The sequence below is a fragment of the Morus notabilis genome, unplaced genomic scaffold (genome assembly GCF_000414095.1).
Source record: "Morus notabilis unplaced genomic scaffold, ASM41409v2 Scaffold384, whole genome shotgun sequence".
Lineage (NCBI taxonomy): Eukaryota > Viridiplantae > Streptophyta > Magnoliopsida > Rosales > Moraceae > Morus > Morus notabilis.
The window spans coordinates 1,169,176-1,239,299 of NW_010387635.1; the positions used below are offsets into that span (position 1 = coordinate 1,169,176).

Sequence of the window (70,124 nt, forward strand, 5' to 3'; positions counted from 1 at the left end):
CTAAAAACAATAAAAATATTAGAATGAAGTTTATATTGCTTTAGTAAAACTATAATAAGTTTAAATTCTATTAAGAACAACTTCTTTTAGAAGCTACATTTTATAGTTTTTATTATAAACTCTTCTAAAAAAATCATCAAAGCACTTTTCGAAACAACTTTTTCAATCCAGAAAATCAAAAATATCTTAGAGGATACTTTGCCAAATATGCCCTGTAATGTCAAATTAGAAGTATAAATTCTGAATGGTGACGCATTTAAATGTTCATAGCCCAATCACATTGATTGCCTTTTTTTAAAAAAAAAAAAGAAGAAAAAAAAGAAAGAAAAAATTATTTTAACCAATTCTTAGTAAATACTTAAAATTCATGGTCAAATATGTGAAGAAAGAAATTTCTCAAACCCCCACAATACAGCACAGTGTTGCATCACAATCCCACAACCCTTCATATTCACTCTTACAAAAAAAAAAAAAAAAAAAAAAAAAAAAAAAAAAAAACCCTAACTCTTTCACAGTATACAATTCGTCTCTTTCGGCATATACAATGTAAATTTTTTTGTTTTCCTTCTAGTAAATTTACTATTTATTATTATTTATTTTAAGTATTTTTAAAATATATTATTTACTTACTATAGTTTCATAAAAAAAATACTATTTACCATTGGCGGAGCTGTTTTAAGCCTAATGGGGCAGCTGCTCCAACTGCGCCCAAAGACTTATTTTAAATTTTGCCCCAACACTTAATTTGTGACATTTTTCTTCTTATTTGCCCCCACTCAAATTTTTTAATTGTCATTTCTTCATAGTTTTTTAAAGAAAATTAACTATACTACAATATAAATTTATAAGCTTTTAGACTTTAAATATTAATTTTACTCTATTAATTCTAAAGAAAAAAAACTAACTTTATTAAAAACTTAATTTATATAGCATAGAAAGAAGAAAATAGATAAATAAAGGTAAAAAATTACTACACTAAAATTTTAGTTCAAAATTTTAGTTTAATCATGCCCCCGAACCTGTTTAGTTTGTTAATTCAAATTAAAATGTGATTTTATATAAAAAATTTTACTTAATAAAAAAATTAAATATAATTATTTTTAAAAATAATTTAATATAATAAAATTTAAATTGATAAAATAAACGTATCTTAACAAAAATTTCCGCCACTGTTATTTACCACAATTTGGTATGAGTCGGGGACGGATCTTAAAGGGATAATCATAAGATACTTTCTTCAATTTCGTCTATTTTAATAAATACTTAGAATTCAAGGTCGAAAAAATAATTCAATTTGTCAACACAATACGACGCCGTGTGGCATCACAACCCCGCACCCCTATATATTCTCACACAGCCAAAAAACCCTAGCTCTCCCACAGCGCACACACACACATACAGAGCTCGTCTCCTTGGCCGTTTCCCCTCCTTTCCTTCTCCTCTTCTCTGCAAACCCTAGCCGCCATGGGACGTGTGATCCGAGCTCAGCGTAAGGGTGCGGGCTCCGTCTTCAAGTCCCACACCCACCACCGCAAGGGCCCCGCCCGCTTCCGCAGCCTCGACTTCGGCGAGCGCAACGGCTACCTCAAGGGCGTCATCACCGACATCATCCACGACCCCGGCCGCGGCGCCCCCCTCGCCAAGGTCTCCTTCCGCCATCCCTTCCGCTACAAGAAGCAGAACGAGCTCTTCGTCGCCGCCGAGGGCATGTACACCGGTCAGTTCGTCTACTGCGGTAAGAAGGCCACTCTCGTCGTCGGAAATGTCCTCCCGATCAGATCTATCCCCGAGGGTGCCGTCATCTGCAATGTTGAACACCACGTCGGCGATCGCGGCGTCTTCGCTAGGTGCTCCGGTGACTACGCCGTCGTTATCAGCCACAACCCTGACAACGACACCTCCAGGTTTTTTTCCTTTTCTTCTCATTTTCATTTCCTTACATTGGATATATGTTTATGCGTTTATCTCTGATTGATGATTAGTTCGAATTTACATCAATTTGTTCTGCATAGAAATGGTATTTTGGTTTTTAGGTAAACCTAGTTATATAGAATGTAGATCAAATGATTGTGATTTTCTCTGATTAATTGATTGGATTATTAATTAATTTTGAATTACCCCAAATTTTTCAATGTTACTCAGAAATGGTGTTTGGTTCGTGATTCAGCCCCGTAAATGAAGGAAAATATATCAAATTGAACTTGTTGATTGTTCTGTATAAAAAGGAAAACTTTTTTTTTCTGTTCAATTGTTATTTCTTTATATTACTCCTTCGTAATTTAACTCCTAACAGTGCAAATTATATAACGGAATTTGATCAATTAATATAGAATATACTTAGCGGGTTACTTTATTGTGATGAAGATTGTTATTTGTGACTGTTTAGTGCTGTGATACTACTGCTAATGGATTTTGGATAAGAAGTTTTGGCTTAAGGATTATACACAGCCTATTTCTTTTGTAAATTTAGGTGTTTTACGTTGAGGATGTCTATATAGAATCTTATCGTATTTGAAGGAGAATATCTGTTTTTGTAATTGTTATTGGTTTTGGTTTGTATGGCTTCTAGATTTAGAAAAAAATAAAAGAATGAACAACAACATTCTATATTTATTATTTAGTGACTTGGTGTGTAACAATTCTTCAAATTGCTAATCTATTTGTGTTTTTTTTTTTTTTTTGCACGTTCTCTAATAGGATCAAGCTCCCATCTGGTGCCAAGAAGATTGTTCCCAGCGGCTGCCGTGCGATGATTGGGCAGGTTGCCGGTGGAGGTAGGACTGAGAAGCCTCTTCTCAAGGCCGGTAATGCCTACCACAAATTCAGAGTGAAGAGGAACTGCTGGCCTAAGGTTCGTGGTGTGGCTATGAACCCAGTCGAGCATCCTCACGGAGGAGGTAACCACCAGCACATTGGTCATGCTAGCACTGTCAGGCGTGATGCTCCTCCTGGCCAAAAGGTTGGTCTCATTGCTGCCAGGAGAACTGGTCGGCTCAGAGGACAAGCTGCTGCTACTGCTGCGAAGGCCGACAAGGCTTAAGAAGTTATTGTTTTTGGCTAGATTGTTCTGGTTTTGGGTGTCTTTTACTTTTCAACTTTATATCTCAAGCAAGACTGCAAAAGCATGATGAACCCTTGTGTTAGAAATTTTGTTATGTTGGAAGCGCTTGTTAGTTTATTATTATTTTACAATTGCAAACGAGATTTTGTGCCTCCTTATGAATGAGTAGTTGAAATAATTCATATCTGACTTTTGGGGTAGATATTTTCCTCGTTCATAAACATACCAAGCCCCAATTTGACGAGGTTATACGAGGGTCGCGGTATAGTGGTGAGGAAGTTTTTGTTAGGTCTTGTCTATCTTCTCAGGATTTTATACTCTGCACCTGTGTTGCTGTCTTGTCTTTGTGGGAGCTTAAGTGGCTCTCCATAGGTCTCATTAGGATGGAGGGAAGTAAAATTGATTAGATGGTCAATAAGAGATTATTTTAGGCTCTTTTTACATATTATAGGTTTTTTTTACATACTCGGTAGTCTTTAGAATTGTTATAGTCAAAGGGATTAGAGAGCATGAAGAGATGAGACGTTTAGTTTATGGATTAGAATCATGAGATTAGAATTATTTTTAATTTACGTGTATTTTTTGTGAGAGAAAATACTATAGCGAATCATGAATCATAATTCGAATCAGGGTATGAATCTCCTAACCAAACAATTTTAAATTTATTTAGAGCCTGCTTAGTTCATAGATTAGAACCATGCGATTAGAACTATTTTTTATTTACGTGTATTTTTTATGAGAAAAAATACTATAACAAATTATGAATCATGATTCGAATTAGAAAGTGAATCTTCTAACCAAACGGTTCTTAACAAAAAAAATTGACGAGGTTCTACTAATCACCACGTCTCATTGACTTGTCTTCACAAGTAAAGAGTATTTTTGGGTTCTGTTCATCCATATTGGGCTTAGTAGTGCAATAGATTTTAAAAAAAATTATTGTTAACTGTGTTAAAAAACAGGTTACAGTTAAGTATTTAGACAATTTAACAGTTAATATTGTCTTTGAACAGTTAAAATTGTCTTTGAACGGTTTTTGATTTTAACTATAAGTTCTTCAAAAAAATTTTAAGAATCATTTTTTATGATTTTTACTAAATATAAATTTCAGTTATGATTTGTGAAGTTAGAAAATTGATTTTAAAGTCTAAAAATCACTACCCTGGAGAATACAATTACATCAATAAAGATAACCGTTAAAAAGGCTGCGTTTTGTAGTCCTTTTTAAGTCTATTTGGCTAGAATGTCTATAATTTTGCTACTTGTTTATCAAGGTATGTTTTATTTATCATTTTTCAATCATATAAATTATTGATTCTTTTTTTTTTAGGGTTATTGGTTCTTCAAGTTTAAAAAACACGTTTTTTATGATCATTTTTTGAATATACTTACATTATTAAGGGTTTGATAAATATATATTAGCAGAGATGAATTTTGTACACTTTTTTTTTTTTTTTTTTGGAAAGTTGAATTTTATCCACTTGACATATGAAATTAAAGAAAGTATTACAATTTGTTTAATTTTATCTTACCATGTGACAGGGTACTTTTTCGTGTCCAATACTCCCATTTTATTCTTTCTACTTATATGTAATTTAAGAAACAGAAAAAAAAAAAAAAAAAAAAAAAAAAAAAAAAAAAAAAAAGGAGAAAGTTAAATAAAACAAGCAAAAATCAATACCGTCGGCCATCGCTGTTCCAGAGAGAGAGAGAGAAAAACCGAAACCCAATGGCTTCTGCACAGAGCAATGTCCGCCATGGCAATTGCTTACTTCTGCTAATGCTCGTTGTGGCTCAGAGAGCTCTGTGTATAAGAATCCCCAATCAGATCTCCGACTCCGCCAGACACCAGCAGATCATCCACCACCAGCCCTCTCTGAGAACGGCAGTTTTCGCTCTCGGAAGCTTCTGGAGATCGGAGGCCGTCTTCGGTTGCCTCAAAGGCGTTGTACGGACAACCGTCGGTTATGCCGGCGGATCCAAGAACAACCCTGTCTACCGGAGCTTGGGCGACCACGCCGAATCCGTCCAGGTTTTCCTCTTAAGAAAAAATCATTTTGTTTTCGGTTTGATTTTTGTACGCTTGAACTCTAAAGAAGCAAATTGGCCTAATATTGTTACAAAATTTATTGCTTTTTGGTGATAATTAAAGCTTGATTCTCGTTTAATTATTTGTTCTTGGGAAAAGATTCGATCTTTTTCGTTTACTTTGTCATTCTCAAGTTTATGAGGAAATTGTGTAAAGATTTGGAGAAATCTCATAGCAATAAGGAATCAAAGTGAATAATTTCACAATGAAATGAGCAAAAGATTTGACTTGTTGGATTTCACATCAAGTGAGTATGTGCATTTTACTAGCAATGTCAATGATTAGATTTCATTATATTTCCTTATAAATATTTGAAAACGTTTGCAGGTTGAATATGATCCTAGGCTTATTAGTTTCCGGCAACTTTTGGATGTTTTTTGGTCTAGTCATGATTCTAGGCAAGTTTTTGGGCAGGGACCTGATGTGGGTAACCAGTACAGGTAAGAATCAAATGGCTGTTTCCGGCGACAATTTGTTGACTTCGTTTTGAAACTTTTAACAGTCACAGAGTGAAGTGATTTGTGCTGATGATTAGGTCTATTATTTTCACTAATGGAACTGAAGAGACCAGATTGGCTGCTTTGAGCAAAGAGAGAGAGCAGGCGAGGTCGAAAGTTAGCATCGTGACCACACAAATTCAATCACACTGGACATTTTATCCCGCGGAGCCTGAACATCAGGTTTGATATCCTTTGATCAATGAGTATATTGTGATATTGGTATTGAAATAATTTCCTGCTCCTAGATTTTGTCTAGGGTGCCCTAGAATTTAAGGCAATTCAGGATGGGCTAACATGTTGGAAGTGAGATCTCTTGGATATGTTTGAAGCAAATAAACAAACTGATTTTGCCAAAAGCTGAACACCTTGAGCATGGAAATTGGAAATGACTTCCTATGAAAGGGGATGGTGTATTTCTGCTTTTGGGTCTGATTAAGAAAGAATGATTTAAAGATATTGGTCAATGCTCTAGCTGAGGATTCCTAGATTGTAGATCCTATATGTTTTGTTGGAGAAAGATGTGATTGTTCACATATTTGGTTATGTACTTTACTTAAACAACTTCAATGCAAAGTAGCTAGTTCTTTACAAGATTCTTGTATGTGTGATAATTTGTCAAACTTCGAAGAATTACTGACTGACCTGCTCTTGGTGCTATAATTTTGCAGAAGTTTGAACTCAAGCAAAATCAATTCCTTCTCCAATTAATCGGAAACTTGTCTGAAGAAGAGCTCGAGGCTTCAAGTCTAGCGACAACATTAAACGGCTATGCGGCAGAGCTTTGCCCTCCCGAGATTCAGAAACATATTGATGCAAAGATCAATGACATTGTCAAAAGAGGTTGGCCCATGTTGAGAGATATATAGTTTGCTGTTGCCTTAGAACTTTTCACCAATTTGCTCAATCAAACTCGAACAATTTTTGCACCATGTGAGGTGAGTTGCGCACAAGCCCACAAGCTTTTGAAGACGCAACGCGAAACGTTTAATTCAACCTTTCAGTCCATGCCCTGAGAGTTTCTTTATTGAAGTAAAGTTTGTAGATTTCTAACCTCCTTGTGGTTCCTTGTAGTGATTGATCATTTAAACAGGAAGTTTTTGTAATTATAATGTTTAAACTTCAAACACCATATTCTTTGATACAATTGTGTTCTTACTTTATTGAAAAGCGACAGAATTTTCTTTCGTCTATGGATATATAATAACATATAATAGCATGTTTGAGATGCTGCTTCTCTCTGCGTCCTCTTTGTTTTCTTTTGTTCGTTTCAAACGACATGTCGTTTCTTTCTTTCTTAGTGTAACTACACGTGTTTTTGGTTTTAACTTAACCGTGGTCAAGCTGTGATGCGTCACTCAACGGCCTGTCGTTTTCTAAGCTTGCAAAACAAATGCCATTCGTCCTAACAACATCGATGAGACCGCAATGTTGTTTCACCTATTGTCGACATGTCGTTTGCATGAATTGCATAACTATTCTTCTATCTTTTTTCTTTTTTTCGTTTTCCTCTTTTTTTTTTATTCTAAATTTACTAGGGATGAAAATATCAGTATCGGTAGAAATATCGGTACTCTAATTTTACAGAAATATAAAAAAAAAATATCGATATCGGTGAAAATATCAAAAAAATTTACGGAAATGACGAAAATTTACATTAGAACATATTTTTAATACTTTCTAATAGCATCAACATTAAAAAGATACATAAATAAACAAATTTTACATAAAAAAACAAAAATATTCATACATATTATATTTCAAACAATATTGGTGAACGTGTCACATGAAGGTCTATCGATCCATTCCCACTGTATTTTTATGAATTAAAAACTGTGAATTCCCCTAATCATTTGCCTGAGATGGTAGCGATATATTTGGATGAGGATAATTCAAAATTCCATACCTATTATAGTTTCTAAAATTATGATTATATGGATAATTAATATTGGAGACTCTTGGAAGTGCTGCAATAATTGAAAGCCAAATTCATCGATTGTAAACTCATGAAAAGATTATCTTCATTAGATGTTTGCATTCTTGATATTACTCGCTCTCCTTGTTCGATGACAAAAGAAATAATGCAAGAAAACATATATTATAAAAGCAAATTAAAAAAAAAACTTTTAAAATTTTCATTTCCGTTATCACTGAAATTTCCGCAAAATTTTTTGATATTCTACCCCAATTACTCTATATGTAAATCGATATCAATATTTTGACTAATATTTACCAATATTTATAATATTTTCCTGATATTTTACTAATATCGATATTATAGCGAAAAAATTTTTACAACCCTCAAAAATCTAAAATTTTGGAAATTTCGGCGGTATTTTTGTCCATGAAATTTACTAATAGGCCCTTCTTGGCTCTTGCATGCGCCTTGAAATAATGCTACACATGCCAAATTTTTTGCCAACAGTCAAAGCACCAATGTCTTTATATGTTAATTACTTATGAGAGAGGATTTGAACTAAACATCTTACTATAAAGTTAGGTTTAAGTGTAACTTTACTGTAGCGGATGAGGTAGGGGTGTGTATACTTCTCACACAGCCACATCTCTTACCTCTTTTGTCTTCTATACCCACCTAACAATAGCGGATTGGTCGGAAGTCCCTGCGGAGGAGACGTTTAAAAAATTATTGCAACATAATCAAAGTTAAAGAAATTTTCATTAAATTAATTAAATAATTTAGCAACATAACTGCTAACATGTCATGAAAATAAATCGAAATATTGAAACTAAATCCAAACTCTACTAAAACGAAATCCTAAAGTGCAATCCAAAAGCTAAAAAACAAACTAAATAATTAAAACACTAAAACCATGATATTATTTTTTGTTTATCCTTCATATCAACTTCATTTACTATAGTAACATTATGTCAATAGAATGAGATTGTTATAAGACCTGTTTTTTCTTTGGTTTGCTCACTCGGAAAGAAAAGCTCCTATTTGTGGAGAATGGATTTTGATCTTTGACCTTGGATTTATATTTTGTTATCATAATTCAATAAATTTGAGTATTCGAGACACTATTTAGAAATTAGAAGAACGATTTTCTCATTGGAACGAAGAACAGTATGCTCGGTCATTCTAGTCCGCTCAACAAACCGGGACGCGGTATGCTTGGTCTTTCCTGTCTGCCCAACAAACTGGACCGCAATATGCTCGATTTTCTCGGTACGAAAGATGTCATGTTGTGTAGAAATTTAATTTAATTTTAAATTTTGCTAACCAAATTCTAGAAATTTAACAAAATTAATATTTTCAGTAAGCAACAATTGATATTATTGTATCACAATAAATACAACTTCTATTATTGCAACACAACCACTTTTATTATTGTAAAACAATATCTTTTTTTTTCTTTTACATTTATATTTGACGGTCTCATTTAAAAAAAAATTAAGTTTTAAATTGGTGTTGCTTTCCATAACTTCACAAGTTTAGTTGACCAAAGTAATATTAGGACACATTTACTATAGTCAATAGAATGAGATTGTTATAGTACCTATTTTTCTTTCGGTTTGCTCACTCGGAAAGGTAAGCTCCTTTTTCGTGGAGAATAGATTTTGATCTTTGACCTTGGATTTATATTTTATTAACATAATTCAATAAATTTAAGTATTTGAGACACTATTTTTAAATTAGAAGAACGATTTTTTCACCAGTTCAAAGAGCGGTACACTTAATCATTCTAGTCCGCTCAACAGACCAGGACGTGATATGCTTAGTCTTTCTGGTCCGCCCAGCATACTAGGCCGCAATATGCTTGTTTTTCTCAGTACAGAAGATGTCATGCTGTTAGCAATTCAATTTTATTTTAAATTTTGCTAATCCTAATTCTAGAAAATTAGCAAACTTAATATTTTCAGTAAGCAACAATCAATATTATTGTATCACAACAACTACAACATCTATTATTGTAACGCAACAACTTTTATTATTGTAACACAAGAACTTCTATTGTTTTTTTTTTTTTTTTACATTTATATTTGACGATTTCATTTAAAAAATAAATAAAATAAGCTTTAAATTTGCATTGCTTACCATAACTTCACAAATTTAATTGACCAAAGTAATATTAGGACACATTTACCTCCTGTTGCTTTAATCCTTTTCAAGCAGGATATTCATATTTTAAAGTTTTTCTTTTACATCACTAAGATCTTACTTTTTTTCAAAAAAAAAAAAGTATTTTTTCTGGAATTCTTCACCGCCTATTTGTTTATGATTTGGATTTTGGAGGATAAGAAGAGCAATTGAGGCCACTTATGAGCGTGTGTTCAGTGAGAGACACTCTAATAGGTACGCCGTTTAAAACGAACCGCATTCCGTTGTTCTTTACAGTTTCTACTGAACGCCATAGTAACATCCACATCGGTATTAAACTAATCTCCATATGTTGGGGAACATTGAACAAGTGACCAAATTGTGACTCCTTGCATTCCATACGGGAGATCACTTAAGGCGTTGGTGATCATTTCAACCGTCTCGGCCAACGGCCACTTCGTTGTAATTTTGCACTTAAAGTTCGTCTGGTGCCAACTCAATCTCATTGTTGGTTGGGAGGAGCATCACAATCCTGCAACTAAATCATATATTGTATAAATAAACTATAGAAATTAAGTTACACTGCAAGATCAATTACAACACTAACCACGTTACCTTCTTAAATGATTTTACAAGTTCTTTTAAATTTCAACTAAGATTTATAAAAATTATTCAATTTAAATAGCGTACCAGAGGGACCAAAGACCCAGTGAATGAGTCCTATCAGTCTGAATCACTTTTTAGAAACTTAGACCCCGTTCATTTTGCTGATCGAGTTTAGAATTCGAGTTTTGCTACAGTCACATCTAACTTTTTTGCTACAGTAAAAGGCTCTTACATGAAGTCACATTTCAACTCGAATCAGCGAACTAAACGAGCCCTTAGACAATCTGAAAAACCGGACTAGTAGGACCGATATTACTTTGTCGTCGGTCCTCCCGGTCCACTCTCAAAGCACAGAGCAACAACCTAAAGTATTTAATGCAAACAGTGGCGGAGTCAGCCTTTCACGTCAATGACACTAAATTTTTTTTAACAAATTATCTTAGTGGGGACATATAAGAAAATATATTTATTTTAGTGGGGGCATATATTATTTCAGTGGGGACTTAAGTGTAAAATTTTAAAATTTTTAAAAATAATGGGTGCGTTTGGAACTCGTTCCAAAATAATTTTATTTTTTGTATGAAAATGAAAATTAAAACGTTTTCAATCTCAGACAGAAATCATTTTTAAAAATGCGTTTAGTAATTTTATCAAGAGATTGTTTTCAACATAAAAAAACCCATTAATGTCTCTGTCTCTTTCTCTTTGTTCGAGAGAGGAGAAAACGAAAACAAAAAATAAAAAACAACTAAAAGTCGTTTTTCATTTCTCTCATTTTACACTAAGTGAACGTTTGGTTCATGAATTCATAACCATGATTCAGAACCATTCTCGTATTACGTGTATTTTTTGTGAGAAAAAACACTGTAGAGGACCATGAATCATGATTCAAAATCATGGACGAATACAGAAAATAACATCCTTTAAATCAAAAAATCATTTTCATTTCTGTTTTGTCTTTATTGCGCCAAATGTTGTTTTGGAAACATTTTCATTTTTTCTTTTTTGAAAAACGTAAAAAATAAAAACAGAATAAATTCCAAACACAGCAAATTTTTTTTCAAAAAATTTGAGTGGGGGCGAGCCCCCACTCAGCCCCATCCAGCTCCGCCGCTGAATGCAAATGACAATTTCTTTAACAGCAAGTCAAACGAATGTCTTTTAAACAAAGGAAATATGTTTGCATCTTAGAATATATATGACATTCATTCTAATTATGTATCAAACTACATGCAAAACACGTTATGAATTGTACTATGAGCATTACATATAAACAAGGTCTAATAAGCAGACCACGAAGAGATCACAACCTGGTTTTATTGCGTTTAAGAGAACCAGATGGGTCAAATCAACACAATAGCCAACCAAAAAATTATGAATCTTCTCTTTCTTCAATCTTTTACACAATATAACTTGTGTTTGGAATTGTTAATTAACTATGTAAATATTTTAAGAAAATGACTACATATTCAATTTTCTATTGCTTTGTTTCACCATTTTGCAAATAAATGCACATCCACAAGAAATTTAAATAAAAACAGGTAAATACAAATAATTGAAAGGGAAAGAATGTCCATTCTTTCATCTTCTAACAAAAACATTTAACATCATATCCCAAAGCTTCCTACAAACCCCGACAAATCGGACTTTATCTGATGATGCTACAAATTTGGATAATTTTTCTGAACAATAACAAACTCAAATAAGAGATTAAGACACCTAAATGATTAAGATTTCACCAAACTAACCATTCAATATAGCTGCAACTGTAATTTCACGCAAAGGCATGCAATGATTATAAATCCAACTATCATATAAGTTGAACACAGAAATGACTGAGAAAATTTTTGCTAACATATATGTTGATAAACTAACTAAATTTAATTCAAATGGAGTTAAAGAGAAGAAAATTTACCGATGGTTCCAAGGCCCGTGTTTGTAGTGTCTCCGCCGTGCTTGGAGTGGTGGTCTCGGTTGTGGTGGTGTCTTGGGTGGCGGATTGTTGTCGTCAACCTGTTGGGGTGGCGTCCTGCTTATTCCTTCGAAGTCCTTTTCCGACTCTGACGTTTCCGTAAGTGCCATTGCAATCACAAAAAGGAAATGCGGCAGTCCGGACGGAGGAAAGGAGCGACGGTTCGGAAGGGAAAAGGTCGGTCCAGTAGTTCAGCGTAAATCGGAGGTGGTGAGGTGGAGGAGCGGCTTCTAACGGAGGTGCGGCTGTGGGAGCGACGGCGATCGGAGTTCCGAAAGAAAAACAGAGCAACGATCCGAAAGGGAAAAGGGCGGTCCGGTGGCGGCCGAAATCGGAGGTGGTGGTGTAGACGAGTGGCGTCGATCGGAGGTGAGGGTGAGCGAATGCTGTTGATCAGAGGCGGGGCGCCGTCGAGGTTTTGGGTGGCTGGAGCTTAGGTTTTGGGCGGGCAAAATTTTGAGGAAGGAGGAGACATCCACGGGAGGGAAACAAAACAAGTTAGGGCTTTTTGTTTTTTAGTATTTCTGATATATTAATTGTTGGGTTTTAAAAAAAAAAAATTTAAACCTGAAAATAAATGGAAAAGAAAATAAAAAGGTCTCTCCTGAACTTTGAGCCTTTTAACAAAATGCCCCTTAAAGTTTAAAAATAACAAATTTTTCTCTTGAACAATTCGCCGTTAGCACGCGTTCTCCTTTTCCGCCCCCTCGGTTAAATTTTGAACGTTAAGTGACACGTGAGTGGCATGTGACTCTCATTTCAAGGGAAACAAATAATTTAGGTAAAATCCTGAAATGTTCGAAATAGGGCAAAAAATTTCGAGAGTAATTTCACACCCAACACCCCCTCTTTGAACCCATCCCACACACCCAAAATCCTCACATCGTTCTCGATCTTCCCCTTTGAAGTGAAGGCCTTGAATTCCTTCAAACTAATCAGTGAAGAAATCACTGAAAAATGAAGGGTTTGAGTCGATGCGAAGAAGTCGAATTATCAATGGCTGAAGGTAAGATTTCATGAACCCTAACTATGAAATTTGCTAACAATTTTGTTTTTGTTTTGGACAATTTGTATATGGCTTTTAGTAATTTCATCTTGAAACGTTTGAATGGTTGAATATTGAGAATATTCTATTACGTTAGATTCTTTTTTGATCTCTGAATGACGGTAAAAGATTATAGGGATCACCATTTATTGTCTGTTGTGTTTCGTGTATATTGTGTTTGTGGGGTTCGATGCAACAATATGTGGGGTAGTGGTAGCAATTCTTTAAGAAAATGTTCAAAAGCGTAGCAATTTTTTAAGAAAAGGTTTAAAAGCTCTTTTTTTAATTATTAAATCTGTTAAAAACACTAATAAGAAACTTAAAAGTGTTTTTTTCTTTTTTTCAGATACAATATTTACGTTGAAGTTGTGGCATGGTGGTGAAATTATTACGATAGATGGAAAGGCTGAATATAATGGGGGATCAAATCATGTTGTTGTTTTGGATCTTGATGAGTTATCACTTTTGTATGTTGATGTTATTGTTGTCAAGGAGTTAGGCTATGCGACATGGGGTATATACTATGTCAGTGTACCTGGAATGAATGGTTTGCAGCATTTTGAAACATATAGTAAGATGCTAAGGGGTTATTTTTTTGGAGTGTAATTGAGTGTATTTTTTGAGTTGAATTTGAGTTATAACTTGAATTGAAGTTGTAATTTGAATAAAATTGAGTAAAGTTGAATAAAATTAAAACTTAAAAGAATATAAACTTGAATAAAGTTGGAACTCGAATTGTCTTTTTTTTGAGTTTTTTAGATAAAAGAACAACCCCATTAAGTTTCTTCAATATGTGTCTGAAGCATTCAAGGACAGTACATGTGTATTGTGATCTCTCTGATAAGGTGCTTGTGTTAGAGAGTAAAGCTTCAGTTGGGGGAGGTGTTGAAAATGAGGCTTCAGATGAAGATGGATTAAATAGGGATCCTTATAAAGGCAAAGCTGTAGTTGATAATGAAGAAGTAGAAGAAGATGGCAGTGATTCCTCGGAGGATGAGATGCCTTATGATCCTACAATTTGCGATAGTGACTATGAGCAATCAGAGGATGACATTGTGGTTCCTGAGAATGTTGGGAAGGTTTTTAAAAAGAATGACAAGAGAGGCAAGGGCCAAGTTGTTGAAGATGATGGTGGGGTTATGATTGAAGATTCTGACAATGAGAGGATGAAGGTCGTGAAATGTTCTCAATGGGTGATAACACTGAAGAGGAAGAGGATGTTGAAGAAAAAATAATCCAGATAGGATAAGAGCGTAATGCAAAGGGCCTAACTGTATTAAATTGCAAGAAGCTGCTTAGAAGGTATTATAAATTTACTTAAACATTTTAGTTGTATATTAAATTTACTTAAAAACATTTTATTAATCCACTTCTACTTGTTCATTACAGGCTGCAAAAAAGAATGCCCGAAGGAATGTCCCACCACCCAATGCCAAAGTAGATCCCACCAATGTCCCACCACCCAAGGCCAATATAGATCCCACCACAATATCAAGTCATTCAAGCCAACCAATGTCAACCCAACAAACTCCGGTAAGACAACATTTGTTATCTTAATGTGACACTGCAACTAACAACTATGAACCTTATTGTTGTACTTATATGACTAAATCTTTTTTCTCTTTCTCTTATCATGAATACAAAGACTTGGAGACTTTTCAAGACGACTGCTAGGAAAAAGGTTACACCAATAAGATCTTCTTCACGCCTTAATAAGACAACAACGACAGAGGTTCAACCTACTAGGTCAAGCCCCCGGATCAAGAAAACAGCTAGGAGACTCCTTTATATCTCGTTCACTTTGTGGATTTAAATTTTCAATTCGAGCTGAGATATGACATTTTTTAAGAGCTTTTCACTGTAATAGAAAAAGTTAAATGTGACATTTTCTGAGAACTTTTTACTGTTAAAACCTAAAACTGAAAACTCAAATCGGTGAAATGAACGAGACTTTAATTCCATCGAGCCAAATTCCCATATTTTTTGTGGTGTATTTTTTGTTTATATATCACCCACTGCTGACAATGTGGTGTACATGTGTTTTGCAGACAACTAATCTATTGACGAACAATTGTCTACGTGTATATGTGATGCATGTGACCACTGTCATGATATTTGACCAGGACTTTTGAGCAAGTTCTCATTTTGAGGAGGTTATCGTTTTGAAGTTAATGTGAAAGTCCAATTTGCTAAAACTTTGAGCAGGTTAACAGAAGAGGTTATTTTATAGTTTTCACTATCATTATGACCAGTTTACCGTAAGGTGCAAATTGGATATCCATATTAGGAACCGAAATATTTGACCATGTTGAATTGTTCCACTTCAATTATACAGATTCAAGTTTATCATAAGGTGCAAATTGTTAACACTTTCACAGCCTTCCAAAACAGACCTTCAATAATACAACTTATCATTTCTTCACTTCAACATCAATATGACAACAATTAAAACACAACAAAATACAAGATCAAACATTTTTGCATTTTGAGCATTTCAATTTCAGCTTGCATTCTTCGAATTTCATCATCTTTCTCACAAATTGTCGCTTATAAGCTTTCAACTTCACCCTCCAACCATGAAACATCTTCATCTGTTCGGTCGAACTTCTTTAGCAATCTTGGCAGAATTTCATTCATACTAAGATCAACTCACCTTATAAATCCGCAACCCCATTACATTCATTCTAGTGATATATGAAAGCAGTGTAAACAAAACCCAAAATTAAAGAAAGGTAACTCATACCAATTCATGAAATCCACAAACTTAAAACATTTTATATTAAATTATACACTAACCTTGTATAAGCAACATCCCCAAAACCGTCTTCCCAGATTTTATCGGGTCCTTGCCGTCTTCACAACACAATCTAACTTACAATAATATCTTGGCTGCACTCTAGTCTCAACCGCCTCATTAATTTCTCATTCACATCGTCTACATTTCGGCCCAATACTTACAGAGCTGTGCCAACCCTTCCGTCCTCTGGTACTACTGTTGGCCGCCATTCATGAACTCAGGCAAGATAGAGTGACCCAGGGTTGTTACTTTTCCCGTCGAATTTGGGCAAAATCAGAGAGGGCCGAGAAGGGGATGAGAAATGGGAATTACGGCAAAATTCAGAAATGGCCATGAAATAAAAAGGAAACCTAAGAAAGGGATAATCGTAAGGGTAAAATCATCATTTTATATTATAATAAAAATTAAATGGCTCAATAACTTTCACATATCACTAAACGTTTAAAATTTAATTAATGAGGTAGAAAAGAGAGACGGATACTAACGGTGAATTATTCACGGAACAATTTGTTATTTTTAAATTTTATGGGGCATTTTGTTAAAAAGGCTCATTTTGTTAGAAGGATTTATATGTGCAAAGGCGTTCCGTGGGGCTACTGGCTGAAAAAACCCTCTAGAAATACCCAACCTCCCACGAACCAAAATCCTCTCTCTGACAAATCACTCACATCTCTCTCTTCGGAGCTGCGAAGATAGAGTCATCCGATCGGAAGCGGAAGAAGCCACCACCGTCGATCTCCGCCGCAGATCGGACGAAGAGCAAGGAGAGAGGCTCTTCCTCATCGGCGAAGAAGAAGACGAAGATGTCGTCGTCGTCGTCGGGAAACAACCAGGTTAGGGCTTCTCACATACTCATCAAGCACCAGGGCTCCAGGAGGAAGGCCTCGTGGAAGGATCCCGAAGGCCGCGTCATCTCCAACACCACTCGCGACGCCGCCGTCTCCCAGCTCAAGTCCCTCCGCGATGATATTGTCTCCGGCAAGGCCAAGTTCGACGCCGTCGCCTCCCGCTACTCCGATTGCAGCTCCGCTAAGCGCGGCGGCGATCTTGGTAACGAAACTGACTGACTGAATTTTCTTTCTTTTCTTTTTTTGGCTTTCTCGTTTTCTCGATTTCTTTGTTTGTTTGTTTGTTTGTCCAGAAAGGTGTAGAAAGTGATTTCCTGTTCAATTCGGTGTTTCTTTATGTCCAATTTATTTTCCGTTCCTAAAAACTTAAAACCCTAAGGCATGAGAAATGCGATATGAGGATTGCCGCTAGGAGACAATATTTTCCTTTTGGCTTTGTCATTTCCTTGATATGTAATTTCCTGTTCAATTTGGTGTTTCTTGGTTTCCAATTTAGTTTCCGTTTATAAAAATTCAAAACCTAGCTTTGATGCATGAGAAATGCGATATAAGGATTGCTGATTGTAGTGGGAGGAAATCTTTTCTTTTTGGCTTCATCATTTCCTTGGCTTATCTGTTTGTTTGCCGAGAAAGTGTAGAAAGTAGTTTCATGTTCAATTTGGTGTTTCTTAATTTACGATTTGTTTTTCGTTCCTAAAAATTATAGCTTTTGAGGCATGGGAAGAAAGATCAGACCTATTGTTGTTTCGTGATTTATAAAGATGATTTATTAGAAAATTTTAGGGCTAGATGAGAAATGGGAAAATTAAGGTCTTTGATTGGATCTTTCGTGACGGGAAATAGGTGGCTAAAATTAAAGGTGTTTCGATTAAGTTGAAACCTTTATAAAAATCTTTGATTGTATCCCGTTAAGTCCTTCTTGTGAATCTCTTAGCTTAAAAAGAAATTCTTTTAACTATGATAGTAAGTCAATCCCTCTATATGTACATTACTCTCGCATCCCCTATATGTTTGCTGTGTTTCTAATGGGAAAGGTTCAAAATGCATCGAACCAATGTTTTAATTGATTTTTATAGCTGATACGTCATAAGAGGACCATCTTTTCAGACCGACTTGGTTTTTGATATGGTGTTCTGACAGAAACTTGGAAACAACTTGAAAAATCTTACAAACCTTAAATTTAAAGTAGATGGGTTGGGGGCACTCAAAGTTAGTTATGCTGAACTGTATTAGTAAAACCTGCCATGGATTAACAGCAAGTGTGTGGGAGAGAAACTATGGAAGTTTTATATCATTAAAGAAAGGAGAGCAACTCAAAACTTAGAAGTTATCCACATTTTGTCAGCTGCTGGAAGAGTTAATTCTATACCACACCATAGAGCTTTGCATATTTGGTTTCTGTTACCTCAAGATGTTTCAATGTTAGTTTTATATCATTAAGGAAAGGGAGAGCAATTTGATATTTAGAAGTTACTAATTTTTGTTAGCTGCCCGAAGAGTTAATTGTATACCATACCGTAGACCTTTGCAATTTGCATATTTGGTTTCTTTTACATCAGGCTGTTTCAATGTTCTTGGTAAATTTTATACGTTCAAATGAAAAAAAAAAAAAAAAAACCTGTCTCTGCAAATTCCTGTGAGCTTTTATACTCATTTTCAAACTTCTTTAGTGAATACGTTACGGTCCATATGCAGAATTCCTGGCTTTGGAGTGAATATCTCTAGTGCTTCGATATACTAAATCGTAGAAACTGAGTTGTACCTTTCCTAAAGTAACTTTTGCTTTAAAAAATTTGATGTATTCCTGTTAATCACATGAATCATGTCAAAGAACTCTCAAGTCGTAATTCATTATCATCTTCTTGGATTTACATCAGGCTCTGCTCATAATATTGGTTTAATATACCCATGTACCAATTCTTGATGCAGGTCCTTTTGGCCGTGGCCAGATGCAGAAGCCTTTCGAAGAGGCAACATATGCTCTTAAGGTTGGTGAGATAAGTGACATTGTGGATACTGATAGTGGGGTCCACATCATTATGAGAACTGCTTGACTCTTTAGATGGGAACCAAGTTCAGGATATTCTTAAATGCGCAAGATCTATAACTGCTGGTGGACAATGCCTACGACACTTCTTTTTTCTCAAGTGGTCTTGACTTGTTGGTTTTTATGTGGTACCAAAAAAAGTGGATCAAAATACTGATTCTGATGACAATTGATTTCTTGAATACTATATTGCTATTGTTTTTGTTTGGGATGGTTGAGTGCCAATGAGAAGAACTTTTGGTTTTTTAATCTCTCAGAAACATGTTTTCGTGTCATTTGACTCTGATAAATCATGACCTTTTCTTTATTTTTGTTCTCTTTTTTATTTGTTGAATAAACCCCGATTCAGCTTTTAGAAATATGAACTATTAATAGCTTATATTGCACGTTAACAAGCTCAGTAGTGACAACATTTGATCATGGAAAATATTTTTCCTTTATTTTAGCATACAGAAGGCTTTTTATGTGTTCTAATATAGGAATGTAAACGTGGTGGGAATGAACCCGTTTTTCAAATATCATTCCCGATGGCCGATCCCAACCAATGGTAGTCGGAATCATCCGCGTTCCAGAAAATGTCCAAGGCAAAGGCGGTGTGGGGTTCGGGGTTCACTAACGGAGTAATGGGGCACCACCCTTCTTCGTTCTATTAAACTACTTCGTTCTTTTTTTTTTTTTTTTTTGTGTTCAAAAATTATTTGTTCTTTATATATTTTTAATATGATGTGATTTTGATCATATATAACGGTCATAAACTAGTTTCAAAAAAATTATCATTTTAATATTTATACAAGTATTTTAGATTTTAGATGTATTGTATGTAATGGGCGCGGTTTTGGGAAGGCACATCGCACATGTAATACCATCCTCACCCCATAATTTAATGATAATTGAGGTTTTCCCACCGTAGCCTCGAGCCCTCTGTTGAACCACTTCAATGAGCAACGAGCAGTCATGGATCTTATGCCGTCACTGAAAAGATATGTTATTTCTATTTAAGCCTATATACCAAGTTATCTCTCCCTTCTGAAAAAGATGTTCTTACTTTTAGTTACTTTGTGCATTTGGTTGCCTTGCCTCTCCTAATTTTTTATTCTTGATTTCTCTATAATTTTCTAATTTTTAGTAAGTTTTTTGGGTCACAAAGATTCATCGGCTTTAATGACTCACAATTAATAAATTGATCTTTAAATTAATACTTTTAAAACACCAGTTTCTATAAATCATTAAAAAGGGCATAGGGCCTCCATATCCTACCATAGAAGTTCCCGACTTAAATATTCTCAATGTTAGTTATGACTTTCAAAAATATGTGGTCGTGATTATTTTGTCGTTGAGATTAAAAATGTATATATATTCCAATTAGCTTACCACTTGATATGACAATAATTTTAAGGGTAATCTTGATAAATACACTTTGAATGGATTAAGATTTTTACTCTTTACTTTTAATTTATAATTTTTTTAGTCAAAAAATTACACTAATAAAAATGTATTTATTAAGAGTAAAAAATAAAAGTCTAAATTCGTGCAATTTTAAGGATAAATTCTCTAATTTTCTCTAATTATTAAAGTAGAAGCACAAGATTAGGCCACGTGGTCAAGTGGCCCAATGGTAAAAGTGGACTGGGTCAGGCCACATTAAATTATGTCTGGCACAAACCGGTCCCAAAACTCGCATGAGGCAGGTTGGACCATTTTTTTACAGAGAACATAAAAAATAAATGAAAAGGAAAAGATAATCGGGATACATTTTGGGCCTATTCATTAGGCCTGGCCCAGCTTGGAGGCTTGTGTTGGGCTTTTAAACGGGCCAGGACCGGATTAAAATGCCGAGCTCTTGACCAACTCGTTTGACCTGAATAAAATTTACAGCTCTATCTCAAAACAATTTAGGAGTTGTTTGGTTGGGGGATTCGTACTCCGATTTGAATAATAGTTCATAGTTCGTTATAGTATTTTTTATCATAAAAATACACGTAAATTGAAAATAATTCTAATATATGATTCTAATCCATGAATTATGGTCGTTAGTTGACTGTTAGTACATTGAGAAAGATTTTATTTTATGTTTTTGGTAATAAGATTGTGATGCAACAATTTTCAACCAATATTGATTTTAAAATTGTTAACAATAGAAGATGGCTTTACTTTTAATAATTATCTTTTTATTATTGACCACCTTAACGATAGCTGTCTTTTATTAAAAAGAAATATCTATGGTGGGGTGACTTAATTTTTCCCTACCGGTAGGATACAAAATTTAGACCATTAGTTGAAAAGTTAACGATTCAAGATGGTGTTGCTCATAAAAATTAAAATAAACACAACTACATTTGATTGCCCTCTTATTTTCAATTTGACAATCATAATTTCACCCATATATTTTCTAAAATAGCAGTTTCTATCTAAATACATCTCAACCATCAAAATCCAATAAGCTTTTGATCTTGGCCCTCTCCGTCCACCGGAGTTTAGAGTGGTGGATTTTTGTCTAATCAGTTATGTGAAATTTTTGTATTTTTGTCTAATCAGTTATGTTAATGAAGATGAAATTTGTGGGTGCGTTTGGAATTGATTCCAAAACGTTTTTGTTTTCTGTACGAAAATGGAAATGAAAACATTTTCATTTTCATTTTTGAATTATTTCTGAAAATGCGTTTGGTAGTTTTATTTAGAGATTGATTTCAGTTTTAAAAAAAACTGAAACTGCGTTTGGTGGTTTCATTTTTGAAAACATGTAATAGTATTTAATATATTAAATAAATAATAATTGAACCACAAATAAAAACACTAATAATTAATAAAATATGAAAATTATAATATTAGCTTAAATTATTGTCGCCTATACGAATCCCACATTTGATTAGCTAGATGATCCCTAAAATTAACCATGTAATTACGTTGTTGCCGACCATCCTTTTCAGATGTTTCTGCTTCTTGTGCATCCATACCATGTTGTTGTTCCTGTTGCCCTTCTTGTTCTCCCTCAATATCTTCTACGGGCAAATCGACCTCATATTGTCTAAATAGAGGATCATCTCGCGCGTGCATCTTAATTAAATTGTGGATCACACAACAAGCTATTCGTATAACAATTTATCTTGGCATCCAATAATTGGTCATATGCCTAAGAATTTTAAACCTTGCTTTCAAGACCCCAAAGCATCTCTCTATGCAATTACGCAGTGAAGAGTGATAATAATTGAATAACTCTTGTGGTCCCGTTGGTTGACTACCATTTCTAAACTATTGAATATGGTACCTCTGACCACGAAATGGTGCCAAAAAGCATTGTGTGTTGCTGTAACCGGAATCCACAACGTAATATTTGGGTGAGGGGGTGGCCCCAAGAATGGGTCATCTGGATCTCTCATAGTCTCAGTTAACACTCTGTAATTAGCAGTTGATCCTTCCCATCCGGTATTGACATAAGTGAATAGCATATCAAAACTACACGCCGCCATTACATTTTGAGTGCACGAATGTCTTCTTCCTCTATAGACTGTCTGTTGATGTGCAGGTAGGACAACCATCATGTGTGTACCGTCTATTGCACCAATACAATCCTATTAAAATACATAAGGCGTGAGTTACGATTAATTTAAAATTATTTGTCATATTAGTAGTATATGAGCAGAGTCAGATTGTACCTTAAACCATGACCAATACTTAGGGTTGTGTTGAATCTCTGGGGGGATAATGTTCATAGTTGGTAGTTTTTATAACTTGAGGTGCTAACGCAGACAATGCGGTAAGCATATTATCAAAATGCCGGTGTACTATCTCTCCAGAATGACAAAATTTATCTTGTATCTCTCTATTGCGATCTAAGTGAGCAACCGTTCTTAAGAACATCATTAGAGATTCTTCTGCTGAAATACTTGAAGAAGGCAGTAGATTGCGGCATCGAATTAACTGAACAATTGCTTTGAACGTGTCTCGATGCATACGACGCATTTCAAACAAATTTTTGGGATGTCCATGTAATTGATCTAAAACATATTCTCATCCTGTTAACGCATAATTACGACGAGGTTGCCTAGTTCGTTTGTTTCCAATCGACATCAATAATTGGATATAATGTTGTGGTTGTTCATCATCATCTGATGACTGGAGAAAGTCAACAGCTCTGGCATCATTCTCACTATCTGAATCCATATTAACCTAAAAAATGAACCAAGACTGGAACTAATCAAACATCCATATAACATTGACTAATCAAACGAAGAACTCCAATGTAATTCAATCCGACTAAAAACAAATAACAAAGTCTAACAAACACAAGTCCAGTAGGAAAATCTGTTGTACATGCTCAACAATACTTAAAAAAAAACATACGTCTGAGAGGAAACAAAGAAAGAAAACAACACAATAATCATTTAAACTACAGGCTTCGAATCCATGAAAGATGGCGACAAGTGGGCATTTTCACAAACATCCTCCTAAGGGAAATTTCAACCGCCAACTGGTGCGCTGCCTTAGTATACGCATTGTCGTCTAAATACTCCCCATCCCCATTCAGCAAATCCATACAGGTTTCAATACTTGTAGTTGGATCCTCTTTCTGAGCCTCGGCTAATGCCATAGTACGGGCTTGCCTATCAGCTAAATATTACTGAAACAAATCAACATTTTGAATAGATGTCTCACTACGTAGGGTAGCACTCTTTGCCAAAGCCTCTATAGCCGCGTCAACTGCACTTTTGTTCTTGCCCTTCTTCTTAGATCGAGTAGTAGGATCCTGAGACCATCTGTTTCTATTGTCTTCTGTACCCCGGACTTCATCCGAGTCCCCTGTACCCTTATCCACCTCTTTCAGTTGTGTGGCCGCCCTTTTCGCCGCATTCAAAACATTAACGACAGTATGTACATTCATTGACCCCTGTCCAGTAGCAATAGTCCCCAAAAAAATCTGTGAAAGTTGGGCAAAGTTCTGCAAACCCCCTTTCTTGAATTTCTTAGCCTCAGGATGTTTTTGACATTATAAAGAAAATAAAAGTAAATACTCATGTGCAATCCAAACACCAATTCAACTCTTTCATATAACATAAGATGTTAATACTCAAAACTTACCGCCACATATGAATCCCATACTTTTTTTCCAGCTGTGACAGTGTTAGCCTCAGAATCCCAACCAAACCCTGTTGTTTTAATTAATGCCTTAAACTCTCTCGTGCTACGTCTAAGCCTATTCCACTTTGCTTTAAGCTGGTCTGATGTGAAATGCTTACCATACTAAGTGTTATTTAATTAGCAACTTTCATCCACGTTTTTTTGCCCATAGTGGATGTTTGCATCCCAGTCTTTGACTCTTCATATATCAATTCTACATAAAAATCCTCAATTGCGGCCGGCCATTTCGTATTATCGTCCTTATCACACATCTAAAATAACACTTTCATCATTAAAATAAATGTCAATTTATAAAGTATATAAACACACACAGACACACACACATGCAGGGTCTGATGGGGGCTGATAATCAGCCCCCACTGGGGCTGATGGGGGCTAATTTTCAGCCCCCATTGGGCCTGATAATCAGCCCCCACTGGGGCGGATGGGGGCTGATAATCAGCCCCCATTGGGGTTGATGGGGGCTGATTTTTAGCCCAATTGAGGCTGATAATCAGCCCCCATTGGGGTTGATAGGGGCTGATAATCAGCCCCTATTGGGGCTGATGGGGGGCTGATTTTTAGCCCCCATCAGGGCTGATTATCAGCCCCCATCAGGGCTTATAATCAACCCCCAATGGGGTTGATGGGGGCTGATTTATCAGCCTCCATCAGGGCTATAATCAGCCCCCATTGGGGCGGATGGGGGCTGATTATCAGCCCCCATCAAGGCTGATAATCAGCCCCTATTAGGGCTGACAATTAGCCCCCATTGGGGCGGATGGGGGCTGATTATCAGCCCCCATCAGGGCTAAAAATCAGCCCCCATTGGGGCTGATAATCAGCCAATCAGCCCCCATCAGGGCTGATAATCAGCCCCCAATGGGGTTGATGGGGGCTGATTTATCAGCCCCCTATTGGGGCGGATGGGGGCTGATTATCAGCCTCCATCAGGGCTGATAATCAGCCCCCATTAGGGCTGACAATCAGCCCCCATTGGGGCGGATGGGGGCTGATTATCAGCCCCCATCAGGGTTAAAAATCAGCCCCCATTGGGGTTGATGGGGAGCTAATTTCCAGCCCTCATCAGGGTTGATTATCAGCCCCCATTGGGGCTGATGGGGGCTGATTATCAGCCCCCATCAGGGCTTATAATCAGCCCCCAAAGGGGTTGATGGCCCCCATCAGGGCTGATAATCAGCCCCCAATGGGGTTGATGGGGGCTGATTTATCAGCCCCCATCAGGGCTGATAATCAGCCCCCATTGGGGCGGATGGGGGCTGATTTATCAGCCATGAGCTTATAATCAGCCCCCATTGGGGGCCTCCTAGGCCAATCCTAATGGGAGGCCCCCAGGGGCTGATTCAGCCCCAACGGAGGGGCCTCCCAGGGTTAATACAGCCCCAATGGGAGGCCCCTAGGGGCTGTATCAGCCCCAACGGGGGCCTCCAGGTGAAAAAAACAGAAAAAAGACCAAATCAGATCAAGCATAGGAAAATTAGAAACAAAACAACACCAAATCAAACAGAAAACTAGTAACCGATTTGGTTGAATATAGCAAATCAAACGACGAGACCAAAACGGAAAAAAAAATCAAAAATTGCTCAACCAAATCGATCGGAAAATCAAACACCATCAAACATTTTTGGCTAGGGGCATTCCTCGGTGAGAAAACGGCGAGATGAGAACGGCGCAGATCGGGTAACAAGAGACCGGAGGAGCTCAGGCGAACGGAGGAGCTCGGGTGAGAAGCAAACGGCGCAAGTCTTTGACTCTTGGGCTAGAAGAACGCCGGGGCTCGGCCGGGAAGAAGAGCTCGGCTGAAGAAGGGAAGGGAAGAAGTGCTCGGCTGAAGAACGGAAGAAAAAATCGAAGAAGAGAGAACCGGAGGACGGATCGAGGCTGAAGAAAGAGAGAAAACAAAAATGAAAACGAATTTTTTTCGTTTTCAGAATTCCACAAAACGACAAAAACATTTTTGTTTTTGTTTTCTAACACAAACTTCGCCAAAAGCGTTTTTCATTCCTGTTTTCAATTTTTTGCTTCGAAAAACGTGAAAAATGAAAATAGAAACGGTAATAAATAGGCCCTGTATTTTTTTGTTTTTGGATTTTTGTCTAATTAGTTATGTGAAATTTCTATGGATTGTTGTAATAATTTTGAATAACATCAGTTTTTTGAATTGTTTGGATTTTTTTGCAATTTTTATTTTTTACTCTCGATTACCTCGCCGGAATCTGGGTAGCTCGCCGAAATCTAGGTTTTGGCTCGTCTTGCAATTTTTTTAATTTTTTTATTCTTGGTTATCTCACCGGAATCTGGGTAGCTCGCCGGGATCTGAGTTTTGCATAGGAAATATTGTTTTTGTATTGTGAAATTAATTTGTGTTTGAAAATTAATTTGTGTACTGATGAAGTTTATTTTTTAGGGAAAAATTTTTGTGAAATTTGTGTTATTGGTTTGATCTTTGGGAGAATTAGTTTGATTTTCTTAGGTTTGTTTGTAATTAGTTTGATTAGATATCGGTAATGGTGTTTGGTTTTGGGTGAAATTATGTTATTTTAGAAATTAACTGTTTAAAGGTCATATTTGTGAAATTAATGTGCAATTGACTACTTTTTTTCAAATTAATGTGTATAATTAGTTTGTTGTTTATTGTAATTAGACTTTTCTAATTAATGATGAAACAAGTTTAATTTTCAGATAAAAAATAAGCTTAATTTTGTGATTATAATTATTGTTGTCATTTGCACAAAGAAGATTTTTCTCATATCCATTTGTTGTAAGGTGAAACTTTTTTTCCTAAAAGGTGTAAGATTCGTTTTCTAATAAAATTGTAACATAAGGATATCTTCGATATAATTTAACATATGGGGTGAGAAGTTAAATTTTGACAAAAATAGGGATTGTTTTGTAATTTTGTTGATCGTATTTGGGTTATTATTAGATGCGGAAGGCAACACATAGACTCTCTTGAGATTTAATGCGAGCCAATAGATTCGCAAGTAAGACATTGTAGACATGTCCTCATTTAAAATTGTTGTCTTCCTTTTTCCACGTCATGTCTTGGCAACATGCTTTATTTTCAACATATTTGACGTTTTCTTTTCGGATTTTGACTTTTATTAGTTTTGTATCTGACTGTGCTATAAGTTAGATCGATGTAGAAGTATACAAAATTTCATCTTCAATACTTCAAGCGTGCAAATTGTAATAAAGAAAACATAAAATATTTTATAATATAATAAATTTATTTTAATAAATTGCCTTGTACCTTTGTTTTACTGTTTTGTTTCTTGGATTTTTTTTATAGGCATTCAGTTTCTTGGATTTAAATTAGTGATTGGTCTTCATTGTCAAGTTGTCGTCAACCATATTATAATAGTCCCACTTTATTTGGCCGCCACACCTTACTTGTTTACCAGCCTACGCGTGACGAGGAAAACCACCAATGTAAGATTGCTAAGAAAAGATCACAAAATAACTAATGAAAAAATTTCGTCAAACTTCTCTTTTAAAGGTCATTATTTACAAACCAAAACTCTTTTTCACAAAATCTAAAAAAAAGAGGTCGAATCTTTTAGTTACTTTTCCATTAAAACCTACCACCTTAGTGATTCTTAAAATAAACCACCTTAGTGATTCTTAAACTAACATCACCCCATTAATTTCCCCATTTAGTTTCATTCTCTTTGCTCTATAGCTCTCCATTACTTTGCCAGATTGCCAAGGTAGTGAAACGTCATGCTGGTATGGGCAATTGGCGCCATTTCGGCACCCCTTTGAGGTTTTAAAGTACGCGCAGGGTTTTGAGTTCTTCGGTTTCTCTTGTCCCAGTTTAAAGTTTTGAACACCAAGGTGAAAATAATTTTTCCCGTTTTGTGTAAGGACGCAATCCTTATTTTCTTCATGTTCTCCTCCGTGTTGTCTAATGAGATTCTTATAGTAGTTCACATCCTTCACCGGTGGTGCGCGTTCTTGCACTGCAAAAGCGGTGTTCGGTTGAACACTCGCTGCATTTACCAAGTATCTCACCCGATTTGGTACGCTAAACAAGTTTCCATCCGGCAGCCTAGGCAAACTAACGAAGGGCTCGGGGGTCGACATGGAAACGGGCGGTGTCACTACTTGCTGAAACCTAGATACTTGAGGGGCATCTTGTTGGCGACGGGTTGTATTTACGGTTGTTCTTAAGCCGTTTGGATGGAATGAATTCTCATCTACAGGCCTCTGTAAATCGAGTGCAGGTGAAGGCAGGGGAACTGATGGACTTACCGTCCTTGAATCTGATATGGAGGCACTTACTGTAGTTTTGGTTGATACACTTGGTGCACTTGTTGGTTGTCCATTATTCATCAATCTCCCGATCATTTTCGGGTCGCTAAATATCTTAATGAGCAAATCTGTGTCAATCAAGCTTCCCTTCTCGCTGCTCTTCATGATTGTAGCCAAGGCGGCAGAAGTAGCAGCAAGTACATCAGCACCTCGGTCGGGTAGTTTTTCTAATGGCGGTTGTGAAGTGCCAAGGGATTGTAGGAAAGACGAATTGCATTTAGAAGGGTGAGATTCCGATGGCAATGAAACTTGGGACAAGGATGATGGTGGTGGAGAGCTTATGGTAGTGGTGTTAACTGATGGTGCAACATCAGATGGTGTAACTGTATCTGCAGGTTCTTCGTCTTCAATTGGAGTTATCGGGACAATTGGAGTTCTGCTATTGTCATAGTATTCATTTTCTGACTCCAGAGAAACATAAGAGCTATAGGAAAAGAAAGATAAATAACTGTCAGTAATATGATGATGCAGAAACTACAAATGATGTAATCCTGCGAGAAACTAGATAGAAAAATTTTACCTATGAGGAATGGCAGAAGACCGGGGATAAACTGCTTCCAGCACTCGCATCTCCCTCAGCTTTTGATGTTTGACCTCCTCGCTTTCCTCGCCAGCAGCGACTAGCCAAGTTTGGCTCAGAACAAACTGTCGAGACAAAGGTAACAGCAAGCATTTTGATTAAAGCCCCAGATGTGATTTAATAATGGAAGTTATGTTGATAGGTCTTCATGGTGAATATTTAACAAAAGTCCATCAGCTTACCTTTGGAGGGCATTTCCATTGAACCTGCGGGACGTAAGAAGGTTCCAATCCCGATTTGTTCACAGCTAACCCGCGTTCAAACCCCGGGGGCAGTTCATTATAACCTGTAGGGTCCGAAGGCAGAACCCCGGATGTCTTTGCTTGAAGATCATCTTGACATTTCAGGCCAACTTTTGCAGGACAATCTTCGGCGGAAAACAGCCTCACCTAATTAAAGTTAGCCACACAAAAATTATCAATACAAAGATCAATGATGACAAGTTCACTCTAAAGATTCGAGAGAACTGAATCAATGAACACAGATCAAGGGAAAGAAATTTGCTATCTTAAATAAATGATATCCAGTTCCTAGTATATCTATATCAGATTTCACGTCCAATTCATCATGCTTATTGCATCCAATGCAGGAAATTATCATAATTCATCCAAAAAAGGAAACAAAAAAGTCCCACCACAGTTGAAAGAATCAATAAAAATTTGAACGAGAAAGATCCTAAAATATGAATCATATTGTTGTATACAATTCTTCATTAAAGCTTTAGATATCAAAAGAGAGTCTCCGAATAATTTGTGGATAATCTTATTTTCTCATAGCACCTCATTAAACCTTTTTTTTTTTTTTTTTTTGCAAACAACAGAGTTCTTTTACATCATATGAGCAAATAAGCGATCATCAAAGCACCAAACAAATTTTCGTTCTTGCAATTATCTTTCAGAGCATCATTAATCAACTGAACTTTCTTCGTTATTATCTTCATTCTTCAACAGTCTCTTACATAAACCACGTCTGATCAATTAAATTTGCAACACATTCCCAATTTATACGACGATGGATACCCTTTTGCTATATATTGCTTTCGTTCCTTTTTATTATTATCTTCTCCTTTTTCTTTTTGTCCAATTTTAGTCGGTTCTGTTGTAAAATTATAGCCCCGCCTAACCAAATTAACACAAAAAAAAAAAAAAAAGGCTTGCAAAGGCGTGATGGTTTTCACCCCCACAACTGCCAATCTCTTTTTTCAAACCATTGAATGATTTTATAGAAATTGAATCGAGTTTTTTTGTGTGATTAAATTAGTTATTGCATTGATCCAAACATTAGACCAAGTGAAGGTTCAGGAGATTTTGTGAAATATGGGGCTTTCTATTGTTGACTTAAAACTTATATTGTTTTATACACATAATTTTCAATTACAATACACTTAAATGGTCCTCCATAAAGCTGACTTTCATATTAGGAGCCGCCCAGTAATTCTTTAGATGATAATCGCCGTTCCAGAAAGGTTTAATCTCATTTGGTTTGACATAATTATTTATTCGAATATATTAAAGCCTGAATTAATAAGTGACCAAATTTATTTATTTATCAAACGCTAATCAAGTTCTCTCTATCTCAGTCTCAGTCAAAGAAAAAAAAAATATATTCGAATATATTAAAGCCTGAATTAATAAGTGACCAAATTTATTTATTTATCAAACGCTAATCAAGTTCTCTCTATCTAAATCTCAGTCAAAGAAAAAAAAATACATTAAGCTTATTATAAAATCGTATTGGAGCTAAATCTCAATTAACAATTATTTTCTCATCAACCAAACAGACATCACCGGGCAAAAAAGATGTTGAATCTCAGGAATTTCTCCTCAAATCCAAAACGAAAAATTAAAATTTATTAACGAGTTGTTCATCAATAAATCCAACCAAAACTTCGATTTAAAGATCTATTTTCGGATGATAATACCTGACAAAGATCGGCTCCTGGAGCCCACGAAACCCCGTTCGATTTCCTCGACCGCTTCCTATTCGTTCTCATTACAAACAAATCTTCAAACAAAAAGAAAAACAAATTACCGCTAATTTTTGTTTTCCAGATTAATTGGTTTTAATCAGATTCGCAATGGACGAAACACAGATCGGATTTAGAAACTGGAAAGCCCTAGTTTCGAAGAAACAGGAAGAAGAAGAAGAAGAAGAAGAAGAGGAAAACAAAAGGCGACGGTCTGAGAAGCAATTATTGAAACCCTAGAACCAGAAGTCTTCTTATGTATATCTCTTCTCTTTTCTTTTTCTTTATATATATATATATATATATATTTAGCTTTTGTAATTGCTTTGGGAAAAAGAGAATTTTTTTTTTTCGTGAGAGTGACGGTGGTGTTGAATGAATCATGAAGGGGCTTTTATAGAGAGAGAGAGAGAGAGAGAGAGAGGCGTCTTCTAGATTTTACAGCTCACAATAAACGTTGATTTTCTCTTAAAAAAAATAAAATAAACGTTGCTTTTGATTGGAAATCGAATTATTCCTCTATCAAGGAAAACAACAGAATCAGAATCGAAGTAGGCACAGTTTTTAAATTGGCAAATTATTATAATAAATTAAGATTAATATTCTTATAAATAAATTAGGATTATTTAATTTCAAATGGGTTTTTACGATTTAAATTTGAGAATTGGATTTAAATTGAGTTATTTCAATATATAATTTTTCTTCAAAAATACGTTAATTTTAGTATAATTAATGTTTAGAATTGAATTTATGTTAATTACAAATGTTGATTTGATTGGATTGTATTATAATCAAAGATAACGACAAAATAGTATACACGCTTTTAATCGTCGAATCACAACAGAATTAGAATCGACAATGCATGTTTTTTTAGTATTAAATTTAATTGTAATTGTAATAAAAAAAGATTCATAGATGATAAAGTTTGTTCGGTTTATTTTACTGATTTGAGTTTAGAATTCGAGTTTTATTATAGTAAAAAACTCTTAAAAATGATTATATCTAACTTTTTTAGTACAGTAAAAAATTCTCGTATAAAATCATATTTCAACTCAAATTAAAAACTCAAATCAATGAACTAAACAAAATACTAATACGTTCAAAATTTTATGAGACCTTTTTATCATGTTCTACTTTAAAGTTTTTAATTCTTTATATCTTCTTATATAATAATAATAGTGAACTATTCTTTAAAGTTTTTTGTAGGTGCAACTATTGTTCATTATATAATAATAGTAAAAAACATTGACCGTGTTTGAAATTTCTCTCATTTTTGTTTTCACATTTTTTGATAAAGAAAAAATAAAAATATTTCTAAAACGGCGTTTGGTGCAATAAAGACAAAAAAAGAGAAATGAAAACGATTTTTTGATTTAGTGTAAAATGAGAGAAAAATGAAAAATAACTTTTAGTCATTTTTTATTTTTTGTTTTCGTTTTCTCCTCTCTCGAGCAGAGAGAAAGAGATAGAGACATTAATTGGTTTTTTTATACTAAAAATAATCTCTTGATAAAACTATCAAACACATTTTTTAAAATGATTTATGTATGAGATTGAAAACATTTTCATTTTCATACAAAAAATAAATTCATTTTAAAACGAGTTCTAAACGCGTCCATTGAGTTTTAAGCATTTTAACTTTTTTCCGTTTATGTTTTGTTTCAATCTTTTTATTATTATTATTTTATACTTTACGTTCATCATAGTAATCCAAAATGGTGAGTTAATTTCAATTCTTTTCTTATCTCATAAATTATCATTATGGTAGTCCAAAAAGAATGTTTTAGGTGATTTTCTCTTTTTTCTTCCTTTCCTTTTTAAGCTTCAACTCTTTTATTTATGCTTTGTTTTATTACCGTATAATTTAGATTGTTTAATTATTTTTCTATGATTAAATGTACCCTTAAACTAATATTAATATGCACTCTTTTTTCTCTCTAAAAGTTAGGTGTGAGGGATTCAAACTCCATGTTGGTTTCACAAAGATTTCATATGCGGAAGCATGTATCTAGCAGATCGTGTATAACAAAAAATATTCATAAAATATATTATATTAATTTATGCACGAATGAATTAATCAAATTAATTTATTTACATAACGAACGATTAGGTCGATAACTTTATTTATTTGACCACGAACGTTCCTTGCTCCAAGCTAGTTTAGAACACCCGAATCTTTCTCTTCAATTCCTTGAATTTACAAAGACGTGTGTGTGGGAGCACACTTGAAACAAAAATGGAATTAGCAAATAAACACTCAAGTTTTTCACGAACACTAATACATGCACGACATGAAATTTGGGAGAAAATTTTTCTTTCCACACACTCTAAAATTCAGCCACTCTATGCTTAGGAGAGTAAAAACTATGTTCTCCAATTTTCTGTAATCTCCTATTTATAGAGTAGTATTCAAACTTTCAGAAGAAGTCTAATCTTTATTTCCAAAATAAAGCTTGATAATTATCTCTCACTTCTAATTTAATTTTGAAACAAAATTCACTCTCCCTTATCCATATGTTGGTCGGCCATGACAAGGAGATTCCTCCCTGTAGTAGGCGCATACTGCAGGTAAAGAATATGATAAAATTATGTATTTATCTTGCAATCTAATTTTGACTCAAATTTAAATTCCAATTTAACTCAAACTTAAATCAATTTGAATTTCAAATTAGACAACTTATCAAATAAGTCAAATGGATAACTTGAGAGCAAGCAACTGAATCCCATAGGGATTCTGTGATGCCCAAATTTCTCACATACTAGTTGGCCAATGCATTGCATAATTTTACATTGATATGCATATGAATTATATGTTGGATGTGTCATTAAGATGCATGAATATGTAAATAATGTGTATTAAGTATTAAGTTGTGTATGTTGTCTTCATTAGTGACAGGTTTCCTCGGTGGTGGTGCTCCACACCTCTGAAATATTGAGTGTTAAGTCTCATTATTACCTGACCAACAATAACTAATAATTGTGTATTCAGGAGCTCATTCATAACTTACACTTCCATTCAACCTCGAATTCCCATGATCAGACTTATTTCTAACTTTTTAAATTATAATAATTCTTAAGAATAGAATTAAGCTAAGTTTTCGTATGAAGAATATGAAAAACGGAGTAAAAACCTTAATTTTTGTGACTTATATAAATTTTTCTAATTTTTACTAATTTTTTAAGATTTAAATAATCGAAATAATATTTTAAATAATTATTTTAAATGATATTCATAAAAATAGGGGTTTACATAGTATAAGGCTAAGCCTATTTTTAATAGATGTATTATATTGTATATATGTTTAGCCAGCCAGTTAGAGTGTATTGCATATATTTTGATTATCTTTGTTAGTCAGGAAGTTTTAAAAGTTCAAATTTTCCCGTATTTTCATTCTTAATACGTGTAAGATGTTAGGTTAAGTGTAAAGGAGGTTAAGAAGTAACACTACGTAATATGACTAATTGGGTAATTTAGAGTTATATTAAGGAGGTGTTATGAATTCACACTGTGTTGTGCATTCATACCATGGGAACACCTTCACATGTGTGTTTCTATAACGCCCTCCAGAATTAAACATGTTAATTATGCTAAATTATGAGTTATTAGTGTGCCTAATTTGATTTTCACAATTAATCAAGGGACTTTAAATTATTTTCAATACTTATAATTTCACCCAAAATTTTTTTGGAAATACACTTAAATTTTAATGCATTTTCATTTTTCCCCTTTTTTTTCTCCTTTTCTTTTTCCTTTTTCTTTTTTTCTTTTTTCTTTTTTTTCCCTTCCCATGCAGCCCAGCCCCCCTCTCTCTCTTTCTTTCTTTTTCTTTTTCTTCTTTCTTCTCTGGTTCTCCCACCCCACCACCAGCCACCTCCCTCTCTCTCTCTTTTTCCACCGCCGGCCACCTCCTCCGGGCTCTCTCTCTCCCGCCAGCCTCTATCTCTCTCTCTCCCTTGCTCTCTCTGAGTTTCTCTCTCTCTCTCTCTCACTCGGCAGTTTGGTCGAGAGACACACAAAAAAAAACGTAAATGAGAGAAACTGAGGGAAACAAAGCTCCATCAACTAATTTGAGGTAAAACCCCTTGAAACCCACTATTTGATTCGAATCTTAAGCTTGAGAAAGTTTAATTTTAGTTAGATTTGAATAATTTTGAGTTAGGGTTTGGATTTAAAAAATTGTTGTTAGAATTGAATTAAATTTAGGAGTTTTTAGTTATTGGACTTGTTTAATTGATTGGAAACTGGTTTTGATGGATTATGGATAATCTATTTTGAAATTGAGCTTGACTTGCAGGTTTGATATTTTTCCTATTTATGCTGGCATGCTGCCGAAATTTCTTTAAAAACTTGTTTTTAAACTGAAATTAAATAGCAAACTAAACCCATGGATTGGATTTCAATCCTTAAAGAACCCTCAAACTAATTATAAACTCATTTGTGAAACTTGAATTTGAGTCAATACACACTAATATGAAACAATTAAACATGATTGAGCTTAATTCCTTTTAGGAATGAGAAATACTTCCTAAGATATTGCTTTTGTGATAAAGCTAGTGGAGAATGTCGAATATTAAAGCTTTAAGGCAAGCGGAGCTAGGGTTACGTGAAGATAGCCACAGGTTTGACATCCAAAAAGGTAGGATATTCTTGTCCATATCTTTGTTAGCCTCACTTTAAATGATTTTGGCCAATGAAAATGTTTTTGAACAAAACATGTTGAAAGAAAATGATTTTAAATGAAATAGCATGAATAATGCTATTAAGTTTTCCAATGATTTTGGAAATGAGATTTTAAAGAGTATCATTTCTTAAAATGAAATATTTTTAAGGAATGATACAACGCATGGTGGCCACAGAGATCGGGATATGAGAATCATACCCTTAGGGGCAGGTCCCGAAACCCGTACGGATCCACTTCTTGCTCAGTGGAATTATGGCTCTGCACTTTTTCACTAGACAGACATTTTACCACTCCTTGCTCAGTGGTATGATAATTTGCACACTTTCATATTACATATATTTTCTACTACAATGTGAGTATTTTCTTTTTAAAAAAAAAAGGATGATCGGTTCTGAGTGCATGTCTTCGGACCGTGAGTACCTTATTTATTATGTTTTATAAGATTATGTCCTACTGGGCATTCCGCTTACTTTTCTATGTTTTTAATGTTTTAAACCCCTCCTCCAGAGTTAGCGGTTTAGATTTACAGCGTGACAAGTGGATGCCAATGGATTAAGGACGTGAGATTCGAAGCGGTACGTTTGTTTCGGATTCACAATTTTAAATTCTGAGATGTATTGTATTTCTGTATGTAAACTATATTGGTCGACATTGTTTCAGAGTTGTACTATTTTCTTTAGACTTTATGGACTGTTTTAAATATTATTTGTGAAAAAAAGTCTCCGGAGCAAACTATATTAATATTTATGTATTTATTTTTTTTGTGATTTTTGTTAAACAGTCCAGTTTAATTAAGTTAAATTTTAAATTAAACCCCAATAATCACGGCCCTATTTTTTGGGTTGTGACAGTTTAATTTTAATTTGTTAAAATTAAAAATTCAATTGTTAAAATTAAAAAAAAAGTTTAGAATTAGAATTTTTAATTTTAACAAATTAAGATTAGAACCTTTTTTTTTCTTTTGACATTTTTAGTTCTCAATGTTAAAATTAATGATAGTTTGCGATATGTTACATAGATGATTACGTCTTTGTTGTTAATAATTAGAAACTTTATATAAATAGTTAAATTAAGTGCAAAATGTTTTAATTTTGAATGAGATTTAACAGTAAGATGAGAACATTTTTCATAAACCAAAACTATTTGTATAAAATTTCAAGTTTTCATGTGATTGATACATGATTAATTATGTTAAATTTTAAAAACCGTTCATCAATTTTAGTGTTAGGTATAAAAAATTGTTAAAAATCAAGGTTCAACAAGTAATTCATCAAAATTAAAAGTGAGGATCAAAATATAAGAATACTCGTGGTTAAATGACTAAGAATGCTAATAAACCAAAATTATATAGAAATTGCATTGTTACACCCCAAATTATGTGTTTTTTTTTTTTTTTTTGCATAATGGATCTCAAACTTTCAATTTTGACAAAATGCACACTGGATTGTAAAATCAATTGCCAATGAAGTCTAATAATTAATAGCGTTATCAAATTGAGAGTTCGAGACACGAAATTTACACGTGATATAATTTGAGAAATGACGATTTAAGCCTTTTTATGTGCAAATCTCTATCATAAACCATCAATTTAATAAATTTGTTGGCTATTAGACTTCAATTATTATTGATTTTAAAATTTATAATGCATTTTATCAAAATTAAAAGTACGAGATCCATTATATAATAATCAAATAGCTTAGGGTGAAACGATGCTATTTACTCTAATCTATGAGTTATAACTTGTTTTGATGTCGGTTACTTGTGGAAAAAAAAAAAAAAACTCGCTGCCCTTATTTGATAATTCAACGTGTCGTTTCTATTTGATTACAAGGAGAAACAACACGTCGTTTTGACTGAACCTGAAACGGGCAAAAAAAAAGAATCAAACACGTCCTTTTTTTTCCCCTTACATCTTTCTTTTCGTTATTATTGCTTTGTTTCTGAAGGATCTTTTCGTTATTTTTTTACCCGTTTAGTTCGCCGATTTAAATTTTTAATTCGAGTTGAGATATGACTTTATATAAAAGTTTTTTACTATAATAAAAAATATAGACGTGACTGTTTTTTAGAGCATTTTACTGTAATAAAATTCGAATTATAAACTCGAATCGGTAAAATGAATGGAGTATTCTTCTTCATATCGTTTTAATGTGTCTTTTATTCTGATATTTTAATTACTGACACGTAATGATATTTATACTTTCCTCCCAAAAAAAAAAAGAAAGAAAGAAAGAAAAAGAACTCTAAAAGATAAATTAGCAATATTAATAATGGTAATTTGTTTTGGGAAACTAGGTTATAGTTTTCTAGCGGACAAACCTTTCTTTTAGCCTTTAAAAGTCAAAACCACAAGTTTATGTAAATGTAATTGAACAACCATTTCTTTGTACATGATTAAACAACTACATATTAAGGAAAATAGGTTCAATTCTAGTTGCAACCTTTATTTCGATTTGTGTAATCGCATAAATTTGCTTGTTGACAATGCCTCGAGATATAAATGCTTCAGTTAATTTGGAATGACTTTCTTGAAATGTTAGGCAAATCTCATGACTTGTTCACAATAACATAATCTAAAAGTCCGTTTAGTTCGTTAATTCGAGTTGAGATATAATTTTATGTAAAAATTTTTTGTTATAATAAAAAAATTAAATGTGACTATTTCTGAGAGTTTTTTACTGTAATAAAACTCAAATTCTAAACTCGTTTCCTTTTTTCAGTACACTAGTTTCCTAATTTAAGGAAAATGATAAAAATTTCTTACGTGCTCTATCAAATTAATGGATTATAATCCGTCTTTTCAGGAATACTGCGCTAACAATATATGTAATATGGACTTTCGATTGTCTTTCAACACGACTGATGCTGATAAAATTGATTCCATATAAGATTGATTTGAAAGGATGTAGCAACTCCTACAAGACAAATGAATACATCACGCGTTTGTTTCATAAATCTAAAATGCTGTTTAAATTTTTTAATACATTTTCTCTCATAAATTTAAATTTATGCTTAAATTTTTTAATTTAAATCTGTGAACTAAATAAACTTATACTGTTGTTATATCTTCGCAAACTATAATACGTAAAATAAAAGTGTTATCATACATCAATCTTTTGATCTTCAGTTATTATTCTCATAATTTTTTTAGTGTGTAGGCGTCATCAATTAACTTGTAATTGTTGAACACCCTAAGAAGGTAAATCTCAATTCTCCTTCCAATCTTTATATTTGCCAAACACCAAGGGGCAATAAAAAAACAAAAAATATCTAATTTAATGAATTATTAAGGATTTGTTTAGTTCGCTGATTCGAATTTTTAATTCGAGTTGAGATGTAACTTTATGTGAGAGCCTTTTATTGTAACAAAAAAATTAAATGTGATTATTTCTAAAAATTTTTTACTATAACAAAATTCGAATCGGTGAAATGAACGAGACCTAAGAATGTATTTATAGTAGTAAGGTTATGTTGGGGATTAAGAAACCTCCCCATTGCATCAATTGAGAGTTTAATAGCTATTTAAACACTAATTAAAAAGTCTTAATTTATATTTATTTTCTTTAGTAAAAATACAAACCTTCCCAAACAAAGGGTAGAGATTAGAGCATAAATTTGCCCTCACTTCTTATTGAGCAAAAAAAATATATTGTTTCGTTCATTTCACCGATTCGAGTTTTTAGTTTTATATTTTTACAATAAAAAATTTTTTAAAAAATATTACATCAATTTTTTGTGCTACAGTAAAAAATTTTAAAAAAATATAACATTTCAACTCAAATTAAAAATTCGAATCCGCGAAGTGCACAAGTATTATTATACATTTGCCATCACCGACGCCCCAAGGACACAATCGTATCGTCAACACTCACATGTGTCCCCTTACGTATTGACCACACGGACCCTCCCTCTCCACGTGTCCCTCTCCTATTCGACCAGAACGTAGAACGGAAAAATCGCGTCTTCGTCCTGCACAGAGAAGAGAGCAAAAAAGAGCTTTTAGATCCGGCTCCCCAACTCCCTTAAATTCCCCCTCATTTTCCTCCCTCCCAAACACCCCTCGAAGAAGAAAAAAAAGGAAAAAACAACAACAATGGCGTCCGAGAAAGAAAATTCCAATTCCGGTTCCGAATCTGCCGCAATCAACGGCGAGGCTCCGGCTCAATCTCCGAGGAAGATCGCGCTGATCACCGGCATAACCGGGCAGGATGGATCGTACCTGACGGAGTTCCTCCTCGAGAAAGGGTACGAGGTCCACGGCCTGATCCGACGGTCGTCGAACTTCAACACCCAGCGGATCAACCACATCTACATCGACCCCCACAACGCCCACAAGGCCCGCATGAAGCTTCACTACGCCGACCTCTCCGACGCCTCCTCCCTCCGCCGCTGGCTCGACACCATCCTCCCCGACGAGGTCTACAACCTCGCCGCCCAGTCCCACGTCGCCGTCTCCTTCGAGATCCCCGACTACACCGCCGACGTCGTCTCCACCGGCGCCCTCCGCCTCCTCGAGGCCGTGCGGTCCCACATCTCCGCCACCGGTAGGTCCCACATTAAGTACTACCAGGCTGGATCTTCCGAGATGTTCGGGTCCACTCCGCCGCCGCAGGACGAGACGACGCCGTTCCACCCGAGATCGCCTTACGCCGTCTCCAAATGCGCCGCGCATTGGTACACCGTTAACTACCGCGAGGCGTACGGGATCTTTGCTTGCAATGGGATTCTGTTCAATCACGAATCGCCTCGCCGCGGGGAGAATTTTGTGACGAGGAAGATCACGAGAGCGGTCGGGAGGATCAAGATTGGGCTGCAGAATAAGCTGTTTCTGGGGAATTTGCAGGCTTCTAGAGATTGGGGGTTTGCCGGGGACTATGTTGAGGCAATGTGGATGATGCTGCAGCAGGAGAAGCCCGACGACTATGTCGTCGCAACGGAGGCGTCACACACGGTGGAGGAGTTCCTTGAGGCGGCGTTCGGATACGTGGGGTTGAGCTGGAGAGACCATGTTGTGATTGACAAGAGGTATTTTAGGCCTGCGGAGGTGGATAACCTCAAGGGTGATGCCACCAAGGCCAAGGAGGTTCTGGGGTGGAAGCCGAAAGTCGGGTTCGAGCAACTGGTGAAGATGATGGTGGATGAGGATATTGAGTTGGCTAAGAGAGAGAAGGTGCTTGTTGATGCTGGATACATGGATGCACAACAACAGCCATGATTTGTGAGTTTTTGTTGGTGGTGGAGGGATTTCAATTACAACTGGAGGAGTTTCTTTTAAAAAGAGCTATAAAATATAAGATGTAGTTTGGTTTGTAGTTAATTTTGTGTTTTTGTTTCGTTTTCTCACATCGATTAAGTTGCTGTTGTTGCTGTTATTGTTGTTGTTCCACTTCTTTTTTTGTTAATTGATTCATTGGATTAAGAAGTTACAAAATATATCTTATGCAAGTCACTGACTTTTCATTTATGTGTATCAGATGGAAATCTTGATAGAATGAAAACAATTATGGGTCTCTATATCTATGTTAATGGAATTGATTATCTTCCCTTGACAATGTACTTAGGTGGTAAAGCTCAAATTTTTCCCCTATAGTTTATGTCGGTAGTAGGAGTTCTTCTGGTTAAATTGAAGAATTGGCATGTCACCTGCTAAATGAAAATAACTTGCAAGTATTTCAATTACCTCACGTGATGGTGTCTGTCTAAGATTCGACAATAATAGCCATATCATATTAGTGAATGGATCTTCACACAATTATAGATTTAGTTTTGAGAGCAACTTGTTAGGTTGGTAGTGATGTTTATATGTAGTGATCTTGTTGGTATATTTGTTAATCTTGGCCTTGCCAATGGAGACAAAAACATATTTTATTTGTGGTAGTTTTGTTGCTTGCCCATGTCATTTTCTTATTCTTTCCGTTCTGTTATTGATACGTCTGTTGATCAAAGATGTCTCGTCAAAACATGAAGGTAAAATAGCACTTGTGAATCAAAATCAGTATATATATAACTTCATTGGTTGTTTTCTTCAGTTCCAAAACATTACTAGTCCAACAAAAGAATAGAACAATTGTGATCAGGAATCTAAAACTCAATTCAAGCGTGTAGAAAGAAAGAAAATGCCAAAATGTCAGTCTAACTTGGTTTCTGAAGGTGGGAATCTTTGAATTTGAATCACGCTTTGGGTTTCTGAAGGTGGGCTTCTTTGAATTTGAATCACGCTTTGTAGAGAAGATGAGCCAGAACCATTTTCTGGACTAGCTGCGGCGACTGCAAATGGCTTAACGGATGACCGAAGAGATTCTGGTCCTTCTGTTGCTATTCTCCTGCATAATGCATCACAATTGCTAATAACTTCTGTCAACCTCCCTTTAAGTTCCCCAATCTCCACCTGCAATGCATGAACTGCAAATTCCAGTGTGAAACTAAAAGAAACCCCGCAAGTGATGAAAATGATCAATAGAATCAGCCGGTAAAGTAACTGAGAGAGAGAGAGAGAGAGAGGAGAGAGAGAGTGATTTTCGACGATACCCTCTGATAAATTCTGTGAAGTGATCTTCATTGCTGCTACTGAGTAGTTAAGACGTTGAAGAAGCTTAACAGCCAAGGCATCTGCAACTTCAATCTTGTTTTCTATTTCTTCCTGATACATTTTACACCGCATTAGGTCGCGTTTAGTACAAAGTTTATAATACATAGTAAAACAAGCAAATTCCCAAGCACTGCTAATCCTTGACAACTTAGTGAAATTTAGAAGCAGGGGTTAATCATCTAACTACTTAAAATCATTGAACTATCAACTTCCAACTAATGACAAACAAGATTACAACATGTTATAGCTAATGTTCAGAAACAAGGACTAAATCAGGCTCTATATATCCCTTTTAAAGTCTAGTTATTCATCTTCTGCATCACTTTGACGTGAAAATTAGGCTTACATTTTCCACAACAGGAACATTTGAATTCCAAAAAGTGTATTCCTCTAAGCCACTAGAAATTATGGCATATTTCAGAGTTCAGACATTAAAAATACGAGCCCATTGGACATTAACTTAGATTGCACATGGATATTGTTAACATTTTTAACGCTCGTCTGGGATCGAACTGTCAAAATTGAAAAAAGAAAAAAAAAACCTCAGATCTAACTATGAAAGAGAAAATGAACAATATATATGGTGATTAAGGATTCACAATAAACTAATCCAGTGTAAACACACAACTAAGTGGATATTATGTCTGCTTAAAACTGGTCAATATTATGTTTTCTATCTTCTAATTCTAAGAAGAACCCCAAAAAAAAAAAAAACCTGGTTTTTGCTAATTTTCTTGGCCTTCTCCTCCTGATAGTCACGGTACATTGAGAATAGTTCCAATAACACCTTAGGATCCACAGTACCTAAGTTCAAATCAAACATATTAAATATTTAAAATAAAAAAATTGTCATTCTCTTCAAATCATACTCGTTTAATGCACACAAATTTACTGCAAGATGAATACACTCTTAAAAAATCTTGAATTCCGAAATGAAAAAAATATATTAAAAAAAAAGCATACTTGGAGCCGAAGATGAAGGTTTCCTCACTAGAATGTCGGTCAAGCTGCTCTCGGTCGGCGGCGACGTCAGTATTGGCGTCGACTGCGATTCACAATATCTCAAACCTTGATCTTTGAGCCAAAGTTTTGAAAAAAACCCTAAATTAAAAAGAGAAAACTCACTATTTTGAGGGATTTGAGCCTCTCTAAGATAGGATCGGCGACTTCCGATCGCTCCGTCACGGTCGTGATTTCATCGGCAGGCCTCTTCGCGCATGAAAAATCGGATTTTGTGTTCAGAAAATAAAGACAGGAAAATTTAGGGTCAAAAAGCAAATAAAAAATTTTTTTTTTTGGTGAATTCGCCATTCATTTCTACCTGTGAGCTTGAAAGGGCAGACTCTGAAGCTCCCATGACTGAAACGCCACCGTTTCGTTGGTGCTACTCTGTAATTCTACGCCTACGCGGCTACGCCGTGGCCGATCGGAGAACGGAAGAAAGAGTGCCGCGAAGTCTGCAACTGCCTTCTCCAACTTCTTCAACCGAATGCTTTGTTTAACCCGTAATGATTGGGCCACTCTTGACGACACTGTATTTGTTGTCGTTTATGTCTGTCATTTTGTTAAACAAGTAGCGCGACCATAACAGTTGTCGTTTCCTGACAATGTCGTCGTAATTGTCGTTTCCCACTCCATATTTGTAGTCGTTTGTTATGTTAATTTAACGACACTGTACTTACTATTGTCGTTCCATGACAATTTATTTATTTATTTTTTATTTTGAGTTAATCTGACCGGTATTCTGGACCAGTCATTCTTAGTTTAAATTCTAAACTTATAAAACTCCTACTTTACCTCTCTTAAAGCTTGATTTGCTCCTATATAATCCCTTTTGTTATAATATTTTGTTAAATCATTTAGAAAAAGAGAGGATTTAACCTTATCACGTGGTCTTTTTCCATTTGTTCTTAACAGATTCTAATGATCATACTATACTTTTTCTTGTCTGGCTTTAACAAAATTTCTGACAAATAGAGTCAAATGGAAAATTAAAATTTGAGGTGATAAAGTAATAGTTTTAATGTTTTTAAGGGAAATTAAGAATTATTTCAAGTTTAGGGGTATTGGTGAGATTAAGGTTTTTTTAATAGGCTATATCCTTAACGATAAAAGCAAGGACAAATTACACGTTTTGCTCTCGAATTATAGACCTTATCACAAAATACTTGTTAAATTTGAATTTTAGTTTTTTCTCCCAAACTTTAGCAACTCCTGTAAATTTTTCTTTTCTATCAAATTCTTACTTATGTTATTGTTGTTGGTCACCATTAATGAACATCTAAGGTTCCTTAGGTCAAGTAAACTAAGAGAAAGTTAAGCTCCATTCATTTCGCTGATTCGAGTTTAGAATTCGAGTTTTGCTACAGTAAAAAGCTCTCACAAACAATCACATCTAACTTTTTTGCTATAGTAAAAAGCTCTCACATAAAATTACATCTCAATTCGAATTAAAAACTCGAATCAGTGAACTAAACGTGCCTTTATTATAATAAAAAAATGACAATTCTTATTACATAATTACACTTATGTGTGACTAATGAAGATGAGTTAATAGAGCAATTATGTACTAAAATAGTTTAACAACTCTCATTATTTATGTGATATGTGTTACTTTTATTAAAAATTAGAGGTTTTTTTTGGTTAGTTTTAATATTTTACGTGACATTTTTTCGCTAAAAATTCTGTTGAGAGGGAAAATTTACAATAATTATTAAAGTTCAGAAGGAAAAAAGCAAAATTGAAGTTAGAGATATGACGAGGCCTTTAACTTGGTTGGGAAAACGTGTAATTTGTCCTAAAAGCAATTGTGAATTTGCTGCAAAATTAAACTGACGTACATTTATTGCCGTTTCCTCAATGATGGTCGGTTTTTTTTTCCCACGTGCATTAACGACACCATATTTATTGTCATTTTTAAATTTTGTATTTCCATAAAGGACCCAGATTTATATTTAACTGCGGGTCATCATCATCTTTATATTATGACATTCTTTATAATTTAGATTTTTAATTTAAATTAAAATGTGATATTTTTTAAAAAAAATTTATTATAATAAAAAAATTAAATATAATATTTTTTAAAAATTTTTAATCGTAAGAACTCAAATTAATAAAACGAATTAGGCTTATATTTACACAACACAGGTCCTTGCTGCAAAATTTTATCCATTAACCAACTTGAGCGTTTCCCATTACTTGTTTCTCTTCCCGGGTTCAGTCGTCCCCTAGGGTTTTAGTTTTTTACCATCTTTCAGCTTCCAATTCCGCAGAACAATCGAATTCCTTCGTCTCTAAGTTATCATCATCACCATGAAAACTCGTACAGCGGACACGCCCATATCGGCGGCGACGCCAAAGAAGACGCCGCCGGCGAGGAAACCGTCCGCCAGAGCCAAGCAGCTGAAGAAGAACCAAAATACTCCGCCGATGACGGAAAAACCAGAACAAAGATCCGGTTAGTTAGTCCCGAACGGTTTATTATTATTTTTTTTTCTTAATCGCTGAATTCAATTTTCGTTCATAGGGTTTTGAATCGATCAATTAGGTTCGGAATCAATTTTGTGACGACTTTTGATAATCGGACAATATAGATTATGGTTCTCAGGGTTTGAATTGATCAATTCGGTTTGGAATCAATTTTTTGAATTTTTATGGTTCGGCATTATAGAGATTAGTGTTTTGGTTTTCCAATGTTGTGTTTGTGCTTGATGAGTAGGTGAAGAAGGTGAAGCAACGCCTGGTTCTGTTGAGGTGACACCGACGACGGCGAGAGCCGGTAGAGTCACGAAGTCATTTGCGAGAAGAACGCCAGCGAAGATGAGGACGCGTAGCTCAGAAAAAGGCGGTGTCTCGCGGATGCCTGAACCGGAGGAGTCTTTAGTTCTGGGGAAAACTGAAGAATCAAAGGAGGAAGTGGGGGTGTCAGAGGTTGTGGAAGGAGTTGAAGAACACTGTCAACATAGTGACGAAAATACCCGAGAATCTGCAGTGGAGGAAGGTCAGGATGTAGAGGTTGAAGAACCCATTGTTGAAAATGTTGGAGAATCTTCTATGAAGGAACCGGAAATTAGTTCTCGTGGACATGTTGGAGATACTGCAGAACAAGGAAAACCTTGCGTTGTGGAGTCTAGTGTGATATTGAAAAATGAAGCGTCTGATGGTGGAACTGGAAAGGATGAACAGAAAGCGGAGAAAGTAGAAGAGGAGTTGACGGATGGTGGAGATAAGGAGCAGCTCGATGTTGGGTCTTCAAAAATGGAAGAAGACGTGAAAGAGGGATTGCAAGGAGAAGTTTCTGAGTCTGTAAAGGAGTTTGATGGTGATGAGGGAGTGGAATACGGGGAAAAGTTGGATCTTGGAGAAAATGAAGATGAAGAGCTTCGAGAGAATGATACAGATGAGCCTGCTGAGGAAACTAAGGCACTGGAAGAGGAACAGAGGGAATTGACGGCAATCGTGAAGGAGCGGAAGAACAGGAAAGAGAGGGAGGTGTTTGTTGGTGGGTTGGATCGAGATGCTGTGGAGGAGGATGTGAGAAAGGTCTTTGAGAAGATGGGAGAAATAGTTGAAATTAGGTTGCACAAAAGTCCTTTGACGAATAAGAATAAGGGATATGCTTTTGTGGAATATGCAAAGAAGGAGCACGCAAAGCGAGCATTGTCAGAAATGAAAAACCCAGTTGTATGATTCTACCTAGCTTTCTTTCCTTTATGTATCGATAAGTTTAGTTCTGTTCTGATATGTTCAAACCAATGCAGATTCATGGAAAGAGATGTGGGACCGCACCAAGTGAGGACAATGACACGTTGTTCTTGGGCAATATCTGCAATACATGGACCAAGGAAGCTGTGAGTGATTAGATGCGAATAATTTAGTATATCAACAAATAATTTCTAGGCACATGTATTCTTTAGGTTGTAATAGTTCTTTATACTATGTGGCATGTCAGATTAACCAAAAGCTGAAGGAATATGGCGTTGAGGGTGTTGAGAACATTACTCTCGTTCCTGACCTTCAACGTGAAGGGTTGAGCCGGGGTTTTGCATTCATTGAGTTCTCATGTCATGCTGATGCCATGTTTGCTTACAAGAGACTTCAAAAACCTGACGTTATTTTTGGCCACCTTGAGAGAACTGCCAAAGTTGCTTTTGCTGAACCTTTACGCGAGCCTGATCCAAACATCATGGCCCAAGTTAAGTCAGTATTTGTTGACGGGCTTCCACCTCATTGGGACGAAGACTGGGTAAGAGAGCAATTTAAAGGTTATGGAGAAATTATACGTATTTGCCTGGCACGGAATATGTCAACAGCAAAGAGAGAGGATTTTGGTTTTGTTGATTTCTCTACCCATGAAGCAGCCGTTGCTTGTATTGATGGTATAAACAATTCGGAGTTTGCTGATGGGAACTCAAAGGTATGGCTTTATTAAGCTTGTCAGCCTATTATTGTTGAGACATTAGGTACCAGGGACTTTGAAGTAAATGAATACAAATTGTGTAGTTGAACAGGCTTTAGGACTCGAACATGTTAATGTTATCTGTGATTTTGTATAATAATTTATTTTCCTGTTTTTCCCTCTTTCCTCGCAAATTTCAATCTCTTTGCCCATGCATGTGGATTGTTGTTTAATAATTGGGCTAATGTACCTACCTTCAAGCGAGTCTGATTTATTTCTGATAGTATATTATGTTTGCGTTTGCGATACTAGATAAAAGTGAAAGCAAGACTGTCAAATCCTTTGCCCAAAACTCAGGCTGTAAAGGGTGGAATGTCTGGTGGATTTCGAATAGGTCGTGGTGATGGCGGTTTTCCTAAATTTGGTAGTCCCATCTGTTAATTTCTTTGTTTATTTAGAATGATAGCTTCATTAGGAATGGTGGGTTATGTCCATATCACTTATTTCCAACTTTACAGGGAGGGGTTTTGGCCGAGCTAGAAATCCATTCAACAATGCAAGATTCCCCCGTGACATCCCACGCAACAGGGGTTTTTATCATGGTGGACGTGGTCAAATGGGTAGAAGCGGTTTTCTTAATGAGCATGGCTTCGATAATCAATATCCCGACTTTCATGGGAGACAGTTTGTTGGAAGAGGTTGTCTGCGGGACTTGCCATCATATATATATATATATATATATATTGTTTTTTGGAATCTCTGTGTGTGTGTGGGTGTGTAAATTTGCAAGGTTAAGCACTAAATAGATTATATTATTAATCTAACGTGTGTAAAGAAAACAGGTGGAAGAAGAGGCGCTTTTAGAGGTGGTCATTACCCAGGTAGTGGGGTTTCTGGACCAAATGTTGATAGACCTTGGCATGGTCCGCCAGATAGAGAACGTGGAATGCACTATCCTGCAAGGAGGCAACCATATTCTCCAGAAAGGTTTGAAAGACCTTTTCCAGGAAGTCATTTTGACGACTCATATCTTTATGGTGACAATATGCATGGAATGAAGCGTCCATTATACATGAGAGTAAGCTTTCCTATTTACCTTTTCACTCAAATGTTGCTAATCATATCATTCATAGTATGTTTTACCAGTTGGCATTATGCTAATGGATGTAGGACCCTGACCCTGATTATGTGGAGCCGAGTAGAATTCGCCCAAGATTAGATTATCCTGATCCTGCGTCTTCCTTTCAGGGAAATCGATATCATGGTATATATGCTACATTTGGTTTTGCCTCTTAGTGTTTGTGCGTGCTTACAACTAACTTCATATCATATGCGTAAAGGGATTTATTTTATCTACTGTTTCATCAACTTATTTTTTATATATGTATTTTTTTTGTCTAGATAATTACGGAAGCGGCAACAATCTCTACTCTTCTGATTTCTATGGCCCTGATGTAAGAAATTTGCTATCATGATACTGATGCTACTATATGATTTTGATGATATTTTATTCAATAAGCTCATCTCGCAGTATGCTGGAGGTCCATATTCATCTTTTTATGGGGGTGATCAGCCCCCCTTTCGATGTGGCTACTACTTCTAGACTCAAGAAACTCCGGTAAGATTAATTGTTAGTATGTTTGGTTTCAATTTTTCCATGGTGTATTCTCATCTATATTAATGTCTCATAGGTTCTCATATATTGTGTTTATTTGGGTATGTAAATGCAGGATGCACTTCATTACTGATGTCTTGCTGTTTGAAAGGCAGTTGAAGTTCCATATCATTTCTCTTCTTGGTCTTTATTCTGCTTTTGCTCCTTATCTTTCTCATCTGTTTTTTGTTTGCTTTTCTACAAATTTTTGGTAGAGTATCCAGAGTTTAGACGTATCTCTCTAGTTTAGGTTGGCCTCCAAGAGTCTTGATTAAGAAACTAATTTACTTATATATAATGGAGATGGTACAAGACATGCCTTGTTTGCCCTAGGTATGAACAGCTTGATGAGGTCAGTAATGAGCTGTTGTGCACGAGTGCAGATTTCATTTCCTGCTATGTTTATAATTGTGAATGGGTTGATTATATTTCTTGATGACATACAATCTTGGTGGTTTAAAGGAGATAAAGTGGGTGACTTACTGGAGAGGCAAAAGATTTCAGGTTATGATTTTTTGAATCTTCCATGGAGATAGGATACTAATTTGAAATATTCAGATGGGGGCTTTTGTGGAAGATGACCTCGATGGTTGCCTAGTGAGACAGAGGTGGCAGATTCGCAACCACTGGTGGAATTATGGTGCTTTTAGATATTGTCAGGAACTTTCATAATCTATTATCAGTGGTTTCTTTTGATTAGGGTAGAGGATCTTATGTGTTTCTGCCTGCCTGACATGGAGTGAGGAATGCGATATTTCTTTTGTGTTGTTCAAGGAACTTATTTGCTAAAGTATATCAGAATTTCGTTTATATTTATTATTTTTTTATGAGGAAAAAGTGCTGCTGCTAGTAGGAACGAGAATTGCATTTTGTTTTTGGTGCCCGTCTTTTAGGAGTAGAAGTGATAGATTTTGTCAAATATTGAAAATTCAGGTATGGGAATAAACATTTGAGGGTCATGTGCTACTTTTGTTTCTGAAACAAGTGTTTTATGAAATGCGACTTGAGATTGCAGTTGAAACATTCTTGGTGGGATTTCTTTCTGGGTGAAATTGAATGGCTTATAAGGTTTGATTGCGTGACAATTGTTTGAACTTCTAATTCCCATAAGAAGAGGATTTCGATCTTTCTCATTAAAAATTTTGTTCAACTCAAGGTTGAGGAAATTAGGAGTGCATCTTAGTGCAAGCTCAGTCTTCTAGATATTATCTTTTATGGTTACAATAGTGATTGGGACTTGAGATAGCACTTAGCGTATAGATTCATACTCATGTTTGATGGGCAAAATTTCCTGTGCTAAGGTTTAGTATTCAGTTTTCAGGTGTAGATCCTATGCCATTTAAGCTTTGGGGGAAAGTTTGTTAACGCCGTTTCCGGGGAAAAAGTAGAATAGTTAGTTGTCACGTCTTGGTGAAACTGTATGGTTATTTTCGCACAAGCGCATAATCAATGATCTTGGAGAATTGGTTTTCTTTTTTTCCTGTGATCGAACACCCTGACTTGCATAATGTATATTTCATGTTCAACCAGACAACCTTCTGTGGCTTTAGTCTTTACACAGGAGACAGATCTTCCCTTTGATTGTTGTGCTGGAATTGGGACATAACAACGTGGAATTTATTCCCTAGTAATTCAAACCGGGCCGTCTACGTTGTTAATCACCACCATCATCATCATAACTTTTTTACAGGTTTCTCTGTCGGCATTTATATTCTATTCGTTGGTTCATAATTTTGGCTGCTATGATGTGGGGCGTAATCCTTTTCCGGTGCCTATGGAGACTTGTGTTTTCTTGATTGTAGCTTTTTTGTAATTTTTATAGTTTTTACTATTACCTTTACTATTCTATAAGAAGTATAATTGTACAGGAAAATTAATTTCTATGGATGTCATAAATTCATAAGAGTTTTGCTTCTCGTTTGATATGATTATGATCTATTCCGCATAGCAGTTTTTGTTGGAGCCTTGGAGGGATAGGAAACAAATAGGTTGATGTGAATGAAAAACATAACTGGTTGTTGGCATTTGCTTCCTTATGTGTATCTAGATTCTTAGGTCTCGTTTTGTTCGCCGATTTTAGTTTTTTATTTGAGCTGAGATGTGACTTTATGAGAACTTTTAATTATAGTAAAAAAAGATGTGATTTTTTGTGGGAGCTTTTAACAGTAGTAAAATTAGAATTGAAAATTTAAATTGGTAAAATGAACGAGGTTTTTGATTCACTTCTCTGGCACTGTATTTTGTAGCTGAGTTTAGATTCTTCTGTTCAACTGTTATGAGTCTGGTTACTGTTGTATTTAAGCTATTTTTGGATGGTTTTTATTTATTTTTTATTTTTTTAATCTCCTCCACACTTCACGAATTTCATATTAAAACCATAAAAAGCTTGCGCGCCCTTGCACTTGCATAAGTTGATTCGTGAAATTTGTGTTAAAACAATTTGTAAGACTTACATTTTTCATTGTTTTTAAGGCCAATTTTTGCTCAAGCGTTGCCAAGATGGTGTTAGCAAGCCTATGCGGAATATCATGATCTTTTTGAAAATTAAAAACCAACTTAAGCATTTATTAAACAACAAAGTGAGTGCGAAAGCCATCTAACTATCGTTGCCTCATCATTCTTTTCAATTAGAATAAATCGTGAACAAAGAATATCACATTGTATTTTGATTTAAAGCAAAAGCTGAACTTTGAGATTTACTAACTATGATGAGGTATTTGCTAACATTTGCGCATTTGATTCCCCTTGAAATGGCTGGCATCAACTTGTGTCACGTGTAAGTTTAAAATATACTTTTAGATTGTTCACACTAGTGCCCCTTGAATTTTAGGGTCATTTTTGGGCCCGTTTTGTTCGTTTATTCGAGTTGATATGTGATTTTATATGAGAGTTTTTTACTATAATAAAAAAGTTAGATTTGACTGTTTTTAGAACTTTTTACTGTAGCAAAACTTGAATTTTAAATTCGAATCGCTGAAATGAACGGGGTTTATGTTTACCTTATGAACTTTAAAAACTCTCACATTGTCTTTTAAACTTTGAATTGTTTTCACTTAATTGTTTTTATTATAATTTTTGTTAAAAACAGACAAAAAAGAGGAGGTTAAGTGTAGTTATGTAGTTTTTATTTGTTTTTTTTTTAACATAAATCCAAACAGAAAGACTATGTGACTGTATTATTCTCTTGTTTTATCTATTTTTAATAGAAATTGCAACAGAAGGGATTAAATGGAAACAATTCAAAGTTCAAGAGACAAAGTGATCATTTTTAAAGTTTAGAGAGTAAACTGATAATGACTCTAAAATTCAAGAGCATCAGTAATAATAATCCTATATTTTTATATAGGTCGGTCTCTCTTTTTTTAGGTACTTACAGAACACTACAAGAATAATCACTTTAAGAAACTAAATTTTTTTATCCCAAAAAATTTTTTGTAGTAGAAAACACACTTTTTGCTACCAAACTTTGGTAGTTGAAATTATCAAGACTTTAGTTACCAAATTTGGTAGCAAAAACAAACAACATGGCGGGAAATGAAATTTGGTTCCCGCCAATAGTTTTTGGCTACCAAAACAATATTTGGTAACAAAAGCATAAGATTCTGCCATCAAAATTTGATAGTAAAATATTACTTTTTTGCTACCAAACATGTTTTGGTAACAAAATGTTGGTAGGAAGTAAAATTTTTTCCCGCCCAAAGTATTTGCTACTGAATTATTTTTTGTAGCAAAACATATAACATTTGCTACCAAGTGTTGGACGCAAAATATAACTATCTGCTACCAAAATTTGGTAGCAAAAATCAAGTTTTTGCTAATGCAAAAACATAATTTTTTACTACCAAATTTTGGCAGTAGAAAATAAAATTTTGCTACCAAATTCATATTTTGGTTGCAAAAAGATATTTTTTGCTACCAAAAGTTGTGTTTGGTAGTAAATCATATAAAAACTTTAAAATTTATATTTTGTGCTTGTATTGTTTTTTTTTTTTTAGTTTTTCATGATTATGTCCTATATTAAGTTTTAATAATCATCCTAGTATAATTTGATAATTTAGTTATTTTGTGCAGGTGTAACAAGAAACATGTTCATGTGTATACATATGTGATCTTGTTAATTAAGTATATGTTTCATATAGAGTAGTATATAATCTCGTTATTTGATTGATTTTTAACTTTGAATAATGTATTTCAATTTCAAAACTACATTTTTATTATAATGTTATTAGAACAATGATTCTAAAATAATTTTTGTCATTAAAATGTTAGGTGCGTTTGGAACTCATTTCAAAATGATTTTATTTTTGTATGAAAATGGAAATGAAAACGTTTTCAATCTCAGACAGAAATCATTTTTGAAAATGTGTTTGGTAGTTTTATCAAGAGATTATTTTCAGTATAAAAAAAATCTATATGTCTCTCCCTCTCTCTCTACTCGAGAAAGGAGAAAACGGAAACAAAAAATAAAAAAACGACTAAAAGTCATTTTTCATTTCTCCCATTTTACACTAAACTAAAAAATCGTTTTCATTTCCGTTTTTTGTTTTTAATTGTGCCAAACGACGTTTTTCTCTCGTTTTCATTTTTTTTTTTTGAAAAACATGAAAACCAAAAACAAAAATAACTCCAAACACAACCGTTATTTTTTTAATTTTTAATATACGTCTTTCTTGTACCAAATTCAAATTTGGTAGCGAAAAATATGCTTTCGGCTACCAAAATAATGTTTGGTAACAAAAAACATAAGTTTATGGTACCAAAATTTGGTAGCAGAAAACATGATTCTGCTACCAAATTCATATTTTGGTGACAAAAGATGTTTTTTGCTACCAAAAGTTGTGTTTGGTAGCAAATCATATAAAAACTTTAAAACTTACATTTTGTGCATGTATTGTTTTTTTTCCTATAAATATGTCCTATATTAAGTTTTAACAATCATCCTAGTATATTTTGTATAACAATTATTTGATAATTTAATTATTTTGTGTATGCGTAACAAGAGACATGTTCATGTGTATATATATGTGATCTTGTTAATTAAGTATATAATCTTGCTATTTGATTGCTTTTTAACATAGAATAATGTATTTCAATTTCAAAACTATATTTTTTGTTATAATGTTACTAGAACAATGAGTCTAAAATAATATTTGTCATCAAAATGTGTTTTTTTAGTTTTTTAATATGTCTTTCACCGCCGTCGATTGTCGTTGTCACCGCCGCCGATTCTCGTCGTCGTCGCCTGGTTGCCGACAAACCTGAGATCTCTCTACTCACCATCAGCACCTCCTCATTTCCGGTCAGTTTTATCTCTCTCTCTTTTCTTTTATCATCGTGGAAATGTTTTTATTTTTATTGTTGATTTTAACTTTTTTATGGAAAACGACGAGATTTGTAGGATTGGTATCTTCTAAGCAGTTTTTTTTTTTCTTTGAGAGGATTTAAGTATAGTTTTCTTTTGTACGAAAATACCAAAAATAATGTGAACATGTTGGGCTTAAGATTTGCAAACACATTAAGAGGGAACTTGATATGGAAGGATGAATATCACCATATTGTGAAATCCAAACCTTATCAATAGTGCATTTGAAGCCAAAAAGTATTGTCTTTGTTGAATTAAAATCAAGAGTAAGTAAACAATCTTCCCATGAAATTAGCAGGACAATAAAAAAAAAAAAAACGTGTTAAGTTGTGTGTGTTGTGTCCGAGTATGTATACAAGTATGGGTTAGGGTATTACTGATGATGTATCTTTCTAACACAAGACTTGGAAGCATTTTGATTTAGTTCATGAATAAATTCTCTGTCTGCAAGTATTGTTGTTATATTCGTCCGTTCAGTTCGCTGATTCGAGTTTTTAATTCGAGTTGAGATGTGGCTTTATGTGAGAGCTTTTTACTGTAGTAAAACTCGAATTTTAAACTCGAATCGGTGAAATGAATAAGGCCCGTCTGTGGTACTGTGGTTATAATGACTTTGTTTCTCTGCATTGTATAATCTCATAATGATGTGTTTGACTCTTAGAACTTGTATCTGTGGTTGGCAGTGAGTTAAGTTGTGTGATTGAGTTCAGGTTGTTAACGATGTTGTCACTAAATTTTTCTTTTTTCTATGGAGTTTGAACAAACAACTTGATATGGTTATTCAATTCTGGTCACATTTGATATTTGTTTAGCCGGCAGGCATTAGGCACCAACTTTTAATTTGTTTTGACTTCAAAGCATTGATCATACTCGTAGATCTACTGTCATGTCAGATATGGATAATAGTTGGATTTATGCGAGGAACTGACTTTCAGAGACATATATGAGTAGAGTGAGAAAATTTATTGAACAAGCACGTAATCACCTAGATACAGATGGGAAGTGTCGTTGTCCTTGCAAAAAATGTTTGAATTGTTTTTTCCATCATATAGATATTGTTGAGCGTCATATTTTTGTTAGAGGTTTTAGCTTAAATTATATAAACTGGATTAATCATGGTGAGGATTGGAGGAAACCGATACTACTCACATTCTAAAAGCATTTAAATGTATCTTTTTTTCATTTATACAGAAAAAAGCACAAGTTGCTGCGGAAAATCATTCCAAAAAGCCAACAGGTTATTTGGGTGACTCAAGAACTATAGTTCAACATTTGGAGGAAGTTCATGTAATTAACTTCACTCACTTAAGTATATTACCACTTGAAACCATAATTTCTTTTTTCTTTTTAACCGACTAACAAATAATGATTTCTATGTAGAACACACATTCAAGTTTTGACTTGAATGCTTTGGGAGGGTACTTTGAGGTCTTTAAGAGAATACTCATTAGAGCGAATCACGGGGATGGACAACTGAGAGAGCAAAGGAAGATTATGTAAGAATTACTAAACACTTTATCATTTCGTTTGATTTTGTATTTTTTTTATTCTAACTTGAAAGTTTATAATACTTTGCCTAATGAAGGAATAAATGATCAAGATTCGCGATGCTCATTTAAGTGAAGTACCAGAGGGGTCAGAACTTGACTCTGATGCAGAGGAATAAATTTACTCTCAAGTTTTGTCAAGTGAGAGGTATGAAAAATATGGTTCAAGCGTGACATAGGTCATGTACTAAGAAAAGCGCCACAAGGTCGCACATTTAGATGGTCAGGATATGAAAAGCTTCAAAATGAAGTTCAAGAAAACAAATGTCGTATGTCGAATATGGAAATTCTAATGAAGCAACAACATGAGCTTATTCAAAACCTACTTCAATAGATAAATCTGCCATCAGATCATCATGGACCTTCCGTCCCAAGAATATAAGATCCTCCCCACCACCACCACCACCATCGGCCTCAGTTTGTTAGAGCGTTTAATTTTTGTAATATTTGATATATTTGCATAAGTGTTTGGGTTTGTTAAAGTATGACTATTTTAGTATTTTGTTTGGATTATAATATGTATTGAAATATTTTGAGATTTTTAAATTAATATTTGGTATTATTTTTAAAAAATACAGGTATATAAATCTGTCTCAGTTTTGGTGACCAAAAAAATTTAGTAGCAACAAATTAGTTATTTGCTACTAAATATTTGGTACATGAATCTTGTTCTTTTCGTTACCAAATACATTTTGCTACAAAAAATTTAGTCCTTAAATCTCATATTTTTTGCTACTGAATATTTGGTCACCAAATCTCATATATATCGCTACCAAATACAATTTGATACAAAATATTTAGTCCTTAAATCTCATGACTTTTGCTACCAAATACCTTTTGTTATCAAATATTTGGTGACTGAATCGCGTACTTTTTGCTACCAAAATTTTAGGGTCCTAGAACTCATACTTTTTGCTACCAAAAGTTTTTTACTAGCAAAATTTTTAGTCTCCGAATATCATATATTTTACTATCAAATATATTTTGTTACTAAAAATTTTTTTGATAGTAAAAATTATTTGCTACTAAATTTTTAATAATTATGCTACTAAGGGCTTGTTCTTTTGAGTGAAAAACTCAAAAAAATGCAACTCGAGTTACAACTTTATTCGAGTTTATGTTCTTTTAAGTTTAAACTCGAGTTTAAATTCGAGTTCAAACTCGAGTTTAGGACTAAAACTTGAGTTCAAGTTTCCCATTCAACTCGAGTTCAGAAACTCGAACTCAAATTAATGAACAGTATTTTTTCTATTCTTAAAAATGCTATAACTTTTTCGTTTTAATTCTGATTGAGATTATTTTTTTTCTATGCGTTGACAATAAAAAGACGAATAAAACCCGACCGATATACCATATTAAAATTTTTCATCAGCATTGAGTTTTTATTAAAATACTATATAAATACAAATTTAAGTTTTGACTCACTCAAACACAAACTCAAAAAGATTCTTATCTCAAACTATAACTCAAATGTATACAACTAAATACAAACTCAAATTACAAGTTCAACTTAAGTTATAACTCAAATTTAATTTAAAAATTATACTCAAGTTAAACTCTAAAAGAACAAACTCTAAAATTTTTTTGGTAAGAAAAATATTTTACTACGCTTTTGGTTACCAAATTCTTGTAGTGGAAATATATCCAGCGGAGTTGCGGCGGGGCTTGTAGGCTGTAGCTAAGAGGATTAGACTCATTAGAGCTCAGGCTAGGAATTCCCGTGGATATATATATATATATATATATATATATATATATTTATATATATTTTTTAATTATGGATCACTACAGAAAACACATTCAATTCAGGTATTGGGTACTTCGATTGTCGTTTTTTCAAAATTTTCTATTACAAATATTTTTGGAAGCTAAAGTCCCGTTTACTTCGCTGATTCGAGTTTAGAATTTGAGTTTTTCTACAGTAAAAAGCTCTCACAAACAATCACATCTAACTTTTTTACTACAGTAAAAAGTTCTCACATAAAATAATATCTCAACTCGAATTTTAAACTCAAATCAACAAAATAAACGGGGCTTAAGTTGCTATAAGCACAAGAGAAATAGTTTATCTTCCCCTAGAATTAAAGAACCTAATTGTCAACTTGTAATGTCACACGTATATTCGAACCATTTTCCCTCCTTTAATCAACATTAGAATCTTTGCTTTCTTAGCTTCAATAATCACAAAAATTTTCAGTCGAAACTCAAAGCAAATCCTCAGAAAATGAATCCCAAAACCACCGCAAGAAACACACGCACACACACACACACTCTGACACTCTCAATGCCACCGAAAGGAAAACCAATGAGTCCACGCTGGTAATCTCATATGACCCATTTGCGCAGTAAATACTTCCTTTCATCCAACGGCGGCGGTTCCTCTTACGTGTACGCTCCAGATGAATCTTCCCACGCTGGCAATCCCCGCCACCCGAAATCCCACCAATCAGAACGCGCCTTTTCTTTTGGCGCGGATCGCTCTCCCACTATAAAATCCCAACGGCCAAGTTCAACCGGCGTCAGGCAAAGCAAAATTTCCGTTTTCGTGAAGTTTCTTTCGCATTGCGAGTGTTTTTAATCGTTCCGTCAGTAATGTCAGACACCGCCGTCCAAGTCGAAGCTCCTTCCGTCGAGGTCCCGCTGGCGGAGCCAGCTCCGGTAGAGGAGCCGAAGAAGCCTGTGAAGGAGAAGAAGCCTCGGGTTCCTAAGGAGAAGAAGCCCAAGCAACCAAAGGCCGCTTCTCATCCTCCTTATTTCGAGGTAATTTTCCGATATCGAAAGTTCGAATTTCTTCTTCTGTGATTGTAATTTTCCCATCAGGCGATTTTGAATTCTTGAGTGTGATTCTGGAAAATTGTTATTTGATTATTTTTGTTATTCCGATGATTCAGATGATCAGAGAGGATTTTGATTAGATTTGTCAGTAGTTAATTAGCTGAATCATGTTTATAGTGTTTCTTAGGGTTTTTGAAGAATTTCTCGTTTCTAATTCGTTTTGGGATTGTTTTGGATTACAGATGATCAAGGAGGCTCTGACTTCTCTGAACGATAAGAGCGGGTCGAGTCCGTACGCTATAGCCAAGTACATGGAGGAGAAGCACAAGGCGGTGCTTCCGGCGAATTTCAAGAAAATTCTCGCTCTTCAACTAAAGAACTCCGTGGCAAGAGGAAAGCTTATCAAAATTAAGGCCTCGTACAAGCTCTCCGAGGAAGGGAAGAAGGAGAAGAGCGAAACCGGAAAGGTCTCGAAGGCCAGCACCGAGAAGAAGCCAAAAGAGGCGAAAATGACATCTCAGAGGGAAACTAGGAAAACGACATCTCAGAGGGAAACTAGGGCAAGCAAAAAGCCCGAGAAGGCCAAGAAAACGACAACCGCAGCAACGAAGAAGAAGAGGAGCAAGAAATCAACTCCTGTGAAGCCCAAGCAGCCGAAATCGATCAAGTCTCCTGCTGCTAAGAAGGCCAAGAAGGTCGCTGCGTGAGTATGTAGAAAATCGATATCGATGTGTATGAAAATGCGAATAAGCCTCGCTTTTGTGTAAGTTTTTAGGCGTCGTTTGTGCTTTTTTGTCTATATCAATGGAACCTGATCTAGTGTAAGTTTTATTAGTTTCTGCAGATGCTCTGAACATATTGCGAGTCTTTTTTTGTAATATGCGTTTTTGGTGGAAATGGGAAACCGATCTTTTGTAGTATAAACGAACAATGGTTTTTGCCATTTCTCATGGTTATTATTTATTTATTTTTCCCTTTTTCCTTGTCATATACGGATTGTTTAATGCTCTGAGATTTGTTCCAATTGGGAAGGATGTGGATGGAACATTGAGGGAAATGTGTGTTGCGAATTGCATGGAGATTGTTAATTGGTGGACACTTGTGTTTCCTGATTAGATCCGGTTCAGTTACCGAAGTAGCCAAACAATTATTCCTTCTGGATTTTTTTACTATTTTGCTACTGCCCAAGGGTGATAACTGATAAGTGATGAACATACTTGCTTAATAAAGGAAATTTTTTCCTAGGAAAAGAGAGAAATATACCTGTAAGTTACATTTTAAATCACTGACTTAAAATATAAAATTTTGTGAGTAAAAATACTGTAACTACTCAAGTCTCTGATTATTTTGTATGGAAAGACCCACTTATGTGAAGTTTGTTTTTCGTCTATGAAAAGCTTCTTTATTATTATTTTTTAAATAAGTAATTTTTATTTTTAATTACAAATAAAGGTGTTCACGGATCAAATTATATGGATTGGGAGTCAATCCGCATTCTAATTTATTAATGCAGGTTGAAAAAATCTCATTCTGTTACCAATTTAATTTGTTAGACCCTTAATCTATTCAATTTGCAACAGATTTTGCGGATTAGATTATACAAACTTACGGATTAACCCTCCTCTTTTTTCAATATTCTTATTAAATTAATAACAAAGTTAAAAGCAAACATATCATTAACATAAAATTATACGGATTATGTATATGTATTACATATATACTTAAATTATATATGTATTATATAATTGAAAAAAATTCTACAACACATTTTATTTAAATATATAGAAACAAATATAATATCTATAATTCTAATATATTATTGTAGATTGAGAAAATCTCAATCCGTAATCAATCTAAAATTCTTTGAATCCAATCCAATATGTCGAATTGGATTAGATTATGCAGATCAAATTAATCAATATAAAAAGATAATAGAAAATATAGTGTAACAAAATATTTATTTTATGAAATAATTCTTTTCTACAAACAACTACTTTATTTCATAATAATTGATAAAAATTGTAATAAAAATTTAGTGTAATGATATTTATTTTATGTTACTTTTTACAAACTTTTTTATTTCATAATAACCATTGAATGGATTACAATTTTTAAGTAGTGTCATAATTACAATTTTCAAGTAGTATCATAATTATAATTTTTAGACTACTGTAATAACGCCCCTCATATTATACAATTTAAGTTACGGATGCCATTCATATGATCGCTATCAACAATTTTATTTTAACAGTGGCTAGAGGCTGCTCCATGAAGTCCGGATACTGTGCTGCCTTTATAAAGATATCCATAGGATTGTTAAATGATATCATCATCTCAAAAGATTAGTGAACAACCTTTTAGGAAAAGACAAAAAAAAAAAAAAAAGGAAAGAAAGACTAAAACGTATCTTAAGAAACTGAGTAGTTTAAAGGATTCATGTGACTACTATAATTTGTCATTCATTTGTTCGTTGTCACCACAAGAATTGTTGTATCAGGAGGCACTAAGAAGTAGTCTTCAGTACTCTTGTATTTCTAAGTTCTCGATTAGTTATGGAGTAAACCCTTTGTCTAAAAAATACAAAAAATGAATAACATAACAAATGTTTCTCATTTTGGAATGGTTAAATAATAAACCGAGATTTTATTTATAAACTTACGGAAGACAAAACGCTTACCCCGCAACCAATGTGGGACTCAGCTAAAAATAGTTAATATGTACGCCCACAAAAGACAAAAAGCTTAGTCGGAGACTAATATGAGACTTAGAGCTCGTTCATTTAACTGATTTGAGTTTTCAATTTTAAGTTTTTACAGTTAAAAGCTTTTAAAAAATATCACATCTAACTTTTTCTGTTACAGTTAAAAATTCTGAAAAAATGTCACATCTCAACTCGAATTGAAAATTTAAATCTGTGAAGTGAACTAGACTTTTAATAAAATTTGAATCTGTGAAGTGAACTAGACCTTAGTTAAAGAGCCACTTGTTCATCATCAGAATCGAGAATGCTATAAATAGTTGGAGTTACTGGAGGCATGTCGGACATAAAAACCGCTGCCAACCACTACCGCCGCCTTTACAGGGGCCTTCTTGGAGGCATATACCTCCGGGAGGCTTCAAAAAGTGGCCACTCTTACATTTGGTCAGCTTGAGTTGGCAGTGGTTCAAGAAGTACTAGTGGTAGTCATCCTTTGATGCATCAACCACCACCAGTTGTTGAAGAGCTAGAGATGGAAAGTCATGCCACTTCTACGTTATTGGATGTTGGTGATCAGTTTGAGTTCATGGTGGATGTAACCCATGTTCGGCTCCGGCGATTCAAGTCTTGTTGATCCACAAATTGCACGAACAAGAAATGTATTCCAAAGTTTTAGGAGATAATTAGCTTCTATTCCACTTTTTAGAATAACTTATTAGCTTTGAAATTAATTTGATGCATCTCAATTTTACTTGGTATAAATCAAATTGATATATGATGGCTTATAAAAGAGACCCTACATCTATTATCACCGATAAATTTGAGTTTATTAAAGATAAATTATATATATATATATATGATTTATTTTTTGTTTAGTACACAAATTATTATTCATCTTTGATAAATTCTAATTTATCATTGATAAGTTGTAGCTTATATGATAAACTCTAACTAATCAGTAATAAATCTAATCTAATTATCTCTGTCTTTCTATTCTTTTGGCCGATTAACTCAAAAGGTAAAACGTATTTGAGTTATACTCTTGGGCGGAGTTGTTGATGGTGTTTAGGTGGGCCTCTTTGCAGCAAACCCAAGGCTACACGGCCCATTTACATGGTCCATCACTTGAAAATTTAGCATTATAGTCAACGGTCCACAAAGTTGTTGCCCAACTAGGCCGATTGACTTGATCATGCTATCCTGTAGAATAAAATAAAAAACAACGAGGACAAGTTTTTCTTTCTTTGTTTCTTGCAAGGAAAAAAGAGTAGAAAAAAATCAGCGAGATGAAATTGAGCTCACTTCATAAAACCTGATATAATTTTCCTTCAACTTAGAGCATTTTGTGACAACTGCTAAATTGTGGTCGTTTTCATGCGGTATGGAGATAAGTAGGAATGACATGAACCACACGTCTTATACCTACACAAAGTAGCAAACGTTGCTAGAAAATCATTGACATTCATTTCAAATATAACTCGCTGACAGTTAACTTCCATTTCGTATCACCACCGAGTGCGGTGGCCAGTGGCGGAGCTATTTGGAGATGAGCGGAGAAAGTCGCCCCCACTCAAATGTTTTTGAAAAAAATATTATCTTTAAAAATTTTAAAATTTTACCCTTAAACCCCCCACTGAAATAATATATGTCATCACTAAAATAAATATATTTTCTTATATACCTCTATTAAGATAATTTGTTAAAAAAATTTAATGTACTCCCCTACAAAAGTGAAAAGCTGACTCTGCCATTAACAGTGGCCTAACGGTGATGGAGTGCCGTGGTGGAATTATTTTGTCGTGAGTTTAAATGCTGGATTGTCTCTTTAAAGGTATTAGATGCGAAGACTAGTTTACTTTTAGTAATCTAGCCCATTCAAATCAAAATAGAACAAGCACTTACGACTAAGGGGAATGGAATGTCGACCACATGGTGAGATGATCTTCTAATACGAGAGGGCGAGTGACTGGTCAAGTCATGAAAATCCGTCTCACTTCTTCCTGTGGCCAGTGTGACGGTAGGCGGGAATGCTAATTAGTTTGGGGGGTTCGTTAGCTACTGGGTTTTTGAACATTTGTAAACATCGTACATCTTGTTCATTTCACTAATTTGAGTTTTGTTACAGTAAAAAGTTCTCAGAAACAATAACATTTAACTTTTTTATTACAATAAAAAGCTCTCACATAAAGTCACATTTCAACTTAAATTAAAAACTCGAATCAGCGAAATAAATGGATCCGTAATGTCGTATATGTGAACTCATTGATCTTAGTCACGTGCATTTTTGAAAACTAATTCTGAACATTGCGTAATTTTTGCAATTTGGCTTTTGTTAACTAACTATTAACTTGGCCAAAATCAACAGAAAAGTAATTTCCAAATTTGCTAATAATTGACTTAATCTTATTGAAAATGATCCTGATGTTGCATAAACCAATCAGCAAATTAACAAAAGAACAGTACTTAGCAAGAGAAACAATCTGAGGTGGGAAAATTATACAAAAGAAATACATTGGAGTACTGGGTCAAATTTCCTTGAATTTAAAGTACTTTCTACATGAGTACGTGATTAAGTTTTTTACCTCTAAGCAGTAGCGGAGCTAGCCTTTCACTTCAGTGGGGCCTACATTAAATTTTTTTTAACAAATTATCTTAGTAGAGGCATATAAGAAAATATATTTATTTTAGTAAAGACATATATTATTTCAGTAGGAATTTAAGTGTAAAATTTTAAAATTTTTAAAGGTGATATTTTTTTTAAAAAAAATTTGAGTGGGGGCGGCTGCCCCCGCTCATCTTCAAGTGACTCCGCCGCTCCCTCTAAGTCCTATATGTGAACTTCTATCATAGGGTTTTTCTATCAGTATTGCATACTCTAAACGTTAGATAATTATTATAATGATATTTGAACAAAACAAAACATAAATTTCATTGACTCTGATGAATTTGACTGTTTAAAATCGCGCAAATACTATGTTAAGGTATTTTTCTTTTGTGTCCCACCATAAAATTCTCCCCCAAGTTCTTTTCCTTCCTATTCATGAGGTGTGGCCAGAGATATTTTACTTAAAATTAAGAAAAATGGATAAGTGGGAACGGCATGAACCACTACTTATACTAGAGGAAAGTGGCAAACAATAGAAGCTCCTTTTTTCTGTTAGTGCTTCCTTTTTCAACGTCTACCAAGTATATGATTCTTATAACAAAACTATTGGATTCATTAATCTGTTTCTTTTCTCCTTTTTGTAACTTTCTTGCTGTTTTCAACATTATCCTTTATCTCTTTGCAAAAAATTCAAATTTAAAACCTGTTATTTTCACAGTTCACCCTTTTAAAATCCTATATAAAATTTTGTAGGTTCATTAAATATAGGTCCTGTTAATAGGCCGGCTGTCTCCTATAGGTTATAGTTTGACAAAATTTTCTTTTGGTCACGTATAAGTGTAATCCAATATTAATCGCAGAAATTTCACATGAAAATTTGTCACACCCTTCATATATATATATATATATTATGCAGGCTCAATATTAGTAGAAAGATTTGGACCCCGTTCATTTTACCGATTCGAGTTTTGTTACAGTAAAAAACTCTCAGAAACAATCACATCTAACTTTTTTACTACAGTAAAAACTCTCACATAAAGTCACATCGCAACTCGAAGCTGCGAACTAAACGGGCCCTTGAAGTACCAGGTATTGTTCAATCTTGAATCTATGGAGATTGAAAATGTGAGAAAAATAGAACATTTGTTAAAATATTTCTTAAGGACATTGGTGACATAATGAGTAAATATAGAAGTTTCTGTATAGTAATTTTCAAAATGTCCCTTTCACATTCAAATGCTGCATCCCCATTGGAGTGTCTCTCCAATTTGGTTTTACCAACATGTCATCTCTGAATTGGAATGCCTTTTAAGATGATTGTTATTATATCCCTTCTTCATATTCTTCTTCTCACATCTTCCTCAATCACTAACTATAGTGTTCCACAAAAATTTTTAGATCATGGAAGTCATGAAATGCACAAAAAAAAAAAGAAAAAAAAGAAGATTATCTTTATTTTTCTTAATTTTTTTAAACCAATCCCGTTTAGAGGTTCTCAACCTTATCTTTATTGCATGAAAAGTTCACCAAAGATGGGCTGGGTTGCATTTTGTTGCGTGCCATCATAGGTATCATTGTTCTCCAAAAAGGAGGGCTTGTTTTTGGTCAACCATTATACTGATTGCCCTTTACTCATCTTCATCAATTTCTTTCTCCTCTCTCCTCTCTCCCTCTGTCTACTATCTAGTGTTCCATTTTTTAAAAGCACAAACGCCATGTTATGTGGAAACTTTTGGTTGGCCCATGAGCCTAAATGTGTGACCCAACTAATCGAACTACATGTGTATGATCAATTCACACCTTTTTTTTTTTTATAAAAAAAAAATAAAAAATATTTTTCCCTTTTTTTTTTTTCCTCATCTTGAAAGTGTAGCAATCAAGAGGTGAAAAATATTCTTTAGGGCAGTGACATGATGTCAACCATGGTTTTCGCTACACTCATTTGATCGAACGTGATTGGTCGAGCAAGCTCATGGGCAGCTGAATGAGACGTCTTTTTAATTATTATTATTATTATTTTTTTTTTTTTGGCAGTGGGGCAAGAGTCGGCAGAGAGAGAAGTAAAAATGGATTTGGTAACAATATATGTGTCATGAATAATTAGACAAAAAGAAAAAAAAAAAAAAGCGTGGGATCAAAAACACCACGCCACGTGTTTGAATTTGTTAAGCTTAAAATCTCTTAGTTGGATTGTATAAATGATTATGAAGTAACTCATGAAGCCTAAATGGTGTGCATTTTCACGTCCAAGTCTATGAGTCATTTGGTTTCTTTCGGCTGAAAAGAAACTTGCATGTATTTATTGTCATTACTATCCGATTGTAAGATAAATAGTGCTTTAATATTGGCAAATGACGATTTATTAAGATTTGTTTAGTTAATATCGATGGATTAATTTTTTGTTATAACTTGAATTATATTTCTCATCAGCTTATCGATTATGGCTTTCAACTGTATGGTAGTTGACAAAAGCATAAACCAAGCTAATTTATGTTATTTTAAGTCCTAATAAATTATCAAATGGCCATTGGGTAGAGATTCTTCACTGATACTTTTTTTTTTTCTCTCATAAAAATGATAAATAATGGTTTCATTTTTATTAACTAACACTCTTAGTGCTATTTAAAAGATGCAAACAAAGGGTTATTACCAATTTTGGTAGTTTATGATTTCATGTAATTAAAAATAAAAAAGGAAAAAAGGGCATTCTCGTTGATTAAATGAGATGATATTGTTTTGTGCATATGAGTAACCTTTTTGGAAGAAGCTATATATTTGTTCCGAGACTTCAAAAAACCAATCACCGAGAGCCACATCAACATATATATGAACAAAGGAACTTTATTTCAATAATTATTTGGAAGACATATATATTAACGCAATCATTCCAATGTAATGGGATGTGTAATTATGATTGTTATTTGACATGCTGCAAAATTGGCATCCTTTAATTGGCTAGTTTGGCCAAGTACCGTGGAACATGTGTTGATTAATGCCTCACACATTTATCCGGAGAGATTTTGCACTAATTTTGCCCTCAAAAGCAATACTCAAATATTTTTAGTTCTTAATTGAAAGATATATATATATATATATATGTTATATATATATGAATTATACGACATGTGGATCACGCTTTTAAATTTTCACTTGCTAATTATTATCCGTTAAAAAGTGGAAAAATTCATTATGTCTTGGTACGTACCATTCACCCCAAGCGAATGGAACGTTATTCAAATATGAAATTATGATTTAGCCGAAGTTTGTTCTTCATATACAATGAGCCGAAAAGAAAGCAAACAAGAAAACATAATAAAACAAGAAAAGGATAATTCTTTTGCTTTCAATCACTCATCTACAAGACAAAAATCGCCGTGAATTTTCTCATGCTATTCGCGAAAAGAAGAACTGAAATATATTATTCTTGTTCTTGCTAATTCCTACTATTTTATGTTGTAGGCGTCCTAGTTGATATATACGTGTATAGAATTGCCTATTTTAATTCATCTATACATAGGTTTTTTTTAGGGTTTTTCTACGTCTAACATGTAAGATCATTTTTAATGCACTACCAAATAACTATGCCAATATCAAGGTATGACATTTAAATAATAAAATTACACTTTAATGTAGTGCTTTTTTTTTTTGGTTAAATGTGGCATATCCTATATACTTGGGTGTCAAGATATATATCAAATTTTAGCATTTGGAATTGTTAATTTACTATTAGTTGAATGTGTTGACTTTTCGTTTGATAACTACAACATCATTGTTTCTAATTTGTTCAGCAATAAACATTTAACTTAACAAGGTTTCAAAGCTTAAACTTATGACAAAGAATAGGTATAACACTCAATATTATGTATTTGAGCACGTACAAAATATCAAATATATTATATTAAATGTGTGCTAAGTATGGGATTGACATTTATATCAGAGATCATGATCTAATTAATAAGATATTTATTTTATATATTAATGATCAATTCCAAACAAGCATAACGTAAATAATTTATTTATCTTAAGCTTACATGATATATATAAAAAGTTATACTTATATAGAATAAATGCCCTTGTATGAACAGATAGCTCACATTAAAAAAAAAAAAAAAAGAAAAAAGAAAAAGATAGCTCAAAGAATGTATGATAATATATACATATATGGGTAGGACCAAGAGTCGTTAGTGATACAAAAAGAGTTTGCGTAAGGGGCCGAATTGTACCATGTAAAAAGCACCTATAGTTCATATAACATTTGTCAGTTACCCACGAACTGGTCCACATGGTATGCAAGAAAAGCACATAACATTTATCAGTTAGTCCAATCAATGTGCCACAGCTGGCTTTTGCACAAACTTACATTACAAAAAAAGCATTCACTATATAGGGATTGTAGAATAATATTATACTATATTCATAGGAAAAAGTTTTCATTTAACCTTCTTATTAACTTCCAACATTTTTTTAGTAGGGTCTCTTTATTAGTAGGGGTCAATTTTTATCACTAATTTAATTAAAATCAAGTTAAATTAAAAAAATATACATAATAAATAATTTTTTATACAAATTTAATAATTAAAAATAAAAAGTTATCTGTAGTTTATTTTTTTTGACCTTATAAAAGAAAGTCCCTTAATTTAAAATAAGCTTGATCTTTATTTTATTTTAATTTTGTTTTTTTATAATGTGTTTGGGAAACCTCTTATGCGTTTGTATAGTTGATCCTAAGTCTGGATAAAAGAAAATGGTTGCGGTAGGTTAACAGTCAGTATAAAAATAAGTCACTCTCGTAAATTTTATTCACATAGAAGTTGTTGTTGTTGTTGGGAAACCTCATATTATGTGTGGCAATAGGAGGACATGTGAAGAGAAGGGCAAAGGCATATAGAAGCTGGTGGTCAAATTGTCAAACAAAGACAAAGCATGCCCAACAAGAGCCACGGTGCACAGCGCATGCTAGACAAGCCATGGGCCCACCAGACCCACACCCAAGATGCCCCCATGCTGATGACTACGACCAATCCTAGTTTAATCAATTAACACTCTTTAATACCCCTTGTAAATGTATACTACTATATATCACTATGATTAACTTAGTTCTTATCAATTTCTTTATTTAATATACTCATTACACCCTGTTTGTATGATTTCTATTTTCTTTAATTTGGAGTGGAGATTTAAAACGTTATATCTCGTAGTTAAATCGTGTGGGAAAAAAAAAAAACTGTTAGATAATACCGGCCTAATACAAACGCATTTGATTTTATGTAATTTAGTTGTGATCTTCTTTTCTTTTGATTTTTATAGTACTGTAGTCTCATGCATATGTAATTAGTCTCATCTTTTTTTATAACTAAGGGTTTTCCTTTCATCATCATCATGATTTGGCTTCTTGGCTCCCTATTAATCAGAAGTCATTCATATATATTTATATATATATATGTATATAATAGGTCTTTTATGGAAAGTAGTACTTAGATTGCCTAAGAGTGGGAGAGCAAGAAATCAACAATTTTTGGCCTTAGTATTTAATTATGTTGTCTCATTTCAAGTGTCATATATATATATATATATATATATATATATATATAGCTTTCCCATAGCTATAGTTTGTCAACAAATTAACAGTATCTCCATTATTAGTGTTTTTCTCCCTAGCCATATCACTGATGTATCACCGTTAATTTTTTCATGAACTCCGTCTCTCATATTCCGACCGGTAATATTCACCAAACATTATTAGACGATCAGTAAACTATAGACAAGGCACAACATTATTTATCTGTAATAATGCTT

At 34.3% G+C, this 70,124-nt stretch overlaps 8 protein-coding genes across 8 annotated transcripts; 6 read left to right on the forward strand and 2 right to left on the reverse strand.

Annotated features, from left to right (window-relative positions):
• The first annotated feature begins 1,378 nt into the window (after positions 1 to 1,378).
• On the forward strand, positions 1,379 to 3,247 carry LOC21409345 (60S ribosomal protein L8-3). Its single transcript, XM_010115066.2, has 2 exons — positions 1,379 to 1,904; positions 2,698 to 3,247. The coding sequence occupies exons 1-2, from the start codon at positions 1,465 to 1,467 to the stop codon at positions 3,038 to 3,040; spliced, it is 783 nt and encodes a 260-aa protein (XP_010113368.1). The 5' UTR covers positions 1,379 to 1,464; the 3' UTR covers positions 3,041 to 3,247.
• A 1,459-nt stretch (positions 3,248 to 4,706) lies between these two features.
• Positions 4,707 to 6,818, forward strand: LOC21409346 (peptide methionine sulfoxide reductase A5). The gene is made up of 4 exons (XM_010115067.2): positions 4,707 to 5,093; positions 5,478 to 5,590; positions 5,686 to 5,830; positions 6,319 to 6,818. The coding sequence occupies exons 1-4, from the start codon at positions 4,791 to 4,793 to the stop codon at positions 6,514 to 6,516; spliced, it is 759 nt and encodes a 252-aa protein (XP_010113369.1). The 5' UTR covers positions 4,707 to 4,790; the 3' UTR covers positions 6,517 to 6,818.
• A 9,889-nt stretch (positions 6,819 to 16,707) lies between these two features.
• On the forward strand, positions 16,708 to 19,329 carry LOC21409347 (peptidyl-prolyl cis-trans isomerase Pin1). The gene is made up of 2 exons (XM_024177077.1): positions 16,708 to 17,177; positions 18,905 to 19,329. Exons 1-2 carry the CDS (start codon positions 16,931 to 16,933, stop codon positions 19,027 to 19,029), a joined length of 372 nt encoding a protein of 123 aa, XP_024032845.1. The 5' UTR covers positions 16,708 to 16,930; the 3' UTR covers positions 19,030 to 19,329.
• Positions 19,330 to 27,642: 8,313 nt separating this feature from the next.
• LOC21409348 (zinc finger CCCH domain-containing protein 30) lies at positions 27,643 to 31,289 on the reverse strand. Its single transcript, XM_010115069.2, has 4 exons — positions 30,974 to 31,289; positions 29,235 to 29,441; positions 28,993 to 29,117; positions 27,643 to 28,896 (listed from the first exon to the last, which is right to left on the reverse strand). The coding sequence occupies exons 1-4, from the start codon at positions 31,043 to 31,045 to the stop codon at positions 27,783 to 27,785; spliced, it is 1,518 nt and encodes a 505-aa protein (XP_010113371.1). The 5' UTR covers positions 31,046 to 31,289; the 3' UTR covers positions 27,643 to 27,782.
• Positions 31,290 to 39,690: 8,401 nt separating this feature from the next.
• On the forward strand, positions 39,691 to 41,131 carry LOC21409349 (GDP-mannose 4,6 dehydratase 1). The gene has a single exon (XM_010115070.2). The coding sequence runs from the start codon at positions 39,794 to 39,796 to the stop codon at positions 40,913 to 40,915; it is 1,122 nt and encodes a 373-aa protein (XP_010113372.1). The 5' UTR covers positions 39,691 to 39,793; the 3' UTR covers positions 40,916 to 41,131.
• Positions 41,132 to 41,682: 551 nt separating this feature from the next.
• On the reverse strand, positions 41,683 to 43,776 carry LOC21409350. The gene is made up of 6 exons (XM_010115071.2): positions 43,611 to 43,776; positions 43,415 to 43,498; positions 43,253 to 43,334; positions 43,005 to 43,093; positions 42,229 to 42,340; positions 41,683 to 42,102 (listed from the first exon to the last, which is right to left on the reverse strand). The coding sequence occupies exons 1-6, from the start codon at positions 43,644 to 43,646 to the stop codon at positions 41,828 to 41,830; spliced, it is 678 nt and encodes a 225-aa protein (XP_010113373.1). The 5' UTR covers positions 43,647 to 43,776; the 3' UTR covers positions 41,683 to 41,827.
• Positions 43,777 to 45,451: 1,675 nt separating this feature from the next.
• On the forward strand, positions 45,452 to 51,205 carry LOC21409351 (heterogeneous nuclear ribonucleoprotein R). The gene is made up of 11 exons (XM_024177074.1): positions 45,452 to 45,746; positions 46,008 to 46,972; positions 47,050 to 47,139; positions 47,241 to 47,705; positions 48,000 to 48,111; positions 48,206 to 48,385; positions 48,530 to 48,765; positions 48,858 to 48,951; positions 49,089 to 49,141; positions 49,219 to 49,305; positions 49,418 to 51,205. The coding sequence occupies exons 1-10, from the start codon at positions 45,602 to 45,604 to the stop codon at positions 49,288 to 49,290; spliced, it is 2,412 nt and encodes an 803-aa protein (XP_024032842.1). The 5' UTR covers positions 45,452 to 45,601; the 3' UTR covers positions 49,291 to 49,305; positions 49,418 to 51,205.
• Positions 51,206 to 58,778: 7,573 nt separating this feature from the next.
• Positions 58,779 to 59,975, forward strand: LOC21409352 (histone H1). Its single transcript, XM_010115073.2, has 2 exons — positions 58,779 to 59,010; positions 59,268 to 59,975. Exons 1-2 carry the CDS (start codon positions 58,843 to 58,845, stop codon positions 59,730 to 59,732), a joined length of 633 nt encoding a protein of 210 aa, XP_010113375.1. The 5' UTR covers positions 58,779 to 58,842; the 3' UTR covers positions 59,733 to 59,975.
• Positions 59,976 to 70,124: the final 10,149 nt, after the last annotated feature.

Excerpts from the sequence above, each read along its gene's own strand:
- LOC21409345 (XM_010115066.2), top strand. The coding sequence starts at position 1,465 with ATGGGACGTGTGATCCGAGCTCAGCGTAAGGGTGCGGGCTCCGTCTTC. Across the intron at positions 1,905-2,697 it reads CCTGACAACGACACCTCCAG|GATCAAGCTCCCATCTGGTG; the intron begins GTTTTTTTCCTT and ends GTTCTCTAATAG.
- LOC21409346 (XM_010115067.2), top strand. The coding sequence starts at position 4,791 with ATGGCTTCTGCACAGAGCAATGTCCGCCATGGCAATTGCTTACTTCTG. Across the intron at positions 5,094-5,477 it reads ACCACGCCGAATCCGTCCAG|GTTGAATATGATCCTAGGCT; the intron begins GTTTTCCTCTTA and ends AAACGTTTGCAG. Across the intron at positions 5,591-5,685 it reads GATGTGGGTAACCAGTACAG|GTCTATTATTTTCACTAATG; the intron begins GTAAGAATCAAA and ends GCTGATGATTAG.
- LOC21409347 (XM_024177077.1), top strand. The coding sequence starts at position 16,931 with ATGTCGTCGTCGTCGTCGGGAAACAACCAGGTTAGGGCTTCTCACATA. Across the intron at positions 17,178-18,904 it reads TAAGCGCGGCGGCGATCTTG|GTCCTTTTGGCCGTGGCCAG; the intron begins GTAACGAAACTG and ends TTCTTGATGCAG.
- LOC21409348 (XM_010115069.2), bottom strand. The coding sequence starts at position 31,045 with ATGAGAACGAATAGGAAGCGGTCGAGGAAATCGAACGGGGTTTCGTGG. Across the intron at positions 29,442-30,973 it reads CAGGAGCCGATCTTTGTCAG|GTGAGGCTGTTTTCCGCCGA; the intron begins GTATTATCATCC and ends AACTTTAATTAG. Across the intron at positions 28,897-28,992 it reads TCTTCTGCCATTCCTCATAG|CTCTTATGTTTCTCTGGAGT; the intron begins GTAAAATTTTTC and ends CTTTTCCTATAG.
- LOC21409349 (XM_010115070.2), top strand. The coding sequence starts at position 39,794 with ATGGCGTCCGAGAAAGAAAATTCCAATTCCGGTTCCGAATCTGCCGCA.
- LOC21409350 (XM_010115071.2), bottom strand. The coding sequence starts at position 43,646 with ATGGGAGCTTCAGAGTCTGCCCTTTCAAGCTCACAG. Across the intron at positions 42,341-43,004 it reads AGAAAATTAGCAAAAACCAG|GAAGAAATAGAAAACAAGAT; the intron begins GTTTTTTTTTTT and ends AAAATGTATCAG. Across the intron at positions 42,103-42,228 it reads TTCACAGAATTTATCAGAGG|TTCATGCATTGCAGGTGGAG; the intron begins GTATCGTCGAAA and ends TGGAATTTGCAG.
- LOC21409351 (XM_024177074.1), top strand. The coding sequence starts at position 45,602 with ATGAAAACTCGTACAGCGGACACGCCCATATCGGCGGCGACGCCAAAG. Across the intron at positions 48,112-48,205 it reads TGGCGGTTTTCCTAAATTTG|GGAGGGGTTTTGGCCGAGCT; the intron begins GTAGTCCCATCT and ends CCAACTTTACAG. Across the intron at positions 48,952-49,088 it reads TCAGGGAAATCGATATCATG|ATAATTACGGAAGCGGCAAC; the intron begins GTATATATGCTA and ends TTTTTTGTCTAG.
- LOC21409352 (XM_010115073.2), top strand. The coding sequence starts at position 58,843 with ATGTCAGACACCGCCGTCCAAGTCGAAGCTCCTTCCGTCGAGGTCCCG. Across the intron at positions 59,011-59,267 it reads CTCATCCTCCTTATTTCGAG|ATGATCAAGGAGGCTCTGAC; the intron begins GTAATTTTCCGA and ends TTTGGATTACAG.